Raw genomic sequence first — 63,170 nt, forward strand, 5'->3', positions numbered from 1 at the left:
CCCAGGGACTATGGCTTTATCTTGGAAACATTATTTTTCTTGGATTAATCTCAGTTCCCCAAGATAACCTTGTGGGAAGATACAACTACAAAAAAGACAGCTTAGTCTATCAAATGCATTTCTTGGGATCTGATACATGACACAGTGTTGCTTAGCTAGGAGATTAAGTTTAGTACAATTTCAAAATCTGTATTGAAATACAGTGTACATCTGCACAGGTGGGTTCTCCTTCTCCCAGATTTAGCTGGAAAAGGATCACAGATCATATCTTTTAGAAAGACAGGAGGCAGATATGTACTTACAACTTTTAAAGTGTGAGGAAAGTTGGGTAAGGAAAGGCTCCTAAAGACTCCCTGGGGGTGGCTGCACTGTGTAGCAGCCCATGCTGCTCATTGCTGCTCTGATGGGAATCAGGTCTGGTCTGACTTAGCAGCTTTTGGGGGCTGTGGTTGTATCTGCTCCAGTCTGGAGCCCAGGGCTCTCAGCTTTAGTGTTCTGGAGATGTGCAGAGCTGTGCTGCTTTATTCAAGGTATTCTGGTGTGTTCATTTACAGAAGATGTATGGTGTGGATGTTGGAAAGGATGAATGATGAAAAAAGTAAATAAGCAAGATTATAATGAACTATAAAGTAAGAGTAGATATGAAGGTACCAGCTCTGCATTTTGTCTTTAGCTTTTGGTTCTTTGAGTAGTCTTATGGAAAGAAAATACCCCGATGTAGAAATGATGTTGTAGATCTCCTAGTGATTCACCACCACAGGCTGCCTTTGGTAGTTTGCTCTGTATGGTAAGAATGTGAGTACAGAGCTGTGTGCAGCCAGTATTGGGGCTAGAGATTTCACTTTGAAGTGTTCCAGGAGTGAATGTGTTAAATCTTGTCATCAGAGTCTTAAAAAAAAAAAAAAAAAAGGCATATGGTGGACATGCCAGAAAAAGTTCTTTATAAAAGAAAGTGAAAAGTCTCCCAGACATAGAAGAGCAGGGAAGAAAGAGTACACCGTTTCCTTTTGGGCAGCTTTTAATCTTAAAAAGAATGTAACTCTGAGTCGCAGGGGGCAGAGCCCACTTCAGTGAGACCTCCCTCCCAAACCTGCCGGATCCTCTGCTTCCACCCTCGGCAAAGCCGGCGCCTCAGCAGCCTCGCAGCCTGCCCCGGGCACAGCCATGGCTACGGGGAAGGTTTGCTGCCTGGTGCTGCTGACCCTGGGGGTGCTGGCGGTGGTTGTTGTGCTTGTGGTCATCCTGAGTCGTCCCAAGTGTGCTCCTCAGCAGTACCTGCACGGTGCCGTGGCTGCTGACACCGAGACCTGCTCTGCCATCGGCCGGTATGTGAACAGACCTCTGGGGCATGCAGCTGGGTGTTGCTGGGGTTGTGGATTGGGACTGACAGACAGGTACCACAGGAGTGAGATGGGTTTCTGCCCCATCTTCTCCTCTGGGGCAGTGGAGGTGCTCTGAGAGCAGATGGAGCCCTGCCTCTGGTTGGTGCTTATTTTCTTTAGCAGATGTCACAAAAATTTGCAGCTCTGCGAGTCCTTGGCCTTTGGAAGGTACAAATATTGATAGTATATAATTGCAACGTTGTTTTTTATAGTGGAGAAGCAGGAAATTACCTGCTTGCTACATGGTGATAAGTCTGTCAGTGGCTTAGAAATAAATTTAGGAAGTGAGAGGACCTAGGAGAAAGCTTCAGTCAGGCTGAGGGGACAAGGGGACAGCATCCCAGCCTTTTAGGGTGTTTGTTTCTGGACTGAAGGTGTGTCTGCTATCAGGAAAAACACTCAGTATTGTGCAATAAATCTGCAAGGAGCAGATTTAATTAAAATTCAGCCAAGGCAGTGTAAGTACATAGACATACTTACATCATTTGAAAGATGCAGGTTAAAAAATTTCTCTAGCTGTCCAGGCTGTAACACATCAGTTTGTAACAACTTCTCTCAAACATTTTGACTCTTACGTTATTATTTTACTGTTACTTCAACTCCTAAACACTTGCATACATGAAAAGGATGGGACTTCACAAGCCAGTGGGATGCTGGGTGCTCTAGGATGCTGGAGCTGTGTGTTCTACCTGGTGGCAGGAGGAGTGAGATCAGGTGTTGCCATTACACCGTGCTCACAGTGTTGCTCATGTGGTTCTTGCACTGCCATAGCATTTGTGTGTAGGTGCAGAAAATGCAGTGTGGCTGCATGTGTGTCAAGGAAGGAGATGGGGGGGATGCTAAGCCACAGGTTAGTTATGCACCAAAGCCTCCTAAGAAATTTTCTAGTCACATTTTCAAAGTAAGGTAAAGCAACAAATTTCCTCAGTCTGATTTGATTTTATTTTTTTACTTGCTGAATGCTTTTAGTGGAGACGTACAAAAAAGCAAAGAGTGATATCCACAGCACCATGTGGAAAAAATTAGGCTTGGGAACGGCAAAGCTGCTATCAAATGAAAACCTCATGTTGTAACTGGACCTGTTACAACATGTGCCTGCCGGCCGGACCCCTGGTGAGAGCAGAGTCACTGCAACCGGTCCCTGAAGGCCACCACAGAGAGGCTCAGCAGTACCAGTTTGTCCCTGCTCTCCCCCACTCACCCTGTAGCCCTTCCCCTCTGCTGGGACCCTGGCCTCCCCCCCCCAGACATCCCTTTTATCCTGAAAATCCCCCTGAGTTCCCGGAAACCCACGTGGGGGATGCTGGGAGAACCCCCAGGGAAGGATGGGCATGAAACCAGTTGCACTGGTCTGGTGCCAGAGTCTTGGGAACTAAAAGTAGCACGTAGTCTGTCACCAAGATATAAACCTTATTCTTTAATTAAAAATTCTTGTTTCCTTTAAAAAAATGAAACCCAAACTACATACTCTGTGAGTTCTCATTAGCAGTAATTAAATTCCTGGGGCATTACATGACTCTGTGTTGCTGTTTAAGACCCAGTCTTCATGTGCTCCTAATAGAACTTTAATTGAACTTACCAAGAATTAACTGACCTGAATGTCTTGCCCAAAGATCAATCTTGTCTTCTAATAAGTGGGTTGGTAGACTGCAGAAAACACCTCAGGACCTTGTGTTTTCCCCCCTGCCCCTCCCTTCACAGCTGAGCTGTTAAGGAAGGATCCATGAAGGAGCTGTGTAGCTCTGTAATGCATCAGCACAAGAAGCAGATGGGTGACAGACTCGCAGCCCCTGATTGCTGCTGCTTTTTCTCTTCAGCTGTGCTCAGCTGTCATCTTCAGGCTTGGGTTTTCCAGCTCTGGAGATGGTGTTTGTATATTCTGGGTCTGTGTAAGATTCTGAAATCTTTGTGCAACTCCCTGCAGGAGCCCTTTAGTCCCATGTGCTAGAGTTCCTGGGAGCCATCAGTGCCCAATTCTCAGTGGTGAGTGAGGTCAGGTCTTTTGCTGGAGATCAGGGACTGAACGCAGTAGTGGTCAGCTGTCTGGTCCAGACAGGGATTTTGCCCTCTTTAATTTCTCCTCATGTGGAGAAGCCATGAGGAGTTGAGGAGGCAGGAGGTGATTGCCCTGGCAGTGAGCAGCACCCATTGTACCTTCACCTCCAGCTCTGAGCCACTTCTTTCTTCCTGGCAACAGGAGAGGCTTTTCCTATTAACCATGCTAAAAGCTCTATATTTCCTACCAACCTGCTCATTGAGCTCTGCCATCCACTGCTCTGCATCCGTTTGTTTCCCAAATGGCAGAAGCAAGAGCCAGCATGAGGCCAGGGGGAGGTTTAGGAGAAATGCTCATTCCCAGGGATGAGACACAGAGCACTGTGAGCTGGCCTGACCTGGGCCAGTGGCCATCTCAGCCCTGGGAACTGGTTCCTGAAACCAACACCCGCCTGGGGGACAGGGTGGTGGGGAGGGTGAGAATTTAACAGTCAGAAAATGTCTAAGGTCCTGGGAAGCTCAGTCCTAGGCAGAGAATTTGCTGCAAAAAATCCTTCTCAGTGGTGGCCCAGCAGCATTTCTGGAGAATCCCAAAGGACTTCTCTTCCGTTCTGGTAGTCTAAATTTGGCAGCTGGCCCTTTTTTACAGAAACAGCTGTTGCTTTTGCTCTTCAGAAATGTAAAGAAGCCAGTTCCTATATATAATGGGTGGCATCCTCCCAGCTTTCTTTAACAGGAAAAATATTAATACAATAATACAATTTAATTCTGGAAATTAGCATTTCCAGTGTATTTAAAATGGCTTCAGGGCTCCTTCTGGCCAGAGCAGAACAGCAGACTTGGTCTGCATGCCCATCTTTGCTGTGAGGATTGTCTGAGAAAATAGCCATCACTCAACCTTCCTGGGAGGGTAAATCTCTGTTCTGCTGCTGCTGGAGCAGGACTTGGTTGTTCACATCCTGTTCCACTCCTGGTTTTAAGGAAATCCTATTACTGGCCAAACCCTAAAGCTGAGATTATGTATCAGAAAGGACATAGCACAAAAGATATTATCAGATCTTAGCTGTAGCACTAAGATCTCTGTAGAGAGACCTGATAAGGTACCACACTCTGATTGAGGGGCCTTGTGTCTCTCCAGGGTTTTGCAGTGTAATTAAGCTGTGCAGCCATGGTCCCTACAAAGGGAGCAGCATAATGGTGCAGGGTGTGCTGTGATGGGAAGACATAATGCTCCTAAGCTCCCAGGCATTGCTCCCAGTGAAATGGGAGGGCTGTGGCTGAAAGTGGGTGAGCCAGGGGTGGTGAGGGTGATACAGCAAGCCCCATCTCAGAGAGGGTCTCTGGACAAGAGGTAAGTGCAAGGTTTGTAACCATTTACACACCTGTGACTATGGGAAGTTGGGTGGGAGTCTGGTGCTTTCCAAGCTTTGGAAAAATGAGAGAGATATGTCTGATTTTCTACATTAAGACCTTAATGGATTGCGTTGAAATGAAACCCTTACATCTCTTAGGTTTCTTTTAAAAGTTGTTTTTCACTGCGGATTCTCCTAGAATCATGGTTTTCCCTGGCACAAGGCTTCGTATGTGTGCTGCCTCATGGTCCATAACCCAGGGGCTCTGAGAAGCACTGTCTGAGGCCGGTGTAGTTGTCCTTCTTTCCTTCCACAGCTTTCTACTAGGCTTCCTAGGCCTTCTGCAGGGGTAGCTCACAGTCTCAGAACACTCTTGTGTCTTTTTCTTCTATTGGTAGCAATTAAAAAGCTTCAGTTTCAGAAAAACACCGGGCAGGGACATTCCTAATGTCAGAGCCATACCCCTGCTGCAAGGAGATGAAGGGCTGAGCCTGAGCCTTCATCTCCATTTTCAGAGTTACAGCCAGGGAGCACTTACTGCTAAAAGCCATGCAGATCCCAAGCAGAAAGCCCGGTGGTTTCCTACCATTTCTCTTCTCCCCACTTATCCATATGCCATTTCCTTACAGGCAGTGATTCCAGAGGCACTTACAGAAACAAGGGAAAGCCACAATCTGGGTGCCTGCTGGCAGCATCCTGTTCCCAGCCCCAGCAATGGATGTAAAATAAACATCAGTCCCTATAATGTGCTCTGTGTTCCTGTCAGAGCCTCTGGGAGCAGTTGCACTGCACTTAATGAACACTTTCCCTTCTGGCTTTGCCTTTTCTAAGCAATATCCCCCACCTTAACAGTCAGAAACAGTCCTAGCAGATAGGAGGGCTGGCTACAGCCAGGCTGTGCAAGGAAACCCCACCCCACCACATTTCCTATGCAAGGAAAAGATTTTTTTACAGCTGTGCCTGAAGCAGGCATGTGTTAGGACACATTTCTCTAGCAGAAACTCATTGCTGTCAACAGCATGATGCCCTTAATGCCCCTGTGTTCTTTGGTGTGGCTCTGCCTAGGTAGAAACAGTTGTGGCATTTTTTTTCCTGTTTAGTTTTTGGGTTTCTTTTTGGTTGGTGCTTTTTTGCCTTTGGGGAGACAGGGAGGGGGTGGGATTTTCATCCTATCACTGAAGTCCAGGAGAGTGCACTGGAGGAGCAATGAAGTAAAGCCTGAATTTTATGCTAATTGATAAGTGTCAGGCATTTGCTTTACATGGACCCAACTTTGCTTCAGTGCTCCTGAAGCCTTTTTATTGGGAATGGTAGGCAAGGAGATAAAAATCAGTCGTTTGGTTTCCAGCATGTGGAAAACTCTCTCCTGCACCAAGAGAATCCTTGTCCATGTCTAGGAGCTCCTTGCTCATCCTTTCATCACAGCATTTGTCCCATCACTCTGCCCAGAGGATGAGCAGCCTCACACAGGTCTGGCCTCTGCCTTTTTTTCCTCCTGCAGACTCTCCCTTCTCCACCACTGATTTTTCCTTTCCACTCCCACAAAGCAAAGGGCCTTTCTGTGGTCTCACACCCCACACTGCTGCCAGTACCTTTCCTCAGCTGCTCTCATCAACCTGAGGCTGCCTTGCAAGTGCCTCAGGGAGATTCTCAGTATCTCCTCCATCCTGTCATCCCTGAGTTTTAACAATGTCTTCTTTTTTCCCCCCATTTCCACCACAGGGACATCCTGAAAAGTGGAGGCACAGCTGTGGATGCTGCCATTGCTGGGTTGATCTGCACTGCAGTGATGAACCCTCAGAGTTCAGGCCTGGGTGGTGGGGTCATATTCACCATCTATAATGCCAGCACAGGTACGTGCAGCCCTGGCCTCTCCATGTGCCTCATCTCCCTGCAGACACTCAGCTGCCTTGGAGAAGTTAGAATCCTTCATGTTCTCTCTGAGATTTTTTTTAATAAAATGCAGCATCTGAACTACTCTTTGGCTCTTACCCCAAAGCATCTGTTACAGGGAGTGCATCTTTCCACAGCAAGAACAAGGAGAGGGTGAGGGGGGGATGAGCTTTAGATATAAACCAAACTGTGCCTCACCTTCCCCCTTCAAACAATCCCAAATTTCATTTCCAAGTCCCACAGGTGACAGTGCAGCACGGTGTGAGTGGTGCCTCAGAGGCAGGTGGGAGCAGAGCAAGGCACAGATGCTGGCAATGAGCAACATGGGGCTGGGGTGGCTCAGTGAGCCCTGGGGCTGGGACCTGGGGTCTCTCCCTGCATCAGCAGCTCAGGCAGTACCCCGAGCACTGTGAGAGACTTCCTGTCCCAGGTGATGCATCTTCCCTTCAGAAATCTAATCCTTGCAATACTCACAGCCTGCTGGGAAGCCCTTCTGTGTCTGGCTCAACCCCTAGTGTTGTGTTCTTGGTTTTATGGTTTTTTAATGTGGTTTTTTTTTTTCTTTAATTACCTTGACTCCCAAAATGCCCTAGAGCTTATGAATCTAAGCAGTCAAATCAACACTGAACACAACAGCAATACTGTAGTTTTAAAACCTTGCTGAGTGGTCTCACTGGAAATGCTTGGGTGTATCTTATGCAATAGCATAATTTGGCAAAACACCTGTATTTTTTTTTTTCCTTTTGTCAAAGCCATGTAACTTTGTTTCCTACCAGCAGTCTTCTGCTACCTGAGTTACCCTGCTGCACAGAGCCACAGGTGGCTACACACAGCTCGGGTGCTTGGTGCACCAGGTAGCACTGTGGGCTTCTGCAACACAGCTGCATCTGCATCCTGAGCCAGGAAAAGAGAGCTACAGGGCAGAGAAGGAGACAAAAGAATAGGCTAGACCTGAAACATGAGTGTGTACAGGTGAGGTATCAGGAAAACAATGTCATGCAGTCCCCCTTCTCCTTTGCAGGAACAGTTGAGGTGATCAATGCCCGTGAGACCGTCCCCCGGGTGTTTCCCCGTGATTTGCTCTCTGGCTGTGCTGCTGGTTTCCCCATAGGTAAGGACACAGACTGGGCCAGGAGGGCTCTGTAGCCTCACGGTGTGCAGTGCAGAAGCTCACTGTGGGGGAACTGAGCACCTTACTGATTTTATCTGAAGGTCTGTTGCATTGCTCATGCTCTTCTTTAACTGATTTTTCAAAAGCAAGAAAAATCACTGCATGCATAAAATCCCTGAATCATTGGAACATCTGCAGCTTGACTAGGGAGGGGTTGGGGAGCACAGTGTGAGGAGAAATCATTACCCAACTTCTGTTCTTAGGAAGTCTGCATTTCAAGATCAGATTTTCCAAAGCACTCGTTTCCCATCAGTTCTTAAAGAGAAAATAAGCTGCTCAGGCTTTTCACTGTGCACCTCTGAGCCTGGATCCAGTTTCTCTACAGTGCTTCTCCTAGGCAGTAAAAGAAATACATGAACTGGAAAAGGAAATGAAAAAAAACCCACAGAACATAATCCTGCTTTTAGAACCCTTAGTCCTGCCTGTACAAATCCACACTTCCACTACAGAGAGTTGAAACCCACAGGCCAGTGACAGAGTGGGGGTGACTTTGCCATTCTGCTCCCCAGGTCCCCACTGGATTGCTGTACCAGGAGAAATCCGTGGGTACGAAGCAGCCCACAGGCGACACGGCCGCTTGCCATGGAAAGCCCTGTTTGAACCAACCATCAAGCTCCTCTCAGAGCCCCTTGTCATTTCCCCAGTTCTGGACAAGATAATCCATCACCAGGCCTTCTCCAGTGTGGGAAAAAGTCTGTGGTAAGACCAGTGAATTAAATTGTGGTGTGACAACCACTTTTCCCTCAGATTCAGCCCCTTCCTCTGACATGCTGATATGGAGGACAGGCTGCTGCTGTGGCTTCTGCTCAGTAAATATTTGCTATGGAGAGGGAGGGAATAATAGAATGGTTTTTTTTTCCTGTCCACAACTTTTTTTTAAATAATTTAGAATGGCTTGGCACAGCAACACCACCTGCTAAGCACATCTGCTCATGAAGAGGAGCTGGCTGTATGTGGCCTGCCTCTGTCTGTGTGGAAATCATCCCCTAACAGCCTGGCCGTACAGCAGACACTCATTTGGAGAAGCTCTACTGACCTGAGCCCGGGTCAAACATTAGGTCCTGTGGAGGAAACTTTGTCTGGGGAAGGGGTTGCCTGGTGCCTGGGTAGCAGTCGGATGAGAATAATGTTTCTCTGTAGACTGCAGAGAGGCACTTGGGAAGTACACAGCAGCACAAACCAAAGCAGTTTTGGGAAGGAAAAAGAGACCTGCCCTGGGGACAGAATAAGCACGTGCTGTAAAACTGATGGATGATGTTCTTTAACAGCCCACTGATCTGTGACGGTCAAAGGTTTTTGAAGCATGGAGAGACCTTCAGGTGGCCAGCTCTGCAGCAAACACTGAGAGCTATAGCGGAAAATGGAGCTGCAGCATTTTATGAAGGACAGATAGGAAAGGCCCTGGTGGAGGACATTAGGAAGGCTGGTAGGTAGCAGCTACAGTTAATGCTAACAGACAGCCCTATCCCAGCCAACAGTCGGTACCAGGGGAAAGCCAACACATGCCATCTGCTTGCCACTTGGGGTGGTACCTGGCATGGGAGGGGGCCACCTTTCCCCAGTTCTTAAAACTCAGGCCCAGAAGCTAAGAGTCACCTATAGCTCTGGGATTCACCCATAGTGCTCATGCACTTGCCTCTCCAGCTCCCTTAGGCTTTGTCATGTCCTGGGGTTTGGCAGTAGAAGTAGACACGTGAAGACATTGCTGTGCTTGGTGGAAGAAATTTGGAGTACTCAGGGATGGCTCTTCACAAGCTTTGCCAAGGTTCTGCTGTAGGCAAAAGCCTAGGAGAAGTTACTGTGCTAATGCCTGCTACCCATCTGGTTTTCTCTTCAAGGGTCCAGTATCTCACTAGAGGACCTTCAAGCATACAAAGCTGATGTGTCCTCACCTCTGAATATTACCCTGAACAATCACACCACAGTGTTTTCTCCTGGACCCCCCATGGGAGGTGCTGTGCTGATGTTAATCCTCAAGATATTGGAAGGTAAATTCCTGAGGGAAAAGGGGCAACAAAGAGCATTGCTGTAGAGCAGCAGGAAAGTAATGGACTTGATAAACCAGAACGGGCCCCAAAACAGCAGCGTAACCATGCTATGCAGCAGGATAAACCACAGCTGCTGCACAGACCAGAGAATACTCAATCTTCCCAAGGCTTCAAGAGGAAGTCACAGTGGAAGTTAGTACTTGGTTGTTTCTGTGCCCACATCCTGCTAAAGTATAGGGAAAACTTGATAAGAACTGGGATGGGAAAAGCAGAATCTTCAAATTTTTTTTTTTTTTTTTTTTTTTACATTTTTTGAAAGAAACACATTGCCTTGAGTCTATTAACAAAATTATTTACTCCTGCTCTGTAGAATATAACCTTCATGAGGCATCACTGGCAACCCCTAAAGACAAAGTGGAAACCTACCATCACATTGCAGAGGCCTTGAAGTTTGGCAATATGCTGAAGCCCCTGATGAGTGACCCGGCCTTCTCCGAAGCTCAGGTGAGCTGGCACACAGGGCAGCCAGAGACACCCACAGCACTGGCAGCTTCTTCAGCCCTGCTGCTTGACAGGGAGGGAGCAGGGAAGTCTGTTTTGTTTTTTAAACCTGTATTGTCACCAGCTCATTATAGCCTGGGTGCTAAGCCCTCAAGCAGGCCACTGTTTCCCAAACTATCCTGCCTGCCAGCACAGTGCTGCAGTACCAAGTGGTGCTCTGACACCCTCCTGCTTTGCAGCAGAGACAGGCTTAGGCTGTTTCCTTTGTCTGCAGTTTCTGCTCAGCTGCAGGCTGGTACACACTTGGCTGATGGGGATGTGCACATGCTTGTGCCAATGCTGAGATGACCCAGTACTGAGCTTGTTTCATTCTGTGTGATGAGACTGGCTTTGGGGCTCAGGCTGGGGCTGATGCTGCCATTGCAAGCCCTGAACTCTGACTGCTGGGGAGGAATTCCCCAACCCCAGGCTTCCTTATGCTCCAAGACTGACTGCCCTCTGCTTTCCTGACACAAGCTCAATGTCCTTGCTGTGACTGCAGGTGCCAGTGGGGACCGTGCTGTCTGACAAGATTGCTGACCTTGCTAGGGGCCGGATAGATGACAGTGGTGACCATCCCCTCAGCCACTACAACTTGTTTGGCTCCACCTACAACCACACGTACAAAAGCAAGGGCACAAGCCACATCTCTGTGCTCTCTGCAGATGGCAGCGCTGTGTCCGCCACCAGCACCATCAACTACCCGTGAGTAGCCAGGGGGTTGGTAACTGAGTCCCACAGGCCACACAGCAGGTTCCCAGGAGCCTGCAAGGGCTGTTTATAAATACAGAAGCTTTGGGCTTCACAGATTTGGGCAGTCTCTTACTCATCAATGCCTTTTTGTGTGCCAGCAAAGGTCTTTGAGTATCAGTCCAAAGGAACATCACAGTTCACAAAGTTGTAACAACTTGCTGAGCTTCTGTGAGTTGAGCAAATCCCCACATCCACTGCTAACAAGGAGTTTATCTCTGGCTCCAGCACAGCAGCACAAATACCTTTTGGTTGCCCAGCTGGGGCTGGTGTGGGTTGGGAGGAGACAGAGGGAACCCATGGGGTGCCACATTCAGTTAATGTCACCCACAGTAGCAGAGCACTGGTCACTAACAGGCTGCTGCTTTCCTCCCCTGCAGGTTTGGCTCCTTTGTGTATTCTAACCAAACTGGGATCATTTTAAACAACGAACTTGCTGATTTCTGCATAGCAAACAGAAGCATTAAGCCAGGTGAGCACTTTCACCCTCAGAATAAAACACATGGCCAGGAGATGGATATGCAAGCTATGTACCAGTGGGCAGGGACTTGCTGTAAACTGCAGGTACTCTTGCCCTTCTGGGGTCTGGATGAGAGCAAATTTGTTTGGGATTCATAGAGGACAAAGCCCTGTAGTGTGTCTGTGTCTAAGAGCCTATGTCAGATGGAAACATGTAAGCTTTGGTTTCTCACCAGGGAAATCAGAGATTAAAAAAAAACAACTTGAAGCTGATGGTTGATTGATGGGGAGGGAAAAAGTGAAGAAACTACTGCTAAGACAAGCTTGCTGACTTTTCAGCCTTACCTATAAAAGTATACAGTTGCATGCACAGTTGGGAAATGCTATACATTTACCTTAAGTTCTGTAACAGCTGTGCTGATGCAGACACATTGCTCTGTGAAATAAACTCTCCCTGATGCACTCTCCCTTGGGTCTGCTGAGAGAGAGGGTGTCAGTCCTGTGATGGCAGGATTGCTGCTGATGGGTCCTCAGCTGGCTTGAATGGGCTGCACCAAGTTCTGAATGCTTGAAGGCTGCCCTGTTCTGCACCAAGAGATGTTTCCTATTTAGCTTGTGCCAGAAAGCTCCGGTTTCTTGTGAGATGGGGTCTCAGCACAAGGAAAGTAATTTTCTGGAAAACTTGAGCTTCTTGAGCAGCACCTTGGTTTTGCCATGGGTGAGATACAAGAAGAAGGTTTACAAGAAGAGTGAGGTAGATAAACTTGTGTCTCTCCAGCCCCCTTACCAGCCACAGGGGAGGAATAACACTCTCTGCCTCTGCTCTAGGAGAGAAGCCTCCCTCAGCAATGGTGCCTTCCATCCTCATCTCCAAGACAGGAGACATGCTGGTGATTGGAGGAGGTGGTGGGGCCTGGATTATCAGTGCTACTGCTCTGGTGAGTGAACAGGTACTACCCAGGAACACCTTCCACTGAGCAAGGGGACCACACACTGGCCTGCACAAAAGGAATTACTTTGCTGCTGCCAGTGAAAAGGTCCTGCTGCAGACTCAGCCTATCCTCACTTTCTTGCCTCTAGCGTTGCTGTGGCAAGTTCCTGCTGTTTCTTTTAATTGTTTTTTGAAAGGGAAGAAGTTAGAGCAGTCAAATAGCAAGTTTCGAAGTTCTTAGGATGAGACAGTTACTGTGAAAAACCCTGGGGCCCCCAGAAGAACCTGGTAAGTTCTGTGATGGAAAGAACAAGAAAAGCAGAAAACCAACACCCCACATATACACAGAGTAACAAAGTGTAACAAAAATGAGCTTTTCAAAGCACAAAGTCTAACAAACACCTTGCTCAGTAATCAAGAAATGAAGACAGAGAAGACGACAAGAGGAAAAAGGGGACTTATTTCTTAATTGTTCTTCAACTGGAGAGCAGCATGGGAAGGAGTCTGTGCTAGGACCTGATCTGAAAATAGAAAGGACAACCACCAGTAGAAAGATGTAAAATCCACCAGTACCTATCGAATTTCAGGACACCAAAATGCTTCCCTTGAGCCAAAATGGAAAGTATAACTGTGTGCTTACCCTATTCTTGTATTTGCCCTGGACATCTGCTACTGGTGACCATGAAGACCCTTTAATTAGCCTTAAAAGGCAATTAAACACTAAAAAGGCTGCCCAGGAAGGTGGCTGAATAACCATCCCTGGAGTTGTTCAAAAGACATCGAGATGTGGTGCTTAGGAAGAAGGTTTAAGCACTGGACTCGGTAGAGTGAGGGTGATGGTTGGCAGAGTTAGGTTATGGTTAGACTCAGTGATCTGAGAAGCCTTTTCCAACCAGGATGATTTTGTGAAGACACAGACCAGGTCAGCAGGACTGCTGGTTTAACTCAGTGCAGCCTCTCTTGCAGCCCAGGTTTGCCCCATCCTGCAGGCAGGGTTTACAGGTGAGCTGGTCTGGCTGAACAGAGCATGGCAGCCTGTGACTCTTGAGCATCTCCAGTCTGTCAGTGTGGGCTTTGTTTCATTGCAGGCCATCATAAACAAGCTGTGGCTTGGCTATGACTTGGAACATGCCATTTCAGCTCCCACCATGCATACTGAAGGTGACAAGATTCTGTTTGAGAAACACTTCAGTGAGGTGAGTAGCCTTGTTTCCATCTTCTTGTCTTCTCTTCTTGGTAAGAAGAAGATCGCCTCTGTAACTCTCCTGAATAATTTTACTTCTAGCTAATCTCCTTGCTTACATCTTACTTTCTAAACTTAAACCCATATACACATCCCTGGTGACACCAAAACCTCAGGCCCCTGCCCCATTCACTCCATTTCCTCTTCTTTATCCTTACAGGAGGTTAGGACTGGCCTGCTGGGAAGAGGACATAAAGAAGAGAAAGCTAAATTTTCAATGAATGTTGTGCAGGGAATTTCCAAGGAAGGAAAATGCATTTCTGCTTACTCTGATAAAAGGAAGCTGGGGAAGTCAGCTGGTTATTAGCTTGCAATGCCACCACAACTCACAAAACCACAGGGGAAAACTAGATTCAGACCATGCTTTGGCTTGGACTTGCCAGTGCTGCCTGTTCAAATCAGGATGCCAGCTGGACTGTGGGAAAAACTTGTGATTTGCAGTTGTGTGATTCCAATAAGCTGCAAGGCACCCTCAGGCAGTACAAGGGCAGGTCAGCCTACATCCTCCATTACTTATGTGATTCCATATGAAAAACGTAATTTTTGAGCACATCAGCTATTCCAAATAAGAGAATACTGAATGGGAAAGGAAAATTGGTTCAAACCCCACTGGGAACACTGTGAAATCACCAGCTGTATCTGCCATTCCTGCTGGAGAGTCTCAGTTAAGAGCAGCATTGGTTTATTTCTGGTTGTTGCCACAGTAAGCTTATTATTATGGGGGCTCAGCAATGTGAAATGAGTAACTGTGCTGGTTATAAGGATTACAAGAAGTTGTCTGTAGGGTCAGGATTTTAAAATCTTAAGCATCTGGGCTTAGAGGGTAGGTTTAGAAAGGGAAGAGAGCAAAACTCCACTCTCCCTCTTGGTTTTCCCATCCACATCAGCCCTACTTTTCCCAAAGGCAGCAGATGGAATCAGTGCACTACAGCACAAGTCTGCACATGCCCTGGGGATGCAAAAGGCCCCACTAGTTCAGAGTAACTGAGCTGAACCTTGCTTCAGCCCTTGCACACTGGTGACTTTGGGAGTGAGGCTCCCATGGGGTGATGCCTCTGGGAGGGACAGGCTTCTGCGTTGCTCCTGGGGTCACCTCTCCCTGTGGTGAGAGGAGTCTCAATCTCTGCCAGTTCTCACTCCTGCAAGAGAGAAGTCATTTGGGAAGGCAGGTGAGGAGTGCAGGGGAATACTTGTTGGGTTTAGAAGCTTTTTAACTTTCTCCCAAGTGCAACAGATACAGAAGACTTCACTTGTAGCCATGAGCTGAGCCTGCCCAGGCAAACCCCAGGACTAGCAGAAACTGGCAGAAGACTCTTCTCCCATAGCCTAAGCACATGCTCCAACTCCCTGTTTACCATGACTGGTCTCTAGTGTTCCCATAAGATCACAAGAAATTAGGGCTGCTTAGGGCCTGTCACAAAGAGAGAAAACTTCTGGAGGAGAGACCTGAACCCATGCAACTGGATGCAAACGTTCTTTTGCAGTTACCCCATAACTTGGCCCTTGCTCAGAATGGCCAAGGTTATTTTGAAATGGCCAAGAGAATCAAGCATTTAAAAAAAACCACCAAGAAAACCCCAAAGTTCTTCACAAATACCCAGAGGCAAGGTCCCACACTCCCCTATGGACACAGTCAGTATTGTGTGTGTGTGTTTCTGGTGAAGTGAAGCCAAACCAACAAGACACTAGCAGAGCCCTCCCCTTCACATGTTTGTTCTTACCTCACACACAGCCCATGGCATTCTTAGTACACAAGCAACTAAAATCCCTCTGTATCAGAGCACATGGTATTAAAAAAAACAAAAGACCAAACCAGGATGTGGCCATCCACACACAGACATCCTTGCAAGCAAGGCCAGACAGGCTTTAAGTCAACATTCCTACCCATGAAGTCTGTCCAATGAAGCCTCCTGACATCTCAGTCTTCCCTTCCATTTTAAATGGTGCTCTGAGTGAAGCTGACCAGAGCCAGACCTGTGTTCTCCTTCCAAAGCTGAACATTAAGTACTATAATATGACCACAGCTGTATCAAAGCTTAATGAAAAAGTATTCCTAAATTACCAGATCATAACCACGAGCACTTAATCATGCATCTGAAAGACAAGATATGTACAGAGCCAGCACTGTGTCCCCCACTATTTCCTCCTCCAAGTGGGATTTCTCTTCAAGTTCAGGAAGAACTACTGTGTTCCCATCAGATCTGCTTAGTGAAGCCACAGAAGTGGGCCAGCACCCTGTTAGACAGCATTACAGTACTGCTGAATGTGAAGAGAGAAAGGGAAAAGCCCTGAAGTTTTTTTTCAGGGGCTCACTATTTATGTTCATTTGAAAGGGACCACATTGGGTGGTTTTGGTAATCATATTCCACCTACATAATTTGCTGAGGTTTTCTACTTTCTTTAACTCTCTTACCTCAGCTACCAGGTCTTGGGTTCACTGTTTCTAGTTGACAGAAATGACATCCCAGTTGTAGAGCTGTCAGAGGGGAAGCACTTACAGGCACCAGACACCATCTGCAGGTCACATTTCAGGTCCAGACTAACCAGATTGGATGCTGGCTTTAGGAAGATCTGTAGTTACTTCTAGGTAGCCCAACTGAGCTTTGAGTTTACAAAAAAACCACTTGAGAATAGCACTGGCTGGAAATTTCCCTATTAGGCTGCAGGGCAGCCTTCAGCAGTGCCCTGGGCCATACATACTCCAGTAATGGTTTTGCCAACAGAAAACCCAAGGCACCAAGTAACTAAGCCCCCCACTCACCTTCACTTCTGACACACCACACTTCTGTGGTGCAGTAGCTCCATAAAGCTTGTTCCCACCACAAAGACATGGGAATATTACCTGTAATCCAGCACTCACTGCCATTTAACTACTTTGCTACTAACATTGAAACTGAGCCAGTTAATTAACTCGTTTTAAACCCCACCACGTCTTTAGTTTGCAAGACAGAAAGGGTGCAGATCTCTCACTGCAGCAGAGACTTCCAGTCCTGTAGCCCTCACTAACAAACATCTAGTGAAGCTGAGGGATTGCACCCCCCCCCCCCTTAGCACCTCTGCCCTTGCCCTGCCACCTCATCACCACTGCTGAGATTTGCTTGGGTCAAGGCTCCCCAGTATGGCCTTTCCCCATTCATGCTCATGCCAGCAAGAGAGCATTATTTTTGTACTTAGTTGACTCACACAGACTTTTAAAGCACCATTGTACAGAAGTCTTTAAATTATATTTTTAATAAAATGTTTTTAAACCTGTCTGGGAATTTCTCCTCTAAAACTTGTTGCCTAGCCTAACACTGAAGCAAGAAAAAAAAAATCCACTTCTGCAGAGTCAAGAATTCAAGTGCATTTGTAAGAATCATTTTCAACAGAGGCGTTGTTAGCACTGGCAAAATCTGTGATTTCTAAATGGGAAGCTTTGTAACATAGTTTATAAATAATAGGGGAATTTTCTGACCTGCTAGAAGGAATTCAGGAACATAAGGAAGACTGCTGTACCATGAACTGGTAGAAGCAGCCCAGAAGCAGTAACTCAAACTTCTTTCAGAAAGCAGCTTTGTCTAAGAGTCATTTCCTGGAAAGCAGTTACCTTCCAGTTTCAGAGCACAAGCTTTTTCTATTGCAGTTCAGACTATTGTGACTGCAAGGTTTCAACAAGCTGATTTGTTGTGCAATAGTTTTGTCTGCTTCTCAGATGACACTTGGCCAAGAAAGCTCAGCTAGCCCTAAGGCTAATGGGCCAGGGATTTCCAACAAATAGCAGCTGATGCTCTTCCACAGCCAAACTTCTATCAAAGCTCCCTAAAATGCACTGCAAACTGGATTTGAACAGCAGCCTGACACTCAGTGGCATCTATCATGGAATTACAAGAAGCAGAAAAGTCCAAGTCTTAGTTCAGCAATAAAAGGATAAAGATTTGGCACCAAACCAATCTCATTCTTAAAGGACCACAACAAATCTAAGCTATTCACAGTCACTGCCTTAGCTGCACCTAACACACCATCAATAACAGCTCAGGGTAAAAGAGCACAGAGCACCTCTCAGGCAGCTCTTGGTTAAAGCCACTCAGTGGGAGTGATAAAAGCAGATACAGATGTCAAGGTCATGACTGATTTAAACATGATCAAGCTATCTTTTTGTTCCTTAAAACTAGACTCTCCTCAATTCCAGAAACTACTGGCAAAGAGAGGGTGTCTGATACCCAAGTGTCAGTCTTTCATTTTCTCATCAGTGCATTCTGTATTTTCAGATTCTTGCACACTGACAAGAAGTTTCAACAAGCCGAACAGATGAGTTCAATTACTGTTAATTGTGTTTCAAGGACTTGATAAACATTCCGAGAACTTGGTAACATTCTGGAAAATTTAGTTTTGATCTCAGGCTAAGTTCATCTGATGTTATGTATTAGTCCATGCTGGTAGGTGAACACCAAAACCCCCCCTCATCCATAGGCACAGACACTCTTAGCTGTTCCATATAAGACATGGATTTCTCAGAGCTCATTAACTGTATGATTAATGTTCACTTACCTTCAAACAGGAGTAGTTGCACCATGCCTTTCTTTAGAGGTCTCATTTCCTCAGGCTGTGGTATTCTGGGCCTGCAGTATGATGTGTTAAAAGCAAACTGGAAAAAAATCAAGCTTTTGGATACTTAAGTTTTGGGGTTTTTTTTTACTCATAGTTTAATCAAAGGAGAGAACAACAACAAAAAAATCTCTGGACAGCTTCTTTCCCACAGATTTTGCCATCCTTTTTGGCAATAGCAACTGTGCAGGCAAGAAAAATGTGACTCCGTATGTATTTATTTTAGTTGTGCTCAGAGTTTTACAGGTAGCATCTTCCCTTTAGACCTTCTCAACAGAAATATAAAAAAGTTTGAAGCCACTTGCCCATTTACCCACTCATCTCTGATAATCAACAGAAGTGAAAAGCAGAAACATCTCATTAAAGAAAGAGTGGTGAGTTTGTGAAGGTTTATCCCAGTCTAGAGCTGGGCTTCCTGCTATGGCACAGATCTGTGTTTGTGATTTAGAAAACCCAGCCCCTAAAGTCCTGAAACTCCCATCTACTCAACAGTAAACAAATCTCTAGCAGTGACAGGGACATTCCCGATAGCTGACACTGTGCAAGGGAAACCCTTCCTGCAGCTTGGGTGAGCTGGACCTTCTTCAGAAGCTCTGGGTACCCAATCTATCTTCATGGGATGGAGAGGAGGCAGGGAACAAACTCTTCAAGGCAAAACAGACTCTTCAAGTAAGTACTGCACATCCTGGCAGACATGCCTGGCTAAGCAGACTGCTGTGGCATGAGGCACTGCGGTCATGGCTGTAGAGAACTGTCCCAGCTCTGTCACTAGAACCACAGGTAAATTTGTTCTCTTTCCTGTGAGAAGTCCCTGAGTTGCAGACCTAAAGGATCTTCCCCCCAAACACACCTCAGTGTCACGAGACCACTGAAAAAAGGAGCTGAGCCATGTCAGTAGCCTGCAGGGAAGCCTCCTTTCCGGGAATCGGAGGCTGCAGCCCATCCTTCATCTGTTCTGAGAATGGCCTGAACAACCGCCCCGCCGCTCACCCGCGTCGTCTCGTGTTTTCTCTTCTTCAGTTCTTCTTCTACACCCTGCAATGCAGAAGTGAATGAGGACAACAGGAGACAGGGACTGCACACGTGCTCTGCACCACAACCTGCATCCTCCATGACTGCCCAAGCGTTCGGTGCCCGTATTGGGCAGGGACTGCAATGCTACATGCTGATCCTCCTCTTCCCTTTGCTTTCTGGGCTTCCCTGCTTTTGAAGAAGTGGAACTGAGGAGATGTGGCATTTGTTGTGCTGTGTTGGCTACCAGTGGTGTTCCTGGTCACAGAGCATTCTGCCTCAGATATTCATATACCAACAGCAAGAACTGATGGATCCTCTTTGAGACTGGGGGAAAGCACAGCACTTGCAGAGAGCACTTTGGACATCATTCCAGGTGCAGGCAGGCATCTCAACTGTTACCTTAATGAGAAGCTAATCAAAGGAGGATCTTCTGCACAGTTTGATGAAGAAAAATGCCTTATGTAGGAGTGTTTTCACTCATACAGAGATGTGGCATGATACTACCTCTGTCTTGGGCCTTTGGGATGTGTAATTCCTCAGGGTGAATGAAGCTGCCACCTCAGGTGAGTGGTGTGCAGAGTGAGGCAGATCCTGCCATTATCTCTCAGGCTCACAGTGCTGCACAGAGACCTTTACTCTGAAAATATAACCAAGCTTGTTCTTGGGTCCCTCTGTGAATCTTCCCTTGCTGGCTCTACCAGTGCTTCAGCATTCATGAGGAGGTTGTGCAATTGGTCAAGAGTTTCCTGAGGGTCACTGGATTTCAACTACTGGATGGTTTGGACCCTGATGATGCTTCCTATTTTGCAAGTCCTTTGAGCCAAACTACATCACTAGAAGATACATGCCCCCAGATGCAGGTCACACCTCAGTGCAGTAGGCCTTAAACCCATGAGACTGAGACTAAATGTACACTTAACTGTGACACTACTTGACCTGTACCAGCTGTAATACTGCTCACATAGGAACATTTGGCAAAGCCTCATGATTTTCCCCAGGTGCATGCCTTCCAAACACCAGGAGCCCAGCACCTGACAAGAAATTCATGCACACCCCAGACTCCAGCTAGACAAACCTCCTCTATTTGCTGCTCAAGCTCCGTGATACTGGGAAACAGCTGATCATGAAATCTGGGCTCTTCCACTGCTTTCTTCACATCGTAACCAAACCAGATGGAATTGATGATCACCTATGAGAAGCAAAAAGCCTTAATGTTACTTATTTGTTCAAAGAGACCTGACCCTTGTAGCAACACAGGCTGAGGGATGCTCCCCTGAGCACACAAAAGGCATCATTCCTGGTTCCTGCTGCTTTCAGCAGTCCCTGCCTTGGCTGAGCAAAACACAGGTACAGTGTGGCAAGTCAGCTTGTATATGCTCTCCCACACAGAGAGATCATGACTTCATAAAATTAACATAGTAAAAGGCTCAGATCCTCAAGCTGTTGTGGTTAGGTTTATGCTGCTGTGATTAAGCTAGTATAGCTTAGTTACACACACAGCAAACACAGAGCTACAGCTTCTGGCTACTGTGCAACCAGTTTCCTTAAACCTGGCTCATCTCTAAAGGCTGAAATTGCAGGCTGGAGCTGCTGGCAAGGGAAAATAGCCTCAGGATCAAGTGCTTAGAAAGCTGCTCACAGCAGTTTTTATGGAGATGTCTCCACTACCTCAGCTAAAAAGCAGGATTCAGCCAGGTGCTCTGAACTGCTGTGTCTGCTGGTGCAGGAGACAGCTTTCCCATGCAATCACTTTTGGTCTAGCTGGGCCTTTGAATGGCTGCTACAGAGAGCCTGTCTGTCAGATGTCCTGACACCAAGCCTGGACTAAGTTCTTAGTTTCTCTGTGTGATTTTCATCCAAGGTTTACCATGTTGGATTGGAATGTTTCTGAACTAGATGAAGAGACTACTTCATAAAGATCAAAGCTAAACTGAAGTCACAAATCTCCAAGTGGTAAGAACAACTTGCCAAAGCAAAAGACCTGGAGTCACTGAAGGAAGTAACTTAAGAGACCCTTTGTAGCTCTTGGAGGAGTTGGCATTGAAAGTCTGGCCCTCAGAAGGCCAGGCAGGAACTGCCCTTACAGGCCCCTGGCCCAAAGCTGAGAGCCACAGCCATGGTCATGTCACAGGTGGAGACTTGAGTCCCTTACCCAAACACTGCCTCTCCCCCAGTGTGTTTTGCCTCAGCCTCCTCCCATGCTGGCCCATGCCATCACATACCAGAGCTGTTGCTGTGGTTATTTTTGTTCCTCCAGAAGCACCAACCACCATCTTGACCTTTTTCATCTTATCCACCAAGATGGAGGGGCACATAGAGGACATTGGTTGTTTACCTGTTGGGGATAAAGATGGAACAGAAGCTCAGCTTTCCACCTTCAGCTTACAAACTGCCAGCTCCTGCTCCATGTCTAAACCCAGAGCCTCAGTATCCACCTTCATGTGTCTTCTCCAGCCCCTGAGAATCCCACTATCACCAGTACCCACCTCCTTCTTGGTCCTGCAGTGTAAAGCTTAACCCTTGTCCCTCACACAGAGGCTGAAGGTGCCTTTCTCCACAGTCCTGCCCCAGATGGGAATGTCTGAGAAGCACCATGGAACTTTCCTTCCTGCCCTTTCACTTTGCTGCCCCTTTCCAAAGCAGAGGGTTCAGGAGGGCAGCAGAATCCCAGATTCTGCTTTAGCAGAATGGCTTTAGCAGCAGTGAGATGGGTCTGCAGGAAGCAGTGGTGGAGCAGGCAGGGAGCCTGCTTTAGGTACATGAACTGGGTCTGTGCAGACCTTCCTTACAGCCCCCAAGGCAGAACAGGCTGGGCTGGGCCACCTAATATTTACAGCAGCTCCTGCTGCTGCCTCCCTCTCAAATCAGTTCAAAGAAACCCAAATTATTCTATGATTCTATGAATCTTTTGCAGCCCCAAGTCATCTCACTTGATATTTGCTTGGGAAAGGATTTCTGGCTGTTGGAAGGAGGCTTGCATAAGCAAGGGTGTTTCTTAGGACAGCTTCTCCTCCTTCAGGATGCACCAGGAGCTGCTGGTTGTGTTTCTGAGCCAGGTGACTCACTTTTATCCCTGTTCTCTGCAGAAAGCTCTAGCTCTTGGGCCTGATGGCAGACATGCTGCAACCCACCCTGCAGACACCATAGTGTTAGTATGTGAGATAAAGCCAAAAGACTGAGTTAGGAAGGTAGTTTACAGCTACCTGGTGCTATGAAATTTGCTGGAGAAGGAGGGATCCCAAATCCATTGATAATGTAAGGTGAGCTGAAGTCATCCATCTCATCATTAAATAAGATTCCACTCACATTGGATAGCACATCAGAGCCAAAGCTAGACAAAAAGAAGTTGGCACAGACAAGTCAAAAGCAGAGCAAATCCAGGGAGAGATTGAGGTGAATTGCTGCAATCTGAAATCTGGGATTTGAGTGGAGTAACTCTCTGCTCCTTCCTGTTATGAAGGACACTTTGGCACCCCTTGGGGGAAGGAAGCAGTTTACACTGTGAGTACACAGCTACACAAAGAGGAAAGACAACCCAGGGCCCTGCTGTACAGCAACACTGCAAGGACCCCAAGGGGAAAACAGTACAGCAGCCAAAATCAGCCAATTCCCCTGCCAGGGGGGCAGTACTGCACCCCCTTCAGAGGCAGCACAGCTCAAAAGCTGGCACATTGTGCAATGATTGGGGTTTGCTTAGATTTGTGAAGCTGGAGATATTTTCTATGGACAAAAGGAACCTTCACCCCTCAGCTTCAGGCCATACACACAGAACACAGCTCTTCCTGACAGCACTCAAAGAGAAACACTGCACTCCCAGGCCAGTTGTTATTAGCTCAAATTCCTTCCAGATGCCCGGAAAATCAGAGCTGGCAGTGAGACCATTGTTTATGAGAAGATCCACATGCAGGGACTGTTTGGTGGGAGAACCCAACATGAGAGAGGACACATCTTTTCCTCTGACCCAACCACACAGGCCTCAGTGCTAAGAACTGACCCATCAACAGTGCTACCCACCACTACCCCCCCAGAGAGGTGACAGTTCAGAGATGTTTTATACCAACCACAGAATCACCACTAGGAAGATGGCAAAGGCCTACAGGGAAGTAATGTCTGAGCTCATACTATTGGTTGATGGTGCTGGTGGCGGACACAGCGCTGCCATCATCAGCCACAACGGAGAGGTGGGATGTACCAGCACTGTCCCTGGTGTAATACACTGGCTCATAGTAGTCAACAGGGTGGGAGGTGCTGTCTGTGATTTTCCTCCGCAGACTGTTCGCAAAGAACTCGGACGTCAGGTTTCTCAGTGCCTGTCAGAGAAACCCAGTGCAGTTACTCAGCAGATTAAGAGACACGTAGTTAGGAGGCTGATACCCAACACTGCAGATCCCAGCAGTGAAGCTATAGCATGCCAGCAGGGGCTTTCCTCCTTCTTGAAAGATGGACATTGTATCAAAGAGCATTTTCAGCACTCACAGAAGCATCTGTTACAATGCACCCTTTTGTGTAGCAACTCAATCAGCATCCATTATTGCAGATCTAGGGAAAGCTGTCAAGTGTAGGCAAGCAGTGCTATACTTGTTTCAGAGAGGAGAGGGATGAGGTTGGGAGGACTAGCTAGCCCCAGCCAAGCTCTGATGATTGCTCTGCATGTTGGCAAATTTGTGTCCACTAGGCTAAGCTGGGCTCAGATCCTGCTGCTTTTGAGGAGCCACAGAAGTAAAAGCACAAAGTGTAAAGCTGGGAAAATCAGAGTTCCTGCCTCATCCCTTCCCATCTGTTGGTCCATTCAGTATAGGCAGGACTGTGGTCAGAGAGTCACAAGGACGATGGGAATGTCAACTAAAGAATAAGTCTTCAAGCACTTTGGAAGCAGGGAGAGTTAGCCCTGGCTATACTCAAATGCTCCTGGTGATTTAAGGATTTTGCTTTTCCTTACAGCAGGAATGTTTCCTCTGCTTATATCCCTCACAGCTCAGCCACGAATCACACAGGACTTCAGATTCTGATTCAGAGATATTTCAGTGCCAGTCAATAGCAGGTGGCACACAGTATCTCTGACAAGCTTTAGTCACCAAAAAAACTTTAATGTTCTGGTCAGCCTTGGTGTTGCAGAAAAAAAAGGTTTTTGCCAGGTACCTCTGTGATGTTGACAAATTTTGGATCTCCCAGTAAAGTCCTCTTGGCATAGGCGAAGCGGAAAGCCTCCACAATGCGGTGGTAAGTCAGTCCTTTCTCCTCTGTGGTTTTGATGCTGTCAGCAGAGAAATTATATCCTGGCAACAGAAGACAAATGAATGTGAACACAAAGGAAAGGGCACGGTCAATGGAGTGCTCATAAACCTGTGACAAATGGTATAATCTTGAAGCCCTGAAGAGATGCAGTCACTGGACTATCCAAATCTCTGCATGGAGACCACGTGAGCTCTGGTAGTTTTGAGCACTGTGGAAGTCATCAGAAGGATTTGTAATTGCAGAGACATTTTCCAAAGAAGCTTCAAGTACAAGGTATTTTCCACCCATGCAGATACCAAGGAAATGCCCCATTTAGGAGCATATTTTTCCTCTTGCACCTGTATTTCAAGTAGGAAGGTGACATCCTTGAGGTTACAGCAGAAGAGGAATGTTTCTGCATCTCTGATCCCCCATGGGGTCTCAGACTTCTCTACCTGCTGGAGGGCTACCAAAGGAAGCCTGGCTCCCAAACCACAAAAAGGCACTGTCTTGTGAGCTTGCCCAACTCCTGCTGCCTGTGGCACTCTCACCTTTCAGTATGTTGAAAATGAGGGCTAGCACTGGGCCACTTAGGGGGGCACTGGGTGTGTAGAGGGTAAACTCCCCCAGTGTGACGGGTATGGGATCTTCAATCACTGTTGCGTTGTAGTCCCGCAAGTCATCCAGTGTGACAATGCCCCCTGGAAAAGAGAAGGAAACTATAGATGTAGGTTTATTACACCCACATCACCGTGTGATCTCTGGTGGGAAGAGGAGGTTATACTCCATCACCATGCATCACAGCAAGAACAGGAGGGAACACAGAAAAATCCAAAAACTTGCAAGGTAAAGAAAGCAAAGATGGGTGCACAGCAGATGAATTTATTACTTGACAGATCCAGCTGAGGCTCAGACAGCCTAAGCTTGAAGCTGGGCTGATTTACTGCAGCCAAATCTGTTTTTATGAAGGACACCAGTAACGTCGGGTAACAAAACATCTTTAAGAGTCCTGTTTACAGGAGCAGGATGCAGCTTTTGGGTGCAGATGCTTTGTGCTACCCCAGAAGCAGAATAATTTGTATGTTCCATTGCCTTTCTCATCAGAAGGGGGAAGCCTGGTAATTAACCATCACTTCAGGGGGGTGGCTGAAGCTGGCCACAGCTAGCAAGTAAGGACAGGGTACTACCACCATCTAGTGGCATCGAGACATTAAACAAGCTCAGAGTTTAGTGGACCATTTGTGTAAGGTCTGAGGTAGAAACTTGTTGGACTCAGCCTCTGCAAACTGCACGTATCTACTAAGTTATATCCAGAAAAGCATGGACTTGCTAGTCTATATGTCACAGCAATATGTCACAGCGTATACTGTCCACTTCTGATTGAGTCTCAAATGCATCCATCAAAGCACTAAAGGCTTTTCTTGGGTGTCCTGTTGCTACAGATCTCAGAGGTGGCATTTCGGGCAGCAGGCTCGACCTGCTTCCAAGGCTTCTGCAGGTCACAGGCTCCTCCCTGGATGCTGAGCAGCAGCAGTCAGGTCACTCATGCTGTTTGGACAGATGTCCTGTTTCTCACCTACACTGCGGATGTCATCGATGATCTGTTTTGCCAGGCTTCCTGTGTAAAAGGCATCTGCTCCTTCACTGGCTATAGTCTCGTATGTGTTGGCTAGTTTAGGCATCCTGATGATATCGCCCTCATGCAGAATTTTCCCTCCTCTGCAGAACACTTCGCTAACAGAGAAACAAGATTGAGAAGATCAGATCTGAGAGACAAGTTCAAAACTATGTGTACCTGTACCAGCTGACACAGTATTTGAGTGTTCATGCTAGAGGCTTCTTGGAGAAAAGAGAAAATGCCTGAGCTATGTCCCACAGTTCCCGATATCTTGCACTGGGACATAAAAGTGAACATTTTTTTCTGACCTGGAATTCCACATTGCTCAGAATTTGCTCAGTGAAGCCTGCAGGAGGGAGTGTTGATCTTTTTCACCAAGGCAGGCCACCCACCCTACCTGCCCAAGGGGCCAACAACTGTCTCAAGATGCCCAGGAGGGGCCATAGTCCTTGAACTAAAGCAGTTCTGTTCAGAGCAGACTATGAAGCTATGAGGCTCAAAGCTATCAGTGAGTCCAGGAGAATGCATTTCAATCCCTGTTTGTCAGAGCACTTTGAGGGAGACAGTTTCCTCTCTAGCTCCCTCATCGTGCATCATGGATGTGCTGCTGTGGACCTGACGGATGGAAGTACAGGAGATAGACCCAGGCAGTTGGACTGCAAACCAACCTGCAGCTGGCAGAGATTTTAAGGGAAAAGAGTGGATTAAGCACGATCTCCTATGGGTCTGAACACAGACACCAAGGGTTTGACTGTAAGAGGAAGTGAAGGAGCATTTAAAACCCTTCACATTCATAGTCATTTACCAGAAATAGATGGGCAGAGGCACTGATAGAGGAAGACTGACTGCAGAGTAAGAGATGACCCAAAGTCCCACTGCCTGGCAGCAGATTAGATGTTCAAGGACACTCTGCAATTGCCCCCAATGCAGGTAAGATTAGTACACTTACAGCACAAGGAGAAGCTGGGGATTCAGGAAATACATTGCCATCTGACAGATTTATCCCAGCATGTAGTTTCATTCCACCCTTGTTCAGACAAATGGGTAATCAGAGCAGAATTTATCTCCCTTTAAAGGTCAGGACTGAACATTCCTAAAATTGGCTACATGATTTAGCACCTTCAGGAAGCTGGAATAACATCAGCAGGTACAGTGAGTACAGTCACTGGAGAGGAGGCACACTCCTCGCAGACACTACATTACACAAACACAGAGACTTTTTAGCTTGGAAGCAGTTACCCCAAATTTCCCCCCATAGAACAGCAAGTGCTCTACCCACCACAGTGAGACTGCTCCACCTACCACAGGGAGGGATTGCTTTCAATTGTCTCCTCTCTTGATTTGATGGCTGCTGCAAGGCCTTTCCCAACAGGGAATCCTTCTCTTGCCATCTTGATGCTGGGCAGGAACAAGTCCCTCCATGCCAGTTTGCCATGACGTTTGTGAGCCAGTTCATACCCACGGATTTCTCCTGGAACAGCGATGGAAAGTCCTCCTGGAGCAGAGAAGGAATGTATTAGTCTTCCACAGCAAGAAAAGAAAGGGATTAATGGAGAAGGCAGTAGAGCTGGCTTCTCTGTCAGCACTGGCTTTAGGCAGGGGTTACATATATTGTGACCAGCTCAGCATATGCATGCTATGCTAACAGAATTATTCTGCCTCACGTTTATGCCTACACATTCTGTACTGTTGAAACACCTCTATCCTCCTGCTGGTAACTCAAATTTTTGAGTCAATTCCACTGAGTAGGCTCTGTACCAGAGAAAAGTTGCTCAGAAGACTGAAGCTATCATAGCTGCCTGCAGTTTCCAGTCCTTGAGAGAGCACACTACACTAAGAAGCCACAGACTGTCCTCCCAAGCCAAAAACTTTGTCTCAGCATTTTGACTGCAGTTGCAACATATTGATTACTACAGTGTAGGGTGATGGCAGCAGTTTGCTTCAATCCTGTTTTTATTGATATCTCCCAGAAGTTCAACTTACTTCTCAACCTCCTTCCAACATGCTGTTCCTCCTTGGTTACAGAAGTGACCGTGATGAGAACTAGATAGTGTTTCTTTCTATTTTTTTATTACAAAATACTTCCCTGAAAGGAAATTGCTTCTACTTTTCTGGAGATCCTGAAGCAGTGGCTGAAGTCACCACTAAAGGTATTGAGGGAGGACATTTGAACTGACAAGAATGAAGTTGATCCACAAAGATATATCCAAAGAAGGGGAAAGGAAAGATGGCAGTGGGTCACACTCAGGGCTATGAATTCACATGCATGTTCATGATGTGAAATGACCAATTACTTTGAAGGACATTATTTTTAACTTCCTTATGAGGACCAAGTTTGCAGATTGGGCAAAGCAGAGGACATTTCTAGGTGATAAGTCCCACAGATATGGAAGAACTTAACCATAAGAAATGTTAATTCAGACATGTCAAGAGCAGCTAATGTTGGAGCTACGCAGTCCCAGCCAATTCTATGATTCTATGAAACAGTGAAATGAGCCTTTGCCATACCTTTCAGAGAGAGCTGTGTGTTGTTCCCAAACATGTCTGCTGATGCTCCTTTTGGAGCCACCTCTCTTGCATTAATGATTTCCACTTTTCCTTTAACAGAACAAGGAAGATGATGTTTAGGCCTGGACTCAACACATGAACTCCGATCAATGTGAGCCAGTTTCTAGGCAGTTATTTTGAGGACAGCATGTTCCCTCAGAGGCTGTCAGAGTCTTTTACCTTCACTCAGGAAGCATAAATCATAAACATTTCTCAGACTGTTCCAGATGTGTATGGACCTTACCTGTGCTGCTGTAGATGGTAAAGAAGAGGCCCCCTCCAATTCCCATGCTGTGAGCATTCATAAGTCCTACACAAAGCAGAGCTGCAATAGCAGCATCCACTGCTGATCCACCCTGCTGAAGAATGTCTCTGTGGGCAGAAGAGCAGGCACCATATCATGACATGTTACAGTGTCTCAGCTACCTGTGAGCAGGAGTCATCACAACAGCTACAACAGATTCTCCAATGCACATTTGTTCATACCCAGTCTACAGATTCCTCAGGAATAAGAAATTTTGAGCCTCAGTCTCTTTAGAGAATCCATCCTAATGGTCTAGGTGCAGACCAGATCAGCCATCATTAAAGACACATCCAAACTAGCTTGAAAAGACTGAGATGTCTCAAATTACGCTTGGGGACAGGCACTCCAGACACATTCATTACACATGAGAAATACAACTCTCTGAGGAGCCTGAAATCTTCAGCACTTGCATCTAGAACTGGAGGACAGTGTGACAAATGGTTTTTAAAAGGAGTTTGAGTTTTCTTTCAGCGACTACAGTAGCATTGGTAAGGCATGGTATAAGGCCAGGTTGTATTAAGGGCCCCTATTTCTACAGGGAAATTAGAGATTATCTGTGCTGGGCACCTGCCAGGCTTGCATCTGGACATTAGGGAGACAACAGTTTTGTCTTGTGCAAGAGCTGTCAGAGCTAATAAGAGTCACAGCACAGTTAGCAGGTACCTTCCAATTATTGAGCACTGCCCTGCGTCTGTAGCCACAGCCGCCCTCTTGTAGGTGTGGGTGTCCCCTGAGTCAGAGCCCCGTCCAAAGAAGAGTCCCAGGAAGAGGATGAGTCCCAGCAGGGCTGCAGCCAGGACTCCAGCCACCACACAGCGCTTCTTCATCTTCCTGTGGGAAGAGAAGGATGGTCAAGCTTGCTGCCTCTGGGGCACACAGGAACTAGGGAGCAGTCACCAGGCACAAGAGCACTCTGTTTATCTCCCTCCTCTCAGATCTGCTTTTTCCCCTCTAACTCCCCCACAGCCAGCACCTCTGCAGACAGAAGGGGGGCTGGGGAAGGAGTGGCCAGGGGAGCTGTGAGCACACTTCTGGCCTTGACAGCTACATCAGGGTGATGTCCTCTTTTGAACTGAAGTAGAATATAAAGAGGGGAGAGGATGTTCAAGGTGTCCTGCTGCTGTTACCCTTTCAGTGGCAACAGGGCAGCTGATTGCTCTGTGACCTGATGCTCTGAAGATTTTAGATGCTCAGCAAGGCTCAGCTCTGCTTGGGAGGACAGGAGCCTCCCAATTTGATCTAGTTCACAAATAAAGTCAGTAATACCAGAGACTTTTTATCAGATTCTCTCCTCCAACACATGCTGGCAGGCTCTTTGCCTCCTTTGTAATGTGATGGAGTTGAGGGCTGCATGCTGTCCACACCCTGGAGGCAGGCTGGCTTTGGCAGGTGAGCAGTCATCTGTGTTATCCCTCCTTCCCTCCCTCCCTATTTCACAGCCATGCAGCAAGGCTGTCTATGTGACTTCTTCCCATCTTTCCAGCCCTTGCTTGTTAGCAGGTTTCCAAGAATTCCGAGCCATAGGCTGTGAACAGCTTCCCCCTCCCCTCATGGAAGGGTCTCTCAAATATTTCCTCACTCAGATTCCTACCAGGACCTTTTCTATGGACACTGCTGGTACCATTTCTCTCTGCTCCAGCCATCTCTGTACAAAACAGCCATTCTATCAGCTCCAAAGCCTTTACCCATTTCCCCTTTAATCATTGCTGCCATCCTATTTGCAGAGTGATCTATTTCAGTGAGCACCCCAGGGACTCCTGGAAGCCCCTGGTAACAGCTCTGAAGTGTTGCAGTACCAGCAATGGAAAGGCTCCAAATAAGCAACTATCACTTGGGTAAGAACCTGTCTTATAGCTGGCAGGTAACTGTAACCACCAAAAATGCAACAGATTCATAGGTGAGAAGGACAATCCAAGGTGCAGAGCACAATGGGTGTTAGTCATGACTTACATCACCTTCACAGAACAAATGTTTTTTAAAAATTAACTTTGTATAATATACCTTAAAATACCATGTCTGTGAAGGAGTCTCTGTCCAGAAGGTTGTCAACAACTAGTTCAAAACACATCTTAGTCATCAGCAAGCAACTTGGGCCAAAGCCATTTGGCAAACCCCAGCATGGGCAGAGCACCCCCTCCTGCTCAGGGCCCTTGGCCAGAGCACTTTGCCAAGGACCTGCCACTTCTAGAGGGTGACAGCCATGCTCTCGACTCCATGTTTCCCTGTCCTGCACACAGCTGCTTCTGGGGTGTCCAGAGTTAGAGTTCATTTGTGGGTGAGCACAGGACACCAAGCTCTCCAGCAAACATATTCCAGATATGCACTAGGATCAGTAAAGAGTTATTGAGAGGATGAAGTGTCACTGTCACCTTGCTGGGACCTTGTTCCTGAAATACAGCTTCAGCAACTTAACTCATTTCCCTTCCCTTATAGGACTGTTCCAGCAAGAAAGACCTCAAATCATCATATTGCACTGAGGGCCCAACTTCCCCCTGTGTGGTGCAGCTTTGGGTTTTCTCTGTGACTACTGTACTGGTGCAATAGCCAAGATGCCCTTTACCTTACCGAAGCATCTGTCATCCTCAGAGACAAGCCAGTCCATGGCAATGTGGGTGAAGAGTGGCTCCACAACCCCAGCCTCTGGGGATGTTCAACAGCCCAAAGTAGAGCAAACTCCAGCAGTCCGAGCAGCACTCAGTGCTTTGCAGCAGCAGCACACGCAGGATAAGGGAGCAGAGAGGGTGCCAGCACTGAGCTAACTAAAAGAAACAGCCCAGTCCAGCCAACCAAAACTTTTTTCAGAGGGAGGAGATTAGCAAGCACGGCCTCCTCAACCTCACCCCCACTCCTGTTATTTAAATTCGAGATACACACTTGCTATCCAAGCCCTGTGTCTGAGAGCCTCAGCCTGAGCACCAAAGATGGTCTTTTCCAAGTAAAACAGCTCAAACTTGGGTGTAAATCTACTGTATGTGCTGTTCTGTAAACAAATGTCAACCAAGGCAGTAAAAGATAAATGGATGAAACCTCTTTACAGGTTCTAGAACTTGATTTACACTCCACTATTTTTAAGAGACCAGTGGCGTGTTTGCAGAGCAACAACTGTGCAGGGAAACAGAGAAGCCATTATGTCCCCAACAATAGCTCACACACAGCCTCGGAGTTTAAAGACAGTTTTGTTTTTTTTGTTGGCAGAGAGAGTTCAGCTTCAGCACTGGCAGTCTCCTCCAGGCTTCACAAGAAATGCCATGGGATCTTTTGTCTGCCTCCCAGTTAGGCAGAAGGTACTTTGTTTCATCTGAAGGCTGCTCTGTGCTGGTGACTGAAGCCCCGGAGCTGGTGTGTTAACCCACAGGCTGCTGGCTGGGCTGGGCAGTTCTCCTCCACAGCTGCTTGACTCACTGCTGGGCCCCTGTAACATTTACTGCTTTGTCAGGCAAGTTATGCTGAGAGCACAAGAGGAGGTGGGGAACCTCAGATGGCACCACTGCTTCCATCTTTCCCCTCCTCTCTGGATTTGGATGGATTTTAGCATCTCCTAGACCTGAGAAGGAGCTCCATGTGGAGTGCCCAGCTGCCCAGTGAGTGCACAGACCTTGAAAAGGGCTCTCCAGCCCACTCAAGTGCCTCAGGCAGGGCTCCCAGGGCCACGGTAAGACACAGACCAGTAGGGACAGGGACAAGCAGAGAGCCATGAAGGATACACTGACTGCTCCTGCACTGCACTGCAGTTCCACGTCACCATCTGGGCTGGTCCTCTGTGATCCAAGTGGAGCCAGAAAATATGAACTTAATAAAACTTTATCTGTGCAATGTGTTGGGTTGATCCTGCTAAGAAGCAGTAGAGGTATGAGTTAAAGATCTGCAGCTTTCTCTTCTTCAGCAGTACAGAGATCTAACTCAGCTGAGGACAATTCTCTTCGCCTTCACTCTCAGCTTGACTCCTATAAGTTCCTAAACCTATTTCACCCTGACCATAGAGGGAAGTATCCCTGGCACAGTCCTCACTGCCTTCCCACCTGTGGCACAGCCAAGAGTCAAACAGGCATTTTTTTTGCTGTATGTCAACAGGGAGATGGATCAGGAGCCTACAGATAACCATTCCCTAAGCCACCTCACCACTCTTGCCCTGTGCCCTGGGTAGACACCCTGCAGGAACAGCTGAGTTTTTGCACCAATGGTATTTCTGAGCCTTGGCTCTGAAGTCCCAGCTATGATTTATTGTTGGGAGTGGAGCAGCAGCTGCGGGCCACCAGCTAAGCTGGCTACCCAACTATTGTCTGCTCAGACTGGTTTTAACCTCCAGCCAAATTCAGCAGTCTGAACTTGGGAGAAGCAATAGGCCTCCAGGAGAGAGGGGCTGTAAAATCATTAAAGGCAACAAGATTATTTCTTCCTGTTAAAAAGGTCCAACGGCCAGTCCCAGACATGGAATTTAAAATATTGCCTTGATAGTCTGTCTTTATTTCTACTGGAAGATGGGGAGGAACAGCAAGTAGCAGAGTTATGTGTGTATGAGCAACCCCACTGAGCTGTATTCAGATGTGTCACAGCATTCACAACCTTATTTAAACATGACACTGCTTGTGAATCAACAGAGCCCCTGTGCCACAGGTGCTGATGTCAGGCAGGGGATACAGGGTCTGACATCTCTGCCAAGAGGTCTGTAGAGATAAGAAATCTGCCATGGTCAGGAAAGCACCATGAGGACTGAAAGAGGAGATAGGGGCAGCAAGCAGGAGAGAGAGCAGTGGGATACCAGAGGATGACAAAGAAGTCCAGGTATGCTCAGGCACTGCCTCTTCTTGACTGAAGTAGTGAAGCACCCACTGACAATGCCTCAACCTTTAACCACAGACTTCAACCCAACAGACTTCAGCTTTAAACCCATCTTGCAACAGCTGAATATCTCAGCACCCACTCCTAAAGAGTTCCTTGTACCCCCAGCCCAGTAGCCAGTACTTGGCCATTAACTTTGAGACACCAGTCCTTACTTCCCAGAGCAGTCCATGCTATGCAAGGATAGATCAAACACCTTGAATATTGTCACAGGACACAGACTATGCTCTTCTTAGAAAACCCAAAGCCTAATCAATATAAATAACACTGCCATATTTAAATAATTAATAACAAACTGCTGAAATAACGTTTTCACACTCTACTGCTGTGTCTGCACATACAGATCAATTTTAAAGAGGAAGGCCTTGGTGCAGACCAGTGGTCCCTGCTTATTGCTGTGATGTCAAGCCAGAGATAAATCAACACCAAACAGAAGTGAGCAAAAAGCCCCTGAATAAAGGAGGAATAAATACCTCCAGCTGGCTTGCAGGTATGCTGCTCACAAACACAGCTACTGTCATCAGAATTTGCAACTCCTCCACGGGCATTAGGTTTTCTGAATAAAGCCCTAATGGCAGGTAGTATTCTGTCAAATGCAGAGTAAAATGCAAGTTCACTGACAAAGAGACAATAATTTCTTCTTGAAGCAACCTTTCTCCCAAAAAAACTTCCATGTTTTCCTGCAGAAATTTTAGCATCAAATCCAACATTTTTTTATATTAAGCCACTTCAGGATAAACTATGAAGTGAAAAAAGTCAGAAAGGTGGATTAAACGCAGAATACCCCATTCCATATAACTTTCACAGTGTTCTCTAGTTGGGGACCTCTCAGAAATCCAGAACTGGCAAACTCAATCTCAAAAATACAAGTTATTAAAATAAAGTTTTATAAACTCATTCAAAACATCACCATTACATTCACTCCCAATTTAAAATCAGAATGCATCATTAAAATAGTTCTATTCTCCAACTGCTGCAGAAGATGTTTTCATGTGCTCTTCCACCATTGAACTTGAATCTGTTTATTAGACACAAGCTTATTCATACTGATTAGTCAAGTCCTATCATTCTTTTCTGGTAAGCTTTTATATGATACATTAAAAAAGTCATATTGTTTTATAATCTGTTGAATAGGTAAGCCCACATAGCACTTCCAGGCTGAGGGACATGGGTTAATGAAGGTAATTCAAATTCCTCCTTACCTCCCAAAACTTTCTGCAAGTCTGTCCTGTCCTTTTGAGCAGATCTTTATGTGCTGACAGCCTTTGAATAATCTTTCTCAAGCAATGAACCCCCTTCTAGAGACAACAGATCCTTGGAGCAGTAAACACTTCCCTTAAACCTCTCTGAAGCACCCCATACTATTTGATACTTGTACTGCTCTGCTCATGAGCTTAACCCCTTGAAACTCATTACGTTTGAATTCACAGTACCAGAGGAATGCAGAAGTAATCATTGACTAGGAGGAGAGTCAAGAACCCACACCTTTTAAAATACATGTTTTGGCCTCCACAAAGGTTGTGTATCACCAGCACAATCATTCTGTGTTCTTGGATTCAGTTACTACATGGTGAGAATGGGAGTTTTCCTAGACCTCATTTCTAGCTCTTAAATTCTGATTAAGTAACTGAGTAAATATTTTGTCATCTGAAGTAGAAGTGCTCCCATTTCCACATGGCCAAGTACCCTCACACCCCTCTTACCTAACCAGCTGGCAATCTCGTGGTTCAAAAAGGGACTGGTTGCAATGCTCACATATCTGTTTTCAGCAGTCACAGATACCCACTGCCTTAAATTGCCATTAGTTTCAGTTCAGATTAATATTCCATCTACAATGAGGAGATGCAATGCCTATTCTTCCACCCCTGATCCCACAGCAGCACCCTCTGAGGGGAAGGATGGCAGAGCAGGAAGGTAAGGATGAAGAAACCTGCCCTCCATCACTAAACCTCACTGAGGTTTTTAAGCAATAATCCTACGTCTGTTTGTGCCAGATCTAGAAGTACTGTTGCAGCTCACCTTCTGTTAAACAATGCAGCATAAACCCCAGCAGCAAACCAGACTCAAGCTTATGAGCTGGAGGAACTGTTACTTGGACTGAAAGGACTCAGCTACTAAAGCTCTTGCCACTGCCCATGGCTTGCTAGGAACTTCAGACCCAGCTTTGAGCACAAGAGCTGAATGCAGAGCCAGAATGCAGCACAGGCAAATCACAGCTTGTCTGAAACTTGGGCACAGCAAGGATTCAAGCCCACATGTCCTGCACCTAATTTTTAGCCAGGAGGCTGTCCTGCAAATGCAGGATGAAGCAATGTCTGCCTGTCTGCCAGGCAGCACTGCTCAGTGCTATCTTTTGACCCACCAGGATCAGTCAGGCAGTTAATTCCAAACCTGCCCCAACCTTTGATACACTGAATATCAACTTACTTGGGAAGGATGGTAGCTATTCTACAATGACTCATGAATAAAGGCTTACTTAGTTCCAAGAGTAAAAAGTTTTTGAGAACTTTTGAGAAAAATAAGTGATATTTCCTCTGCTTAAAAATGTCATATTTTCTGTAATAACAACCAAAATTAGAATTCTGTTTAGCATTTACATTTGGTAAAATCATTACTATAAAACATAAGCATTCTAGCTTTCAGATATTTGGAATAGATTTAGCATATACCCATTTTTCAAAGGGCATCCAAGAGATCTTAAGCAAACATGGAAACTTTTTGAAGTTAGGTACTGGCACAGAAAATATTCTGTAGGCTCAGAAGGATTCAGTGCTTGTTTGGTTTCTGCTGCTTCTACTGAACAGTTTGATGGACACATGGAGTCCAGGCCATATTCAGTTAGCAACATGAGCTGCTCTCACTGGATCTAATTCATTGATGTGAGACCCATGATACTGCAGAGAAAAGACTGTAACAGAAGCTACTCCAAAAGCAGTTCATGTGGAAAGGTATCTGCTCTCTGCCCCAAACTGAACTGCACTTTCAGTCTGTCACACATTAAATGATGAAAATTTTATAGGGCAATTTCAGATGCAGCCCACTGAACTGAATCAATCCCTTTCTTAATTTACTAACCCCATAGGTGTGAGGGTACCAGGTTTTATGCTCAATAAAAACTTTAGAACTATGAAACTATGTCCCTGAAGTAGGTCTAGATCAGAAGAGCATCTCCCTGTCACCACATTTGTCTCAGAGGACAACACAGAAAGGTTGCTGGTTGTTAAAAAATCCCTGGTTTAAATACAAATTTTCCAAATGTTACTCTTTGCCTCCACTGCTGAAAAACAAATTTTGTAACAGTGAGCCAACAAAATAAAGCCAATTCCTGTGTCCTTCAAGGGCAATGTAGTCTCACCTGTGCATGTTCTTACCAGCAGAGAGCTGAACAGGTTGGATGCCCCTCAGCAAGTCACTCTTTCACTTACACACAAGTAGAGTGAGGATGGGGTCAGAAAATGTTATGAAATGTGAAATGAGCATTTCTTGTTCTGACAGGTGAATAGCTTGCTAAGCACAGGCTGTGCAATGCACAACTACCTCATTTCTGTGGGAACTTCAAATCTTTCTGTCTAGGTTTAACATAATAGTCCTTTTATAACCCAGCCTTGCATATTTCAAACAGCAAAACCACACATCAAACAGTAATACCATGTTTAATGCAGGCGCATTGCTGCCTTGTTAGTATCAATATCTCAACCCACTACTCCAAAAGAAAAAAGTTCTTCCTGTAGTGCTTGCCACCCCTTTTCATTTGTGATGTTCACAACATGGTCTTGTTTAACATTCTCCAAAAATTAGCATGCACTATTACACTGAAACATGAACAACAGATTGTAATCTCCATTTGTTCCTTCTTCTTAAGAAGTACATCCACCAGCACACGAAGCAATGCCCTCACAGCTCTTGTGATAGACCTTGCAGATACAGAGAAGCATCAGGCAACTTCAAAGCATTTTCAGGTAGTTTCTTTTTGCTTCTTCCCCCACGCCCTACTGATTTTTTCAATAGGAATTTCATGAAGCAACACCAGCAGACAACACCAGGAGAGAAAAAAAACCCTAAACTGGTTAAAGGGAAAAACAGAGGATGAGAGAATGAAGGAGGAAGACTGGAGAACAATAAAGATGGAAGAAGTAAAGTAAATGGGAAAACTAAGGGGGGAAAGCAAACATTGCCCTCTCTCAAGGCTAGAGGCTTTCTTCAGGCTGCAGTTGGATCTATCCTTCACATGCACACTGAAGTTCTCAGCAGTTAAGCCTGCACTTTATTTGTGCTCTGCAGAAGGTTCATTTGATGCTATTGTCATAGGAGGTAACTATTTATTTTATAGACTTTGAAGCAAAGAAACAAATACTCTACATTCCAAAATAATAAATTAACCCAAGACTGCATTAATTGAAGAGCCTTCAGCAGAACTTGGGAAGAGCTCAACTTCCAACTATCTGCTTAAATTCAACTGCTTTTGCTAAATCCAGGCTGTACAGACAGATGAGTGTCTTTATTGTCATGAAGCTGGTTTGAATACCTTTGTCTCTCCTGGTCTAGCCATGGTCTGACTCTGGTTGCTTTGAACAGCTGGATCAGGAAATGCAGCCCAGAACTGGGACCCTGTGCTGTATTAAAGAGAAAAGCCCTGGTCCCAGGGAGCCCACCTTTGACATGTTAGAAAGACTTCAGCACAAACTGAACAGGTATATGGGGACTGAGTGGATTTTCAGTGGGAGATGTTGTACCTCTTCCACTAAAGAGGTAACCAGACCTTTAGCTTCGTAATTAGCATGAGTTGTAGTATCGTAGTGTAAGAAAGAGCCAAGAGCATGAGCAGGTCTTTGTTTTCCAAGCACATGCAAAGAAATTTCTTTACCAAGAATTAAACATGGTCTGCTTGGTTTATTTCAGGACATCTCTTTCTGTTTCACAGGCTAGTTTACCCATACATGACAAAACCCTGGTGTGTGCTTTGCTGAGTGCTCCCCGGGCTCTGCACCAGCAGCTCTGATTCCCCACAGCACTGCTCTTCCTTCTGCTTCTGGAAGACACCTCCAGAATCATGCCACTGTCCTTGCTGCCAGGTAGGAAACTTGCTGGTACTTGACAACAGAGTCTGCATTTTCCAAGTTACCATTATGGGTCCCCTCCTTAGACCCATCTTTCTCTGAAGAGAACTACTTGCCAGCAGGGCATCGATTTAAATAGGAATTTCTCATCCTTAGCACTCCATGAAATCTGCCTTCCAGGGTTTGTACAGCTCTGACCTCTCTGGTGGCAGGTTTGATAGTCTTTCCTGTCAGGTTGCTAAAGCAGCACTTCTCTTATCAGCACGCCATGTCACTGACACCACATGCAAAACCAGGGTCAAATTGTGACTCAGTCTTATGACCCTACATACCAACCTTTCCATAGACCTTTTCAGCCTTCAAATAGGGTGGTAGGTAGGGTACCTTTAGATGGGGCATGCAGAGGTGAAATAGCTTTCACAGTGACTTTACAGAAATCCCAGGTCACCAGACAACCTGCTCCTTTCTCTGCTCTCTGCCTCTGTCAGAAAACCCAACACCTCTTTGAAATCATCAGCTCATGTACTGCTGACCCTATCAAGCCACAGTGCTAAGTAGCTCCCCTGAGGGGTAAAGCAGCAGCTATTCAGATTATTTGGACAGAGACCCTGATGCCTTTGACCTGGCCTTCATTAACTGAGAGAATCCAAAGTCAACACAGTAGATTAAGACCTGTCAGTCCCTATAAAAGAGAAACATTTGCTCTCCAAACCTTGCCCGAAAGCTTGTCATACAAAGGTACACTTTAATGAACTATGATTAAAGAGCTGGAAAGGTACGTAATAAAGGAAAATAAACAATTCCTCCATTTCACACCCCAATCCAATCAAAATACAGAGATGATAAGATAAAAATAATGCTGTTTACTCACTACAATAAAAGCTCTTCCTGGGTGCAGCTCACCTTCAGCTAATGGCACTCCTACCTGGCTCTCTTGTCCTTTATCCCTCAAGAGATCCCAGAAGCATGGATTTCAAAAGCAAAATCGGTCCCACAGAGCTGAGTGGCAGCAAGACTTTATATACGGGAGTGGTCAGAAAGGGAGGGTGATGTAATGAAGTTGTATCTTTGAGCAGTAAAGGCATGCCACCCTTCCCCCTCCTCATCCCTGAAGAATTGCTGGCTCACAGGGCAAGCTGAGAACAGAGTGGTCAGACACTTTCCGTGCTGCACTTTCTCACGGTAAAGGGAACAGCATAGAGGGTGGAGAATGAGGAAAGATCAGACATGAATGGAGACAATACTTTGCTGTTGGGTAGTCCCAGGAGTGAATTTATAACTGGCAAAGTTGTTTCTTTTTCTTCATGCATCAAACAATACTCTGCCAGTTGGTGGTTTTGCCAGTGGCACAAGCCCTGGCAGCAAGGGAACACCCTCTGTACTTGAGCACTGTTGCTCCCATTCCCACCCACCCTGTTAAGGAAAATCCCATTCCCAGACTCTTCGAAGTTTGCCAGTGCTGGAGCACTGCCCAGCTTCATGGCCATAGGGGCTGGGAGCTCTGTGGAGAAGGAACATGTTTCCCGTAAAAGCAGTGTGCTGGACATGGACCTGGGAAGCTCTTGAGAGGCACATCCTGTCCTTCTCCATTAGAGGAAGTCTTGTAGCCCGGGAATGGGGAGGAAATCTCTCAAGGATGTACCATTGCTCTCCAAAGGGGAAATAATTCATTTTCAACTTCCTTCACTACCGTTTTGTTGATCTTTCAGGGATGAGCTTGTTTGACCATGGAAAGCCATGTCATGCATTAGTACAAGGTGTGATTCCAAGCTTAAAAATTACTGGTAAAGTACCTCTGGCATAGCTATGTAAAGGAGAAGCCAACAGAAGACATGGTTGTCTTCTCAGCTGAGGCAGCTGGGAAAGACAGGAACAGCTCAGGCTTTTGCAACGTGGAATGCATGGAGTTACTGTCACCTTCCACCAATGGCACCAAGATCTGCAGGAGCACGCAACAGCAGACAAATAAATGCTACCAGCTCATAGAATTGAAATCCCACACTGACAGGAACCTCCATGGCTTGTTCTTAGGTTTGGGTGGGGATGGGAGATGTGGGAATGACTCTTGCAAGCAGAGCTGCTTGTGCAACACATAGTGCACTAGTCTGGAGAATGATCTTACTTTTTTACTTTTTCCCCTTCCCAGGTTATTCTTCAGCCAGAGATCTCCCCCATCCTCTTGGCCCAGGTAAGGGTGGTATTTAAAGCATGGTAAGGAGTGTTCCTGTACACCAAATAATGTTTGGAATCTCATTCACACCACATAATGAGCCTGCTTTGATAGTGTCAAGGGACTCAAAAGCAGATGCAAACCTGAGTTAGATCCCTTTCTGACTGCTAGGAAGCATGCATAAAAGATTTTTTTCCAGATCTAGGACAAACAAGCTTTCTCTCACATATGTAAGATTTGCTTACTATATTTACACTCTCTTGCAAATTATATAAATATGTTATTGGTAAACTACTCCCCCTTGCTCTGTTACATTGGAGGGGGCCTGGCTTTGGAGCTGTTGGGGTCAAAACAGAAACAACTAACATCTAATTGTTGTGATAACCTTATCCAAAAAAGACATCTGCAATTCTGTAGGCATTTTTCAGTAAGACCAAAACAGCAGCAGGCCTGGAAAGCCTGGAATTCCATGGGAAGCTCCCCATTCACTCAAGGTGCCACATGTCTGTTACAGGATAGTTTGGAGAGAGCCTAAACACACTGGGTGGGTGGCAGAGTGAGCTCTGGCCAAACTGTAAGCACAAAGAGGAAGAACAGAGTAATAACAGGTCCCTTCACCTATTTATCCACTGATTCTTATGGTAAGAGAAAGAGACAGGGCAGACTGTAAAGCTGATTACCAAATAACAGTCCCCAGAGCTCTCAGCACCCGCAGGAAGATCTCCAAACAACATTACCTGTCCAGATGGCCAAATTCATCACTGCAAAAAAAAAATTATTACTTAACAGCATTTTTAAGCTGCTGTCTGGACCAGGGAACACTACAGGCTGACATGAGAAAAGGATTAATCTCCCCACTTCAGAGACAGGGCAACAGATATAGAGTAAATCCAGATGCAGTCAGAAGTGACAAGTGCAGAGGCTGACACTAAATGCAGAGTGCCTGGAGCTCCACGGGCTGTTGTTTTCACTGTTTTTCATGACTTTGGTTTCTCCTCCACTGTAAACAGGAAATGAATAAAACATGAAGGTAGCTCCATCTCCTTGTGAAAAATGACAGCAGAATAGATTGCAGCAGAGGAACTGGAGAAAAGTTCAAAGTGTTTGTCACTTAATGGAAAACTTGAAGATTATTAAAGAAAGTTGTTGGATGACTAATTGCAGTTAAAGTCCAACCAAAGCAAGACAGCCTTAAAGCCAGAGGAATAAGGACTTTGCCCCGGAAGAGCCAAGGTCCATTGCAAGGATGTCCACAAATCTTTTTTCCATTCTGCCTAAGAATCAGTGGGACTTGAAGATGTGAGGCTCAGAAGTTATTCCTGAACTTGAGCCCCATGGAGATCTGTATGTGCAGCCCTTCCAAGCTTCACCTCAGGAGAGCGGTGCTTCTCAAGAAGCCTCATAACTTCTTGTCCCTTTCTCAGCAGTTTTTGCTGCAGGATCAGCTCTTCTGCTCTCAGAGCCCCAAATCAAGCTCCTGGCATAAAATTCAGCACATCATAGTAAGCCAGAATCACTCCTAAGTTACTTTATGGCAAATTTTCAATCAGACCACTTAGAAGCTCCTGCTACACATCAGGGTCAAAGAGGGATGAAACAAAGCAGCAGAGGCAAGAGCAGTGCAGCCATCCCCAGAGCTTCTGTCTCCACTTGTCAGCCCACATCCCCAGGCCTATTGGTACCTGCCTCCACCACTGCACACTGTGCAGTCACTCAGCTGATGTGGCAGTAGGAATCAAGCCATCTCTGAGGGTGCTGGATAAGCAAAGAGCCCCTGATGGCTGTTCAGGTGCTGTGTGGGAAGAATTTTCACTGGGTTACTGAGAAGGCTTTAGATCAAGTGCCAATTTGCAATGAGTGTGCAGGGGCTATATGCTTTCCAGCTATGCCTCCCAAAGAGCAAAACTATCTCTGGAATGAACATCCAGAAACAAGAATCTTACGGGCAGGAGAGCTCTGATTTACACCAGGACCATTTTTGCTGTGGTGGGCAGGTGAGGAGGGTGCTCTGCAGCAGCATAGGTAATGCATGTAGCCCTACACCATGCCAGACAGCTTCTGCTGTGAGTCTGGACATACATCAGATTTATTCTAACAGCTCTCAGCCCTTCTTCCCACTCCTTGTTTCTCAAGTACAGGTCCCAAAGCCCTAGAGGGAGAAGGGTCCCTGTCTGGTTTATCTGCCCCCCTGTGCAGCTTTCCTTGGGCTTTTTCATTTTGGGGATGGCATTGTTTTTAAGCTATCAGAATCACAAATCTGTTTCTAAGCACTTGCAGACTACCTTGGAACCTGTGAATGGGCCAGAGGCAGAGGCTGTACCAGCATGGCTCCTGGGAAGACTTGCTTGCCATGGCTTTGGGAGAGGCATGGATTCTGTGGAGTCTGGACAGGCAGCACTGCACAGTGACAAAGCCTGCACAAAAGCTTTACCCCACCAGCTCTCCCACTCCATCCCACACGGGTGGGCTGCTCTGCATTTGCTCCCAGTGCCTCTCTGCACTGGGAAGGGGCAGGTGCTGGATGTTTTCCCATACAGAGTCCACACCTGGTGCTATTTCCACTGCCAGTAGGAATCTCAGATCCTTTTACCACATTTTAACCCAATCTCTGGGGAAGGCTTTGTTTGTTTTCCCAATGTGCCAGGGCTGCAGTCAGCTGGCAGAGCAGGCAGCAGGCCAGTAACACCTGTGTGGCACAGCACAAAGGGATGTGACTGATCAAGCTGCTTCTGACTCCCTTTCATCAACCTGGGCCCCATGTCCACCACTCCTAAGCAGTGAGAGATGGCCACAGCTGGAAAATCACAAACATTTCTTTGGCCCTGCACTCTCAAAGATCAGTGTCTCCCAAGAAGAAGGGTACTACAGTCACCCTCTAAATAATCAGAGTCACAGCAGCCAGTGCCATGAGGCATAAATGGGTATTTGCAGAGGACAAACTGGCCTCCCCAGGGTAAAGCCTTCACTTATCTCTGCAGATAGAGGCAAAGGGACTTTCCACAGGCTGGGGCACTATTGCCACTCTCTTCCCTCCCCCAGATGTCAGGGACATATTGATGACTCTGGCTGTCTGGTGCCTGGGGAGATGGGATAACCATTTTCAGATAGCTGTTGTGTCTCTGTTTCCCTTTCCCCCATTGTTCCCAGCACAGCTGCCTTGAAGCACTGGGAAAGGGAGACAATCCACTGGTGAGATTTTCCCTGGTGTGTAATGGGGGCTTGAAGGAAACAGACTTTGGGGACTCAATGGAGCTGCTTCCCCACTAGAGCTCCAGTGGACAGAAATCAGCTTTGAACTCCAGCAGGTCAGGGCAGATCTGTGCAGAAACAAGAGACTAGGGATTCTTTTTTTAAGAGAGCAGGAAGGAGCAAGGGAGAGAGGCAGAGTCTGGGGTTTGGTCCAGCTCTTCACATCCAAGGCTACCAGAAATGCTGGCTGCTCTTGAAAGGGCTTCCTGCCTCCCCTCCCACTGCCCTGGCTGCCTTGCTGGCCTCTGCCACAGAGGTCCCACCAGCCTCGAGCTAATTTGAGCTGGTTGGGTAGAGCACAGAAACACAATAGTGACAAGAATGAAAAGGAACGGGAAGGAGGACACCCAGGAGACTCATCCTTATCAGGGAACAACACGATATCAAAGGGGAGTTGCAGAGACTGGGAAGAGCCTTTTGTGAAGCCCACAATTGAGCCAAATCCTGCAATTTTTACATGTTGGTCCCCCAGGAACCCCATTATGAAGACTGCTCCAAAGGGGGAACCTGTGCCAGATCAGGCTGTGTGCCAGACATGCTGCACACAGAGCAGTGACACACACACCACGGTTTGCCCCGTGCCTGTGCTTTTTTAATTACCGTTTTTGTTTGCAAAGCATCTCCTATAGAAAAGACAAACTGCATTACTCTCAGCTTATTAAAATCACACTCAAGAGTTTCTCAACTGCTAATTACACCCAGGCAGCAGTGTAACTGTAATTAAAGCTGGGATGCACATTTAGGTTTGCCAGGAGCCCAGCACAACCCCTTCCCTTCACTGCTCTGACCAGGCAGCTGGCCACAGCCAGGCTCAGCCCTGCCCAGGCCTTCACGCCCTGGGATCCCCAGGCACAGCCACTGCCACGATTGAAGATGATGCACGGGAGGCCAAGCACCTCCTCAGCACAAGGAAATGAGTCTCCTGCACCCAAACCTCCCCAGGTTACAGCTGGGCACCCACAGTGTCCCTGCTGCATGGGTTGGAGGAAGGGAAACATGTAGTCTTGGGGTTATGGTGCTGAGGCTCGGGGAGGGAAAGGGGATTTACTCCTCTTTCTGCTGCTAAATTATTGCATTAAATTAACTACGTTGCCTATCTGAGCCTCCATTTCCTTGCGTGTCAAAGAGAGATTTTGGGCTTCCCTTTTAATTAAGGGGCTCTGGGAACAAACCACAGAAAAGACTTCTGCTGACACCTGTCTCACAAACACTTCAAAGCCTCTGTAGACTGTGACACACCAACAAATCTGGGGACACAGGGTATGAAGCCCTAGAGATAATGAATCCCAAAGAGCTGAGAGACTAACAGAGAAGCCTACAGACTTGTGAGAAGCTGGGAGCTCTCTGGAGAGCCAACCCTGCCCATGCAGTGCAGGTATGCAGAGAGCCACACTGGCAACACAGTGGAACATCTGCCCTGAGCTCAGGCCAGCAGAAACAGAACTCAACAGAGCACAACTGGGACCAATGGAAGTTTCAGGCATGTGGGGCCTTGAAACCAGTACTGACTTCCTGCTGCCGAGGGGATGCTTTGGAGAACATCACCACCAGAAAGATGGAGCACTGATAAGGGAAGCAGATAAGCACTGCATCTGTTTCAAGATGAGTTTCCTTCCCACAGAAATCCTCACAGCTTTATCACTCAGCAGGATGCAAACACATCCTTCAATGACTCCCTGGAGCCTCAGTTTCAAAGATCAGTCCCTTCAAAAGCAGTAACATGCTAAGATCAATAGCAGTCCCGGGAGACCATGCCAGCCCCAAAACCACTGAGCTACCACTGCAGCCAGTTACCTATCAGATGCTAAAGGACAATTCTGCCTTTTTGCATTTGAAAAGGCTAAGGAGACTTCCTAAGCACTCAGGCTTACTTAGCTACCAAGAAAAACATAATAAACAAGTAGAAAATATTACATTTCAGAAACAGCATGATGGGCCTGTGCGATATAGCCTGGAGGCACAAACCTGCAGAGCTTGATGGGGAGCAAACTAGTAGATACAGTTCACAAGCAAAGAGGAGCAGAGCTCACAAATTGCTGGATGAGAACCTGAGAACAAGAATATGTTTATCTGCTCCTTAAACAGTTTTACTACTAACTTCATGAGTCTCTAAAAAGAAGTTCTGGGAAGCAGACATCAGATAATTATTATCAGTGCAGCCAAAGAATGAGTGGTCAAAACTTCATGTTGAAAAAACTAAGTGGGGTGCCCTACAGATGGCAGAGGCAGCATGTTCAATGTAGTTATTTGTGTACCAGTAATGAAATAGCAGGAGATAACACTAAGGACATCAGGGAAATTTCCAAGAGCTTGTTGAAAACACATGTGAAACAGGGCAAATAGGAACAGACAAAATTTAATATAGAGAAATACGTAATGCCTGGCTGTGATAAACCAATACAAAAGATAGATATATGCTGATGAGCTTGAGTTGGCAGCTCTTTTCATCATCATTAAAGATCTTCTAGATTCTTGAAAAAATTGGAGCAAGAAGCAAGAATTTGTTAGTTCCTGAGTCATCCTTTCTTTTTTAGAGCTTATAAATGAAACTGGGTCTGTAAAGAGGGAAAGTATTCCTTTGAAAAGCATAAAGAGGACAGAGGCAGAGTTAAGAATCAAAGCTGGCAAATCAAGCCAATTTTTTTTTAAAGAATAACTTAGTATAAGGAACTTACCTAAGAAGTGGTGTAACAAAGATTATGCCAAATAACCCATACTTACATTGAAAAAAAAAAAAAAAAAAGTGTTTTACAGTTGAGGGTGTTTGCTTAAGTAAAGGCAACCGTACTTCCCCTTGGAATACCACTGAAATCTGCCCAAACAGGAGAATTCCAGTCAGAGGTCAGTATTTTTATCTCTTAAAACACCTGTGCAGTGTCAGAGCATGCCATGAGAATGCAGTGCCTGAAGAGCAAAGCCAGGATTCCGGAGACCTTCAAGCCTTCCTCTCCCTACCTGAAGCCACTGGCAGTGTAATATCAGCCAGCCTCATCTCACCTCCAGCCTCTGAACAGACTCCCTCTCCCTGCTCCACCCGCCCCACAAACACACCTGCGCGCTGTGATCCTACCTGGAGCTAAGTGGGATTTTCCATGCAGGCGCTGCGGCATCTCAAGGATCCTCCCAGCACATCCCTGCCTGCCCCAGGGCTTGGCGCCTGGCCCAGGGAGAGGAGAGCCTCTTTTCCAGAGCTGCCGGGCTGTTCCCCTGTGGGTGAGAGGCTGGGTCAGTCCCAGTTCTTGTACTGGGCACTAGATGGCACAGACGGGAGGAAATTCAAAGGTAGCCACAGCCTGCAATCTGCGTTTCAGACAAGGGGGTCTGCCTGCTGCCCCGAGGAGGTGGCTGCCACGGGGGATTTGCTGCCAGCAGCAGCATCCCATGGGGGTATCTCCTCCGTGTAGTGCACCCCTTGCCATTGCCCTGCTGCATCCCCTCAGCATCCAGTCCTGTCCTGTCCAGCCACAGGGCTGTCTGTGCTGCACTGAAGCTGGATGTCCTGGACACAATATGCTATTCCTCACTAAGCCTAAATTCACTGCCTTGGGCATGCAAGCACCTTGTTTATGGAGCAGCCCTGTATTTGGCTGGAACTGCCAAAAGAAGGGCTGAAGTCTTTCCTGGGGATCCACTGCCCTGCTTCACTGTGAGGCTGCACCTTCAGGATAAAAAATGCCATCTAACTCCAGCATGGGGAGGGATGCTGAGGGCTGAGCACCCTGTCAGGAGTCTCTCAGGGTTCAGGGTATGTCTGGGGAACATCACCTTTCCTTTGCTTTTTGCCCAGTGGGATGCTGGTGCAAAGAAGGGAGGCACTTGGTCACTGCTCTTACAAGCACCTTTCAGAAAGCAAGGTCCTTCAAAGCATCTCACTGGTCCCTCTTGTTTCATTCTTTTCAGAATTGCTGCCCTGCAATTGCTGAGGCAGGACCTGTGCCCTGGAGCCTTCTCAACCTCATCCTCCTCCATTTCCTTAAGGCGTGGATGAAATTCCTTAAAGGTGAACTGTGTGGACTGACGCGATGAGGCAAACGCGGACTGAGCCACACAAAATGCTGTGGTAAGCACAGAAAAGGCCAAAGCGTTTTTCATGGTGAGACAAAAAGAAGGGGAAGGTGAAAGGTTGTACATTGACTTCTGCTGTTCTGACATTAGAAATTCACTTCAAAGGTTAACAGAGTTAATGCATCTGGTGAAGATCATAGGCTCTGACAGGCTGTCTGGAAAGGCTCCATCCGCAGCGCTGCAGGAGGGACAGGGTCTGCACTGAGGCCAGCAGCACGCTGTGTGCAGGAGGCAGGAGAGGCACACGTGGGTGTTACCCAAACCAAATCTGAACCTGGTAAAGCCTAAAAGAGCCTTTGTGCTGAGCAGCTCAGTGGTGCCAGGTGTTAATGACACAGACAAAACTCCTAGGAAAAGCCTGTTTGTGGAAAGGAGCAGCACTGGACAGGCTATGCTGCAATGTCCTGGAAAAGATCAAGATGGGCAGCACTGCCTTTCCTGTCTGTCTGCCCTGGCTCTGCCCAGCTGACTGAAGAGGATCTAAGGATCATCTGAGTTTAAATCTCTGCAATACAGAACAGCTAGAGAAGCCCCTTCAACATCAGGCTTCACTGACTGCCTCAGAGACCTCCTTCTAATCACCCAGCTAAGTTTAAATGCTGGGCCACTGGTGTGTAACAAGCTGGCTATGAAAGCTTCCTGGGCAGAGGAGGAAAAGCTTCAGAAAAGGAGACATCTTTTGTGTCACCCTGATGGATGGACACACTTCTCTTTGCCAGAGCCAGTGTTGGTGAGAGCATTGAGCCTCATATATCAGCATCACTCAAACCAGCCACCAGCATTCTCACCTCCTGTTCCTGCTCAGATCAGAACTCCACAGTCTGGCTGTCTCACCTCCAGCACCTGGTTCATGTACTCCCCTGGAGGCCTGTGGTTCCTCTCAGTGGTTTAGCACTGCTGCTAAAATGCTTAGAGCCAATATAATCTGCACTTAGCAGTTCCAAACTCCAAATGAAGCTTAGCAGCACCAGGTGCTCTCTTTAGCCTCTCCTGTATGGGCTTAAGATGGTTTAATGATATGAAGCTGTAACTCCAGCCCATAACCTGAAACTGTAGAGGTCCCTTTTATAACAGGTTTTCTAAAAGCTCTTCAGAAATATTTTTGAGACAAAGAAAAAGGGATCCCAGAGGAACATATTATAAGATCAGATCTTTCTGCCTCTTAAAGGATGGAAATGTGAGAACTCAATGGCAAGGAACATATTAAGTACTTGCAGGGCTTTCCTCCACTGTTTCTTCTGTCTTAGATCAGCCTCTCAAAATGGACTAATGCCTGGAGAGGTCCCAGGACCTTTCCCCACCCCTCCTATCAAGCCTTGTGAAAGCCTCAGAAGGCAAACAGCCACCGTGATGCCCCAAAGGAAGGTGGGCAGATGGCTGAGTAGCAAAGCAGCCCCCTGGGGCCCCAGACTGTCCCTGGAGGGGCCATTTCCTGGCATTTGCTTCATTAACTACATTTGTTCTGCCTTTTTTTTTTTTTTTTTTTTTTACTGCCCCCCTTTACTGGCTGATCAGAAGCACAAGGTGTTACAAAGTGGACCTTAAGCTATTACCAGGAAAGCATCTGGTCCCAGTAAGTCTCCCTTCCTTCTCTGTAGTTTTTTTGTGTGTGTGTGTGTGTGTCTGCCAGGGGAAAAGAGAACTGGGGAGGACAGGAAAGGTGCCTGGAAAGCACACACAGAGCCAGAGAGTAATGGAGAAATAGAGAAAGGTGGAGGAAAAGACCAGGAAATTGTGAGCCTGGAGAAGAGGATGAGAAGAGTGAGGGCTTTCCACCATCTGCCTCTGAAAGCCCAAACAGGGCTGGGAGAGCCTGTGCTGGAGGTGTGTGATACCTGAGTGGGACAGGACAGAGTGGGTAATGCTGCTGTGCAGAGCCTGGCTAGCCCAAATGCTTCCAGAACTGTTACTGGTGTCTCTAGTGGTGCTTTCAGAGCTGCTTGCTCTGCCTTTCTGCCCAGCACTGCAGCCACTGCAGCAGTTGGGCACAAGACTGTCCAACCACCGCAGCATCCAGCTTCACAGTCCAGCTTAATTTAACCATGATAAAATTCAACTAAATGAACTGGGTGCAGCATGCTCCCAGAATGCAGGTAACAGAAATCCTCTGTGCACCTCAGATACCTAATTAATTCATCAGTAAAGTACTGGAAGCTCAGGATTCTACTGTGCTAAAAGCCAAGTTAATGCCATGTGTCACTGGGATGGACTGGTGACATTTCTTGTGCTTGCAGCAATGTTGTCCCATTTAACTGTGACCACAAGATCACAAGGTGTTAAGATTCTCTACTCAAGCAATATACAAGCCAACAAACCTGCTTTTATGGGCCCTGCTAGTACTTGATAAATTTGCCCAATAATGGGCAGACTAGTGTCCACAACTGCTTAGCAGAATTCTGTGATTTTTAAAACCCATTATGCACAGATGCATGCCCCAGCCCCAGAACACCACCAAGGGGCCTCACAGTTGCAAAGAGAGCCTCAGCTGCAAAAAGCAAAAGGTTTAAGACCTAATTAATATTACATGGATTATTGCTACCCTATCTCCATCAAGTGCAGAGTCTCAGCAGTGTCTGTCTGCATGCAGTTGCTGCTGCCAGCACTGGTGCTCTGGGAACATCCACAGACCAGAGATCACAGCCCAACTGATGCTGCCTTCATCTTTTATCCCTCACCCCCTCTACGTACTCTGTATAACCACTAAGGAGATTTCTCCCCTGAAACTAGTGTCACGGACAGGTTGACACATCTATGCTGCTTTTTTCAGTCAACAGTTTACAGGACGATGAAACTCCCCATATACACTTTCCCTTGAACAGATAAAAGCCAAATAGCAAGTGCATTTGTCTCCAGATATAACAGAATTAAAGCTGGAGCCTGCACTAGCTCTTTGCACATCTCTCCAGGGCTACAGCTTCCTTCCCTGCAGGAGGCTTGGCTGTGAGGGATCTGCCAACAAGCTCAAAGCCACGAGAAATAACAACTTGGGAGCCCAGACAAGCTGGTTTGCAGGCAAACAAAAGCTGAAGCTGTGAAAGCATGAGGCAGTCAACGTGGTGTCTGGCAGCACAGCCCCACCACCCCCTTAATCCTCTTTCCCTTCTTAAACGCTATATTAATCAATTACATTTCCAGCCCAGCGATAACAGTCAAAAACGTACCCATCATATACCAGGCAAACATAATTAGGATTGTCACTCGAATCCAGCCTGAGCAGCATACAAATCAGAGCAGCCTCAGCACGCCTGCCCCTGGTCCCCCCCAGCAGGGGCAATTGGAATTGCAGTCACACCATGACCCCCGCCGGGTGTTTCAAGGAAAAGGGCTGTGGCTTGAGCTCTGGTTCCAGCGGTTCTGGTTCTGCAACCTCTGCAGGAAGTGCTGGAGCACTGAGCAAAGCACAGTACACTGCAAGCCTCAAGGCAGCCCTCCAGTTGTGTCAGGGAGGAAGCCACAACCTTTGCAGCCACAGCACATGAGCACGGTCTCCCAGCCTAGCACTACATATGCCACAGTCCCTCTAGGGAAGAGATTAGATGGAAAGGAGAGGTCTTGGCACTCTCTGACCACAGGTGACTGTGAGTTCATTAGGGGTGAGCAATCAGCTATCCCCTCACCAGTCTACTGATGGGCAAACCAAGTCATGGGGGGGACTAAGTATGCAATGGCAAGAGCAAGCCAGGAGTGTTCAGCAAAAGCATCAGCTCAAGGTTCAAAACCAATGAAAAATGCAAAGTGAGTGCTAGGAGACTGACAGTGCAAATCCACCAACCTCACTGTGCTATCAGGTTGCTCCAGGGCACATGGCTGTTGTGCCATTTTGCTAGAGGCAGAACTAGAGGAAGGAGAAGGAGCTAGTTAAGGATAATCTAAGGTCTGAAATGCCTTCTCTACAAGACCAAGACTCTCCAGCTTGGGAAACAGAAACCTGAGAAGGAACATAGCAGAGGTTTATCATTCAAGGGCAGCTTAAAGGAAATGAACAGGGAATGACTGCTGGCTGTGTCTTCCAATATTAAAGTTACAAAGCATCAAATTAAAGCAGTAAGTGACAAATTTAGAACAAAGCAAATGTTTCTTCACACAACACACAGTTGAACGGTGGAAGGTAGTGCCATAATATTTCCAAAATTTGCTCAAGGTCTAAAAAAGTTTAGGAAGAACTGGTAAAGTACTATTTGGTGCAGAGGAAAGGGAAGGTGGGGACACTTCTGAAGACTGGTATCCTTCAGGTCTTGGTCCTTAGCTACTGGTGCAGCCTCTCCAAGGACTGCACAGGACCAGTTTCTGGCAGCCAGCTCGGACCAAGCAAATTCTTGCTCCTGCATGCAGCAAACCTTCACTATAGAAATAGACTTCCTTGCTGTCATTTGCCTTTTGAAAGTGCACACATAGAGAGGGCAGGTTTATCTTTTAGTCTACGAAGAACTGCCAGCCAGCCATTCTCCTTCAGTAAAACCAAGCAGAGCATTGTGTCTCATTAGCTCCTATTATTCATGCTATTGTAGTGTTTCCCTTTTTACAGCACACAGTACAGGAACAGCTGAACTGCTCCTGCAACTGTTTATTAAGAGGATTTGTTCTGTGGTGGGGTATTTGCAAGTCCCAGGCAGAGGAAAAGGTATCCTGGTTACAGTGCTATATCCCTCTGGGCCTCTTGCTTACCCTGGTTATCCCACCTCAGAACAATGCATGTGGTCTCATCTACACCTAAGTGTAAACTGCAGACTGTGTTTCCTACTCCTGACTTTCAGAGATAAGGCATGAGAAAATTCAGACATTAAAAGCTGTTCTGCTATTAAACTGATCCTTTGGTTACACACCTAACTCTTGATGCCCCTCCTTTCAGCAGCATTCACAGGACAGAGCAAGCAGAAGCACAGATCTAGGGCAGCCTGTCCAGTTGCCAGACAATGGGGGAAGTCCACCTCTCAACCCTCCACTGACACCTTTACCCGTTGTTCCAGCAAGGAAGTTTTTGTTCTGCCCTTTGCTCCCAGTGACACTCCTGTAGCTGTAGTGCTGTACCCCACACAAGTGGTTTGCTCCTGACCCAGCGTCTCTCAAAGATCTCTGACCAGATCCTGAATTCCTTACTCAGCATCTACTCTCTCCAAATGGGATTAGCCTGAGTCAGGCTCAGCAATACCTCAGGATGTGTCGATACTAATTTCTCTCTTGCAGGTGCTTAGCTAGACCAAGGAGTGGAATAACAGAGAGACAGACAGTCAGGATTTTTATCGTGGTTAGAGACCTGCATATACACTGTTACAAAATCGATGCATTGGCTGGAGTGCTGCAGAGTCCAGCCCCATTTTGTCCCTGTCTCTTCAAGCCAGACTAAGGTCACCCGTGGAGTATTTGGAAAAGGCTGCAATGGCTACAACAACAGATTCTTCTGTAAATGAATCAAATGATACTTTTTCTAATGGATGCACCAGCCAGTGGGAACTCCAGGTTGCTGCTTTAAGCTGTGCTGCCCTCACAATGCTGCTACCAGACACTCCTGCCCTGTGTGCAAGACTTGTGGTCAGCCATGGGCACATGGGCTCAGCGTAGCAATGGTCCTGAACAGAAGAGAGCCCATGGCTCCAGCTGTAGAAAGTGGGTCCAGCTGAGCCACTGGTTATACTGGAAGCATGACTCAGCTGCCTGCAAAATCTCAGTGCTTGGACATGGGATCCAGGCTTTGTTTTTTTACCATCTTGTTGGATAGTACTGATTCTGTATGAGGAAAAGCATGTGCTAAACAGGAACACGTACAAGACATACAAATTTCTAACCATCACAGGTAAGGAACAGTGTCAGCATTCCACTGTCAGTTGCAGAGGGACTGGAGGTGGGCAAAATTCTTGCCACTTGCTACATTCCTATAAACACCTCCTCTGGATTCAAGAGTAAACTGATAGAAAACACAGCCCACAAAAGCTGTCCCAGCCAGATGGCGTGTTTTGAACCGATATTAATCTTGACAACCTTTTGAAGTGTTCAAAGAGTTTGTCCTAGAAAAAAATGCTCTCCAAAATGCCTGGTTGCAAGGAGCAGTCCCAGTTTTATCCGCTTCTCTCTTTGTCTTCTCCACCGAGCATCTCTCGGCAGAACAAACCCGGGAGGAGGAGGCGCCTCCGGGAGAAGATGCAGCGGCGGCTGCCAAGCCGCTGGGGAGGCGGGTGCTGGGGCAGGGACCCGAGCACATAAAATACCCCTGGGGAGCTGCTGCTCCGGGAGCGCCGGGAATCACCAGCCGGGGAGCCGGGGCGGAGCCGGCCGGGCGGGGCGGCCAGGACCCCCCGCCTCTACCGGCACCTCCCCCGGTCCAGAGCCCGGTGCCTGTCCGGTCCGGAGCGCGGTGCGACGGCATCGCGGCCGGAGGGCGGCCATGGGCTCCCGGCTCAGCCGGCAGAGCAGCCTGGAGGAGGAAAGCACCGAGGAGTCCTGCGCCCACAGGCTGGACGGCGGCCGGGGCGACTTCCACTTCTCCTCCCTGCTCCTACACCCGCAGAAGCTGCCCGGGGTGCTGCGGAAAGCTTCCCCGGCGCCCTACGTGCGGCGGGTGGGATGGCTGCGGGAGATCCAGGCCACCATACGGGAGCACAAGCGGGAGCACGCCGTGCACATCCTCCGGCTGCTCAGGAAGGTAAATGCCGCGGGCGGGATGGGAGGGGCAGGCAGGGCCGGCAACAAAAGGCTGTGCGGGGCGCGGGCGGTGCCGGCCGGGCCAGGGGCTGCGGTGCCCGGCCGGGGGTCAAAAGCCCCCCCTTCCTCGGCGGTGCGGGGCGGCCGGGCTCTTTGTGCTGCCTTTCGCCGCTCCGTGCCCCGGCGGTGCGGGAGCCGCCTCGCTCGGTCCCCGCCGCGGCGGGAAGCGACACCGGCCCTGGCTCCCTGCCTCCTTTCCGTGACCCCGACCGGGTGAGGGGCACCTGGCTCGAGTGTCTGGGGACTGGGAGGGAGCTGTGCTCAGGAAAAGGGGTGTCCAAGCCTCAGCTGCCCCCCTTCATATCCCTCTCTGCCAGCCCCTGCGTGTGCTTGGGATCGATGTCCCCCGAGAGAAAAGCCTGTGCCATCCCACTGCCACCACATCCTGTTATGCCCACCCAAGCAGGTTGGGCAAGATCTGTCGTTGGGAGAATCCAAAATGGTTTTGGAGAAGACTTCTGGGCCAGTCTAGGCTGAGAGGAGAGGTAAAGGGGTCAGTGTATCAGTAGGAGCTTGTTTCTGTCTGCCTCCATTCAGGAACAGAAAAGCCACTGTGCAGTCAGAGTGGTGCCAAAATGATGCTGAGGACAGAGCCCTGCTGCTGGAACAGAGCCATCCCCTCCATCACTCACTGCTACCATCACTTTTCAGGCAAACCCAGCTCCCCCAAACTGCAGGCAACTGCAATCAGTAGCATAGGAGACAAATCCTCCCAGTGATTTGGACACAAAACACCATCAGTTCTTAGTTTATATTACTTCCTCAGATAATACCCTGTCTCTGCTCTGAATGTCATGGGTTTTAAAACACATCCAGCAGTAGTGGTCAGTGCCCTGGGCCATTAGCAAGTTCCACACTCATGAGTAACAATTTACAGTTTCTGCAGAAAGCCTTTATGTGTGCACCAGTGAGGCAGACAAGGGTTGGATGGGATTTCAAAGACATCTTTGGGAAGGCACTGTTTCAAGAAGCTCATGCAGAAAAAAAAAAGGCAACCACTCTCTTCATGAACACAGCAATGTAATGTGAACAGACTTTTGTAGGGTATGCCAGAGGCCACAAATACAGAACTATTTTCTGTAGAGCTCAGCATCTCTCCTTGATACTGAAGCACTAAAAATCCTCACAGACCTTGGAGGTCTCAAGAACATCCCTCTGTGAATAGCCACGGCTTGAATGCTAAGTCACAGAGCCATCTGGAATGGAGAGCCATTTCTGAGCCCTCCTTTCAATGCAGCCTGCCAGCTGCTTTCATGCTCTGCTAAGCATCCTCACATTTGTGCTGAGAATTACCATATCTTGAACACACATTTTGTCCACTGCCTTCCAGCTCCCCTTGTTATTCATGGTTCCTATCTCTGCCTGTCCATGTTGAAACAGTGACCTGCTGTTCATCTGCTGTTCATCCCCACAGAGCAGTGGGATGTGCATGCTGTAGTCACAGCACAGCCCTCCTCTGCCAAGTAAGACAGGAACCCACCCACCCAACACCACCCCAAAACCTCTGGTTCATTGTGTGATTTCAGAGGCGGCTACACCACTAATGCACACCACCCCATTCAACAACTGAACAAAACTGTCAGCCACTCTGGGATCCTGGAATCAGAACCAGTCTTCCCCACATGTCTGATGTCAGCTTCAGAGCACCAGATGAGCAGCCTCTTTTCTTATTTACCATTTCCCTCACTCCACTACAGTCAGCCTTTAGCTTGGTCCCTAACACATCCCTCCTCAGACAGAGGCTTACCTTGGCAGTCTCACTCTCAGGAGTCACGGATTACTGTGTCCCAGGCGAGGGTCTGTTTTGTTACCTGTAAAAAGAGAGATTATCTTGTTCATTCTAGTAGACAGTGAGGATATTTAACACCATACCTCACACTCTTCCTTGGACCAGAGTGCAAACACCTCAAAGAATGCAGAGCAAGTGGTGGGACTGGAATAGCAGCCTTCCCAAATGAACAGATATACTCAGCCAGCGTGAAGGACATGGGCTCCCTGTGTGTGCCTCCTCCTGCAAGGCAGCTGGCTGCTCCCAGCAGACACAGACCTTATCCAGACCTGCAGATGTATCCTGCAGGATCTAACTCTATCTGCCAGTGGTTTTTGACCTGTGGTTTGCAGACCACAAAGGGCTGCAGTCTGCTCCTAGGATGTTGGGAAGTCTTAATAGGCTAAAGCAAGCAATGCAGCCAGAAGCAGATCCAGTAAGAGATCATAGAATCATAGAATCATAGAATCCTAGGGGTTAGAAGGGACCTCGAAAGATCATCTAGTCTAACCCCCCCTGCCAGAGCAGGGCCACCTAGAGATGCAAGATCCCAGCATTTTAGGAGACTGTGCAGAGAACAATTGCAAAGTACAGGTGTACACTCAGGTACAATTGCTTTGTGCAGGAACACTCAGGCAGCTCCATCACACATCATCTTTCCAGTCTCAGATATACACCTGCAAGACAGACCAGATTTCCTGCTGGTGCAAGTGGGCATCACTCAGCTGAAGCCAGGGGAGACATTAGGCTTACAGCAGCAAAAAGTCTGGTATAATCTCATTTTCCTGTGCTGAGACAATGGCCAGGTGTCGTTTTTCAAGATAACAGCATTAAGCCAACAGAACTGGCAAGCCTTAAAATATTATGATGTCTACAGCAGCCCTTTCCTTAGATGGTACAAAATTTTCCAAGGAATGAGGAAGGGAGGGAAACAAATAAGATGAACCAGAAAATACCCTTAGGCTAAGAATTTGTGTGCTATCACCATGAAGAGGATATTTACAGCTATATTATGTATAAAACCCTTGCAGGCAGGATTTATAATGGGAATGCAGGTTCATCTTAATGGTATATCTCCATTTGGGGGAGTTTAATTACAGCTCTGACATCCACTGCTGCATGCCCAGCCATGCCACCCTCTCAGCAGCTTTCTTCATCTGTGCCTATTACACTTGGCGTAGGAGGCTCCACTTCCCTGAAGCCTTATGGTTGAGACACTGGCAGGATGTCTTGGTACCCTCCTGGCCCACATCCAGCTGTGTCTGTGGTTGTCTGTCCTTCAGGACTGAGCCACTGCTCAGGTTCCTTGTTTACTTATGGGTATCATTGGTGTACAGTCAGTTATAGGGCTGAAAAGCATTTAGTTTATTCTGCCTTCCTCCATCAGATCTTATAGCAATGGTCTCTTTGGTGTGTGCTCAGTCCAGAGCAAGAGAGAATGGATACAGCACTGGCTTTGATTGCTGCTTACTCCTAAGATCCCACCTCTCTGTCATCTATAACACAACCTACTGGTGCGCTTGTGTTTTGTGCATATACTCAGCTTTTTTTTTTTTTTTTTTCTGTCAGTGCATCTTTCACTGGGTAGTGCCTGAAGCACACATTCAGTGGAGCAGCGTGAACATATGGGGCACCCATTTGCTTATTCATTTCTCCTGGCAGCAGCATATAGAATGGGCAGAGGACTTGTTTCCTCCCTCAGCTGAACCCTCTTTGTCAACTGAATCAAACACAGCACTGTCCCTGTTAGGGAGCCTTTTTGTTATAGATTTCTAACCCCAGGGTATTTTCTTTTTTGCCCTCAGGGTATTTCCATGTGAGTATGTGATCTCTTTCCCAGATGCTTACTTTTCTTTTTTCCCCCCACAGCTCTATGGTATCTCTTGATTGTAATAGCTATTGTCATATGATAGATCTTCACTCTCCTCTTAGCAAAACCCAGTCTTGCCCTTTACAGTACCACCCACCTAGCCCCTGGGAAGGCTTTTTGTTCCCAAGGATGCTGAAGTTTCTTCCAGCATGTCCAAATTTGCCCCCTGTACTGGTCCATGCAGGTAAATTGCATGGATCAGCGATGTTCAGCTGGTTCACACTGTGGAAGAAGGCAAGAGGATTCCTTGTGAGTGTTGCACAGAGCTACCTCTGAGTCTACAGTTACATCCAAAAGCTTAGCACTCACCAAGAAATTCAAAGCACAGCTAAACTCACCCTAATGGGCAGGACTTTACTCAGCCACCCACTGCCAGGGCTATGACAATATCTAGGTACCTGGTAAAGGTTTGATTCTTTCAGAAAAGCTGAGATTGGAGAAGCAAATTTAGAGCCAGCCTTCCTGCTCAGCTCCTTCAGCACATTCACACACAGAAGCTGACAAAACTCTTAAATTTCTCTGGAGCTAATTCTCTCTGGACTCCAGCCAGCCTAGAAATTCTATCGGTCTCACCTTCTTGTGATAGGTGGAAACAAGGCAGTCAGTCCTTAGTGAGCCTAGCTCAACTTCACACTGCATCTCATTCAGCTCTTTAGCCATCCACATCCCCCAGCACAGTAATGTTGGGCAAGACACAGTTGCTTCACCTTTGTTGGACAGTTTCCTGTACTGAGCAATCGGCTGGCACCTCATGGGACTTACTTTGATTTCAAGACACCTCATGGTTATAGATCTAAAGGAGCCCATGTATTTGACTGACTGTTTTTCTTGTAGGACCTGGGACTGGAAGGAACATTCCTCAACGAAGTCCTCTACAAAAATGCAACTTTCCTCAACTTGGTGGATCCCATCTCCCATGACTTGCTGATGAGCCTTGCTAGAGATCTGCAGTGTCCCAAAAAGGTGAACCCTTCCCTCAGCTCAGTGCACATTTTGTGACATAGTACCCATGCAAGGAGAGTGCAAATGGGGTGACTGGTGCTGGGTGGTGCTCTGCAGTCCTTCAGAACCAGCCAGTTTTGCCATTGGAGAAGCAGCATATAGAATGTTGTGCCAATTTCTGTAGAAAACATTTAAAACTACCTCACAACATGAATGCAGCTGAAGGAAGAAGTTGCTATGCACACAGAAATAAGGAATTTATTTTTTGCACCAATAGTACACTTGGTGAGATAGTAAAGGCCAGATAAAAACATGAAGTAGATGATGGTGCCCTATTCACTAGTATGCCCTAGAGGTTCAAAAATCTTTTCAGATGTAATTTTTGTAGAATTAAGTGTCTAAAAAGGGGGTGGATTGCAGCAGTAGTACCTCTTAACCATACTTCACTTGATCTCATCTCCAGCTGTTCTACCAGACCATCTCAAACACAGAGCATCATATGGATAAGATTTTCCTAATTCCTAGGAAAGATGTTCAGTACCTGACCTGCCCTTCAAAGCCAAAAGGTGTTTAACTGAGGGGCTGAAGAGATTTGGCACCCTGCAGCACCAGCACACTCCCCAGCACACCCATCAGCACACCACATCCCCTCTCTGACCCTGGCTGAGCATCTGGTTGCTGCTTAACTGCATTTCCAGCAAGCAGGCTGAGTGCAATTCCCAGTCTGTCAGTGAAAATTAAATCAGTGAGGACACGGGAAGAAACAGGAGGGTAATTCTGAGTTGTGAGCCAACAAACACTAGCAGAACATTGTGCCAGCTTCTGTGCTGAAGCCTGGTGTGCACGTGCACCCACTTGGAAAGGTTTGCAGTTGCAGATGACAGCTGGGTGCCAGTAGCAGCCTTGCCAGCACAGCAGTAGTCTACAACAGGGTGTGTAACCCAAGGGCAAGGGCCATTCCCTGCAGGGTTCCTAGGGGATTTAGGACAGGGATCAGGGGATGCTCAGCACTGAGGCTGGGATTCCTCACCACTTGGCACAGCCCCTGGCAGCACATCCCTGGGGAGTTCAGCTGATTGGGAAAGTCTCAGCACAGCTGTTGGCCCACAATACAGCACTTCCACCACTTGCAATAAAGAATAAATTAGCATATTCCCTGACAGCTTTGCTCTGTGTTTACCTATCAAATCCCTAAATGCACACATTGCACCACAGCTGGAGGACTGAGGAATGGGAATGCAGGTGTCTGTCAGCATTTGGAAAATAGGATAGAGGGAGCAGACATCCCAGCCTTTTGCACACCCCAGTGCAAAAATAAACCCAGGGAAGTAGTGACTGTCCTGCTGTCATCTTTTCCTGACTAGTTACTGCAGGGGCTTGAGGCAACTGCTGACATTGAGAAGCTCCTAAACTCAAACCTCCAGGAGCAGAGCGGACTGCAGGTAATTCAGATGGAGTATGGGGAACTTTGGTTCTCTGTCTCCTGGCCTCTTGCTGCAGGAGGAGCAGAGATGTCCCAGGGCACATCTCATCCAGGAAGAAACGCTTGGGGGGGTGGGGTAAGGGTATTGACTGCTGAACTTTCCACATAAGAACAGATGATTAGCTTGGAAACCTATAACCAGTTGGAGTTCGGGAAGAATGACAACAAGGTAATTGATAGAGTTTTAGCATAGTCCTGAAACACAGAGCTGGTACCTTGTTTGCACAGCTGGGGATGGTGCTGCCAAGGATACAGAAGTGAGGAGCTGAGATGCCCATGCTGGCCCCACACTGGGTTTTTTTGAAAGCAGAGATCTTTTGGAGAGAAAATGGAGAGACATGGGGTCCTTGCACAGAGCCCTTCTCACACTGACAGGTAGTCTTGCCTTCCTGGCTTAGAGCAGGACACTGTGCCACAGCTCTAGAAAATAATCCCCTCTTCTGAGTTCCACTTGATCCTTTGCAGTGTGTGAAAATGTAGCCCCACTCTGGGCAAGAACATGGTGACTGGGCTACAGTTCTCCCTGGCAGTGCAGAGCTACTGGTCCTCCTTCACTCCAGGAGGAGATGGCATGTGGCACAGGGGCATCTCAAGCCTTTGCAGCATTTCTCTTTCATCCTCTTCACATCTCTTCCCCTGTATACATTTCCCTGCTCCATTACCATCCCTGATCCTTTCCCACCTTCCTATGTCCTCCCCCTTGCTTCCTATTCTGCTGCGGTGCACACGGAGGCCAAGCTCTCTCTTTACTTTCAGGAATATGACCCCTGGAAATCCTCTGACAGGATCTGCAGGCAGCTGATTTATCACCTCACTCCCCACTCGAAATGGCACCGGCACGGCATGCCCCGGAGGAAGTCCCAAGTGTGGTAAGCAGCCTGCAGGGGACAGCAGGCATGGAGAGGGGGGATCTGCCAGAAGAAACCCTCCTGTAGCCAAGCACCACCCCAGTCTGCCACTACTGCCCTTCTCAGGAAAATGCAGAACAGAAAACCTGCACGGCAGCCTTTGCTCAGTCTCAGAAAACCCCAGCCAAGCAGCACAGGGTCAGTGCCCCTCTCTCAGATCTGGTTTGCAACTGACTCCTTTTTACGTAGTCTCACAGTTCTTCATCCTCTCCTAAGGGCACTGAAATCAATTCCACTGACTGCACAGTGCAGCCAGCCCTGCCAGCAGGGCTCCCAGGGTGTTTGGCCCTAGAAGCATGACCAAAGCTGGCAGCCTTACAGAGACACACACCCCTGTGCTAAGGGCAGCCAGCTCCCAGCTCTGCATCCCATTTTGTCCTTGTTTATCCAAGGAAAACTTCCCTGCCTGTGGCAAAAGTCTCCCATTACAAGGTGTAGCGGGAGGAGCCTTTCTTGCTCCTGAGGCTCAACGAGCTGCTGGCTTCTCCATTGCCTTGCACCAGAGTGAGCTCTACTCTGTGGGTGTGTGTCCCACCTTTATTGGCCCCCTGGTCTTGCTCATGCCCAATAGGGGGCCTGTCCTAATCAGGCACAGGTGGACTCACACCCACTCATTGGCAACTCGAGGCACCTGGTTTATCTTGTTTCTCTACATTTCCCCATTTTTTGTTTTTTTTTTTTTTAAAGCTTTCCCCATTTGCCCTAGCTTACAGGATTTTTACACACACACATTTTTACAACACTGATTACAGGATTTTTACACATTTTTACACATATAGCTTACGGAATTTAACCCTAGCTTCGACTGACACACACTTATAGCTTACAGGATTTAACCCTAGCTTACAAACATACAAACATACACAGGATTTTTTTTGGCTGACACAAACATACATAGCTTACGGGACTTAACCCTAGCTTCTAAGACTGACACAAGACTAACACAACTTAAACATACAAACATACACTTATAGCTTACGGGATTTAACCCTAGCTTCTCACACTGCTGCAGCCTAGGCAAACCGTTCAATGTCAGGCCAGGCACTTTTCACAAAGTCTCTGCTTTTCCAACTTGAGTTGTTCTTCTCCCTCCTATATCTGCTCTTCTCTTGGCTTTCCTCTGCTCAGGGGTTTCCAA

General features: G+C 47.2%; 3 protein-coding genes across 4 annotated transcripts in view; 2 read left to right on the plus strand and 1 right to left on the minus strand.

Annotated features, from left to right (window-relative positions):
- The first annotated feature begins 965 nt into the window (after positions 1–965).
- Positions 966–15,489, plus strand: GGT5 (gamma-glutamyltransferase 5). Its single transcript, XM_008502776.2, has 12 exons — positions 966–1,325; positions 6,452–6,582; positions 7,644–7,733; positions 8,303–8,492; positions 9,062–9,219; positions 9,632–9,781; positions 10,152–10,285; positions 10,824–11,026; positions 11,452–11,543; positions 12,359–12,468; positions 13,550–13,657; positions 13,865–15,489. The coding sequence occupies exons 1-12, from the start codon at positions 1,165–1,167 to the stop codon at positions 14,009–14,011; spliced, it is 1,674 nt and encodes a 557-aa protein (XP_008500998.2). The 5' UTR covers positions 966–1,164; the 3' UTR covers positions 14,012–15,489.
- Positions 15,490–18,488: 2,999 nt separating this feature from the next.
- GGT1 (gamma-glutamyltransferase 1) lies at positions 18,489–39,854 on the minus strand. Of its 2 annotated transcripts, none has more exons than XM_008502777.2 (13): positions 39,807–39,854; positions 29,649–29,816; positions 28,926–29,053; positions 28,643–28,732; positions 27,437–27,629; positions 26,093–26,250; positions 25,068–25,217; positions 24,442–24,578; positions 23,425–23,612; positions 22,506–22,633; positions 21,525–21,637; positions 20,378–20,491; positions 18,489–19,323 (listed from the first exon to the last, which is right to left on the minus strand). In XM_008502777.2, the coding sequence occupies exons 2-13, from the start codon at positions 29,810–29,812 to the stop codon at positions 19,180–19,182; spliced, it is 1,707 nt and encodes a 568-aa protein (XP_008500999.1). In that variant the 5' UTR covers positions 29,813–29,816; positions 39,807–39,854; the 3' UTR covers positions 18,489–19,179. The 2 variants fall into 2 exon arrangements, with proteins under 2 accessions (XP_008500999.1, XP_030316639.1); XM_030460779.1 differs by lacking the exon at positions 39,807–39,854 and adding an exon at positions 31,551–31,722.
- Positions 39,855–54,679: 14,825 nt separating this feature from the next.
- Positions 54,680–63,170, plus strand: part of LRRC75B (leucine rich repeat containing 75B) — an 18,025-nt gene continuing 9,534 nt past the window's right edge. Inside the window, exons 1-3 of the mRNA XM_030460780.1 lie at positions 54,680–55,002; positions 59,534–59,662; positions 61,881–61,993. Coding sequence (XP_030316640.1) covers positions 54,745–55,002; positions 59,534–59,662; positions 61,881–61,993 — 500 coding nt within the window. The 5' untranslated portion in view covers positions 54,680–54,744. The remainder of the gene's footprint in view (positions 55,003–59,533; positions 59,663–61,880; positions 61,994–63,170) is intronic.

Source organism: Calypte anna, chromosome 15 (genome assembly GCF_003957555.1).
Source record: "Calypte anna isolate BGI_N300 chromosome 15, bCalAnn1_v1.p, whole genome shotgun sequence".
NCBI lineage: Eukaryota > Metazoa > Chordata > Aves > Apodiformes > Trochilidae > Calypte > Calypte anna.

What these genes read in the sequence shown, in the direction of transcription:
- GGT5 (XM_008502776.2), top strand. Translation starts at nt 1,165, where the DNA reads ATGGCTACGGGGAAGGTTTGCTGCCTGGTGCTGCTGACCCTGGGGGTG. An exon ending in ACCTGCTCTGCCATCGGCCG is followed by an intron (nt 1,326 to 6,451) that starts GTATGTGAACAG and finishes TTTCCACCACAG; the next exon opens with GGACATCCTGAAAAGTGGAG. An exon ending in TTATCAGTGCTACTGCTCTG is followed by an intron (nt 12,469 to 13,549) that starts GTGAGTGAACAG and finishes GTTTCATTGCAG; the next exon opens with GCCATCATAAACAAGCTGTG.
- GGT1 (XM_030460779.1), bottom strand. An exon ending in CACACAGCTCTCTCTGAAAG is followed by an intron (nt 27,630 to 28,642) that starts GTATGGCAAAGG and finishes TCTCTGCTCCAG; the next exon opens with GAGGACTTTCCATCGCTGTT. An exon ending in CATTTTCAACATACTGAAAG is followed by an intron (nt 24,579 to 25,067) that starts GTGAGAGTGCCA and finishes TTCTGTTGCCAG; the next exon opens with GATATAATTTCTCTGCTGAC.